Source organism: Chlorocebus sabaeus, chromosome 8, assembly GCF_047675955.1.
Source record: "Chlorocebus sabaeus isolate Y175 chromosome 8, mChlSab1.0.hap1, whole genome shotgun sequence".
In the NCBI taxonomy this organism is placed as follows: Eukaryota; Metazoa; Chordata; class Mammalia; order Primates; family Cercopithecidae; genus Chlorocebus; species Chlorocebus sabaeus.
This window is the reverse complement of record NC_132911.1, coordinates 33,350,059-33,422,147: the sequence shown is the minus strand read 5'-3', so window position 1 is coordinate 33,422,147 and position 72,089 is coordinate 33,350,059. Positions and strand designations below refer to the sequence as shown.

The window sequence follows — 72,089 nt, the reverse complement described above, 5'->3', positions numbered from 1 at the left end:
CTGAGTCCTCCTCTGTGACCTGAAAAAAGGAAGTAAACTGATGGATCTGGTGTAAGACAGGGGTCATCAAACTACTGCCCACAGGTCAAATCTAGCCAACTGCCAGTTTTTACACTGCCCACTCATTTATATAGTGTCTATAAGGGATTTCATGATACAACAGCAGATTTGAGTACCAGCAATGGAGACTGTATGGCCCACAAAGCCAAAAATATCTATCTATTTTCAGGAAAAATGTGTTGACCCCTGGTCTAAGACATCATTCTAAGCTGTTCCATTAAAATATAAAACCCTGCCAGATAATTCCTCGTTTTTATTTATATAAAACATTTTTTTTTGAGATGGATTCTTTCTCTGTCACCCAGGCTGGAATGCAGTGGCACAATCTTGGCTCACTGAAACCTCCACCTCCTGAGTTCAAGCAATTCTCTCACCTCAGCCTCCCTGAGTAGCTGGAATTACAGGTGCCTGCGACAATGCCCAGCTAATTTTTGTATTTTTAGTAGAAACGGGGTTTCACCATGTTGGCCACGCTGGTCTCAAGCTCCTGACCTCAAGTGATCCACCAGTCTCGGCCTCCCAAAGTGCTGGGATTACAGGTGTGAGCCACCATGCCTGGCTATATTTATACAAAACATTCTTTCTAAAACAATTTGCAGATTCAGGTGACTATTTCAGGGGCAAGGTATTTTAAGAGTGATCAAAACATTTACACAGGCCTTTTTTCCATGAAATAGTAATAACAGTCACTATGATTTACTGAACACATACTGTGTTCCTGGCACTTCATGGGTATTCTCTCATTAATATTCTCTGCAATCCATTGAGGTTTGATTATCTCCCCTTCTTAAGTAAGTAGACCAAAGCTTAGGAAATTTAAATAATATTCCCAAAGTCAAACAGCTTATAAGTGGCCAAATGAAAATTCAAACCTAGGTCTGTCTGACTCTAAAATCCAGTTCATTATAAATGCCATCATTTATTAATCTAACACCTATACCCAGGGAGGCTCAAGCTAAATTGGGAATAATACCATACTCTGCTGTATCCAAAATATTTTTTCTCTTTAACCCCATCTCATCCCTAATTCTAAAACTCTCTATATAACAGATTCACCTGATTTTCTCTCCCCTTAAATCTCATCCTTCCCCATGAGAAACATTGCCGTGGAACTTGAGGATGCCCAGTGATTCTCAATTTGATGTTGGGGTGTTTAGTCCTCGAAAATAAAGCCCCACCAGCCACTGAGATGTGCTCAGCCAGTAGCGGGTTCACCTGTGCTACATTAATGTGGCCTTTGAACACTATCTCTCTCATCACCAGGAAATGAAGACAAAAGAAATTCTTTTAAAAAAAATTCCCTCTTCTACCATGAGTTTGACATTCTTCTTAGTGGCTGTTAATTTTCACTTGTAATATTCTCACCTTTGTCTTGGCAGTATTGTTTAGTTAAATCCAAAGTGTCTGAAATGGAAAGAAACTTATCAAGCAGTATACTTGTGCCTTTAAGCAACAGAAACCCCATAAATCAAAGAAAGCAGTAAGTAGAAAAAGAGACAGAGAGATGGGTGAAGAGGAGGCCATCCTTTCTAGAAATAGAAAGAGATGAGCAACAGACATCCCATGGAATAAGGAGACAGATGAATAGAGGGAAGAAGAAAAGAAAAAGGGGACCGCCAAATGGAAGAGACAAAGAGAAAGAGAACAAAGAGAAAAGAAATAAAAGACAGATAGTCATTGTTCCCAGAGGAGAAAGAACATATCCATCCCCCACATTTCCCCAATCCTTTTTCCATCTTAACCCATCTGCAACAGTTCCAATTTGAATCCAAATCAGGTCTGAGGTTTGGGATTCACTAGTAAACTAGCTCTGATTCCCTAATCCCAGCACCGGATGTTTTGGGGTGTTGGGATTTGGAGGTAATTAATTCAGCCACCTGTAACATTCGTTCAGATGTTGCTACCTTTTCATCTCAGTACAAAGTTAACTGCAGATGCTGAGCAGTTGCTCTCCCCACCCATGACTGCAACAGCTCTGAACAACTATGTCTCATTCTTCCTGGCAACCTTGTTAGCCCCGTTGTCCTTTATTTCCAAGCGCAGATATTTAACTTTTTGTACAGAGATCCTAAAGAGAATGTATAGTTTTCTATACTCTTTAAACTTGTTTATTTGTGACCTCTTTATTGTGCTGGCTGTGTGCTGATCTTGTTATTAAAAAAAAAAATACAGAAAGAAAAACCTATATTTACTAAAGAGAGTATGATTTCAGTTTCTCGAATATAAGTGCTCATTGCTTTGTGAACAAAACCAGATTTAAAATAATTTTTGAAAGGGAATTGAGGGCCAGCCTGGTAGCACCCCCTCACCTTGTCTTCACAAAGACGTAGACACCTGCTATTTGAGAAACTGACCTCTCTGGGGGCCCTCTCAGCTTTTTTCTGTCACATCCAAAGTGGGCTATTTATAGGTATTCACCCGCAAAATTGTGATGATAATCATTAAGGAGTTTAAAAATATTGAACTCTTTACCTCTCAGTATTAATCAAAAGTTTTAACAGAATATAAAGAGACATGTATTTGAAAGGCATCAAGTAAAACCATTCCTCATAATATTTGCTGAGCATATGATAGGACCTCCCCTGCCAGACTAACACAGAAAGACCTTTGTGGGCCAGGAAAGCACTCCACTTTTTTTCTTTTTTTTTTTTTTTTTTTTTTTTGAGACAGAGTCTTGCTCTTGTTGCCCAGGCTAGAGTGCAGAGGCACGATCTGGGCTCACTGCAACCTCTGCCTCCCGGGTTCAAACAATTCTCCTGCCTCAGCCTCCAGAGTGGCTGGGATTACAGGCACCCGCCACCATGCCCCGCTAATTTTTTGTAGTTTAGTAGAGACGGGGTTTCACCATGTTGGCCAGTTGGTCTGGAACTCCTGACCTCAGGTGATCCACCCACCTCATCCTCCCAAAGTGCTGGGATTACAGGCGTGAGCCACCCACCATGCCCGGTCAGTGCTCTACCATTTTTATCACATTTGGTAGCCTTCCCCTCACCCTACCCCACCCAACCTTTTATGGCATATGCCCTAGTTAAGAGAATTGAGATCAAAGTTAAGCAAACTTGCAGAAGACCTGGAATGAAAACCCATGTCTCTGACTTGAAACCCATTTTTCCTCCTCCCACTCTATCACATTGCCTCCCACCTTTAGAAATAAAATGATTTCTCCCAACAACAGAGATGCCTTCTAGTTCATAAAGTAAGTGCCTTTCTGATCAACAGTTTTAAGGCAGTTTTAAGAATCCCAATATATCTCCTCCCATCTTTGAAAAACAAGGCCATAATGTAAACCACTTGATCACAGAATTTGTAATATCCCTTTAGAAGTTGAAGGACATTACAAATGGTGCCAGCTAATAAGCATGCTGAGATTGTTATCTGCATTTCAAAGGATCTCTTGGGAGAAGGAAAAAGGTTGGTCATGCACAATTATCTTGTAGAGTAAAGTTTTTAACCACTCCAATATGTTGGTGGTAAGATTTAATCCTTCTTAATGGAAGGATACCTTTATCAACCATTGGGATTTATCATGCACACAAAGCAATTTAGGCATGCATGGTTCCTGCCTTTCTAAGGATCTTTCTAAAATGGAATTCCTCTCCATGGATACTCATTTGCATTGGTGGAATTTCTTGCTAAGAAAACAAAGCATCTTTCAAAATCCCAGGTTGTTACCAACTTGTCATATCAGAAAGATAATACAATTTCAGCAGAATATTCCCTCTCCAGTCAAAAGTTAATGAGATAATGAGCTCAGTTTAATTTCCTGGTAAAGGCACCATTTTCAAATCACAAAAGCCCCTGGTGATTCTGGCATTGCTCACTGCCTTCATTCTTGGTGCCTTCATTTTTGGTGCCCTTCATTTTCAGAAAGAAAACTGAAAGGTACAAATTTCAGTTTTAGCACAAACTTTCCCCAATCTGAATTTCATAATTTTACTTTTTTTTTTTTTTTTTTTTTTTTACATTTCTGGCCCAAGTATCTACCCTCCTCATTAAAGAAGACGTGGGTAGATATAGATAGATACAGATACAGATATAGACATAGATCTCTGTCTCCCTCTCTCTCTCTCTCTCTCTCTCTGTGTGTGTGTGTGTGTGTGTGTGTGTGTGTGTGTGTAGAGATAGAGAGAGAGAAGAAACATGCAATGGCCTGGACACGAATACCTAGCTGAATAAGAGTCTGTTTCAGGGCTGGGCACAGTGGCTCACGCCTGTAATGCCCACACTTTGGGAGGTCGGGGTGGGTGGATCACCTGAGGTCGGGAGTTAGAGACCAGCCTGACCACCCATCTCTACTAAAAATACAAAATTAGCCAGGCATGGTGGCACATGCCTGTAATCCCAGTTACTCAGGAGGCTGAGGCAGGAGAATCACCTGAATCCAAGAGGCGGAGGTTGTGGTGAGCCAAGATCGCGCCATTGGGCAACAAGAGTAAAACTCTATCTCAAAAAAAAAAAGAAAAAAGAGTCTGTCTCAGGGCATTCAACCTAGAATGGAAAACTGACTCAACCCTCCCAAGCATTCAGTGCAGGAAAAGAAGTGTAGACTTGTCAGAACCCCAGGCAAGGAGCATTTAATCCTGCTTGGAGGAATCAGAAAAGGCTTCTTAGAAGAGATATATTTGAGCTGAACCTTCAAAGATGAATAAGAATACAGAGGGTAGAGGAAGTAAACTACAGATACTCCCTAAACTCTTTAAATGTGTCAGGGACTTAGGATGTATGGCAGGAAAGCAAGAGTGGACAACTATATTGTGGTCTGATGAGAAACTTGAATCCTATGTAAAGACTTTGTACGTTATCCTGTGATTCAAAACAGTAACCACAGATTTTTTATCAGCAAGGGAGAACAGCTTCAAGTTTGTATCTTGAGAAAAAAAAAACTGGTGGTAAGAGTAACGTTTACAGTAGAGCAACAAAAAAGTGAAGCCTGATAAATTTGTCAAGGGACATTTCAGAGACAGGATTGCAGATAGGAGAACCTAACCCAGGATAATGGGGATAGAAAGAAGAGGAAAGGGTACACACCTTTCTTAGACACCTTTCTTCCACCTAGTAGAGGAGCATATGTCCTGTGAGCACTTCCATTCTCTAACCCTCTGGCCTTTAAACTCTAAACTGTTTCTCCACCTTCATGCACGTTTTGAGAGCCAAAAACAAGAATCCCTGTGTTCATCTGAATCTGTTTTTTTTTTTTTTTTTTTTTTTTTTGCTTAAAAATGAAGAGTGGCAGATAACAATATCTCATCAGCTCAATCTTGAAAACACCAGCTGGTGGCCTCTTCAGGGTGACCTGGACAAGCAACAGAGAGAGTGAATAACTGCATTTGGTGTTGATTAAGTCTGAATTCCAAGTTCCTTAAGCTTAACAGCCAGCTGGAATGCTGTTACCTTCCAGCAGATACACACGTCCATCTTCATTTGAACTGAGAGGCAGAAGCTCACATCTTTCATCAGAATAATGAGCAAAGATACCCGCAATCATGAAAACTGCAAATTTTTTATGATGGCATCACTTCCTTTTTTTAAAAAAATCTTATTTCCATAGGTTATTGGGGTACAGATGGTGTTTGGTTACATGAGCATGTTCTTTAGTGGTGATTTGTGAGACTTTGGTGCACCCATCTCCCAAGCAGTATATACTACACCCAATTTGTACTCTTCTATCCCTCAGCCCCTTCCCACCCTTTCCCCCTGAGTCCCCAAAGTCCACCATGTCATTCTTAGTGTGATGGCATCTCTTCCTATTCATCCCATCTGTATCAGTTCCTCATTCTGTCTATCATGTCAGAAGGGGCTGAGTGACATGAATACCTTTCCTCCTGACAATTTTTCCCAATTCAGGTTTAAGTTAATTTTCTGAATTTAATTTGGCAAAGTCTTCAGGACACGAGTATTTTAGGACAGAGGTCTCCAAGCAATATAATGGAATCCAGTAACATACCTCAAAGTCTTTCTAAGTTACTCCTCTTCCTTGTGGTTCCTAAGGGATCTCTCTTGGAAGGTGAGCACAGCCTGATAAAGGAATTATTCCTGCTCTGCCCTTTTATATCACAAGACCTTAACTGTATTTTTTGTCACAGATTTATTGAGATATAACACACTTACCATAAAATTTACCCTTTAGAAGTATACAATTCAATGGTCTTAAGTATTTTCACAGAATCATGCAACCATTATCACTATCTAATTTTAGAACATTTTTATCACCCCAAAAAGAAAGCCCACACCCATTAGCAATTACTCTTTTTCTCCCCTTCGCCCCAAACCTCTGACAACCATCATCTATTTTCTGTCTCTTTGGATTTACCTATTCTGGACATTGCATATAAATGAAATCATACAATATGTGGCCTTTGGTGTCTGGCTTCTTCCACTTAGCATACTTTATTTAAGTTTCATCCATTTTTTAACACATATCAGTGTTTCATTGCTTTTTATTGCCAGATAATATTCCATTTTATGGATATACCACATTTCTTGGCCCATTTATCAGCTGGTAGGAATTTGGGTTGTTCCACCTTGGCTGTTTTGAGTAACAGTACCATGAACACTCATATAAAAGTTTCTGTTTGGAAATATTGTTACGGAAAAACCAAACTCTAAAATATTTTAAAGAGGTTTATTTTGAGCCCATGTGAGTGATTTTGCCAGGGAAAACAGTCTCCAGAAGTCCTGAGAAAGTGCACCTGCAGCTATCAGATTACAGTTTGGTTTAATACAGTGTAGGGAGGCAGTAGTTACAGGCAAAGACACAGATCAATATGTGGAAGGTAGACACGAGTTTGGCCCAAAAAGATGGGGTATCTTGAGGGGGAGCTTACAGGCTGTAAGTGGATTCCAAGATTCTTTAATTTTCAATTGGTTAAAGAAGCAAGGCTCTCTGTAAAACTTGGAATCAGAAGAAGAATATTTTAAGTTCAGAGAAGGAGGCTATGTAGCAAGATTACTGGCCTGCGGGTGTGACTTAATCCCTGTCTTACATGGCCCTAGGTCTTATTTATAATTTTGTACCTTATTGCCACAAAGGGTCAGTTTTGTTCGAATTAGGATTTCTTTAACATTAATGTGTGTGTGTGTGTGTCTGTGTGTGTATCAAGGAGAAAGAAAGAAGATCTATGTGTTAATATAGCTAAGGTTCTGGCCCTGTGGTCTGTTACTGTGCCTAAACTCCACAAGAAAGGGATAGGCCAAGTGTGGCGGCAAGGCAGGAGGACTGCTTGAGCTCAGGAGTTCAAAACCAGCCTGTGTAAGAGAGGAGACCCCAGTCGCTCCAAAAAAAAAAAAAAAAAAATCAAAAATTTAGCCTTGCATAATGGCACATACTTGTGGTTCCAGCAGCTCAGGAGGCTGAGATGGGAGGATCGCTTGAGCCTAAGAGGCTGAGGCTCTAGTTAGCCATGTGCTGGGCAACAGAGCAAGGACCTGTCTCCAAAAAAAAAAAATGGGGTGGGGGGATAAAATGATATATGCCTGACCTCCCTTCCAATCATCACCAGGAATTCAGTTTTTAGGGTTTTTCTGGGGCCCCCTTGGCCAAAAGGGAGTCCATTCAGTCAGTGAGGGGCTTAGGATTTTATTTTTAGTTTCAAAAATGTTTTCCCCTCTCTTGGGTATATATCTAGGAGTAGAATTGCTGGGTCAAATAGTAACTCTATATTTAACATTTTGAAAAACTGCCAAACTGTTTTTCAAAGTGGCTGTATCATTTTACATTCTTACCAGCAATGTATGAGGCTTCTAATTTCTGCTTATCCTCACCAACACTTATGATTATCCATCATTTTTATTTCAGTCACCCTACTGGATATGAAGTGATGTTACATTGTAGGTTGCATATACATTTTCCTACTGACGATGTTTGGCATCTTTTTAAGTGCTTATTAGCCATTTGTACATCTTCTTTGGAGAAATGTCTATTCAAATCTTCCCCCCTCCCTTTTTTTTTTTTTTTTTTTTTTGAGACAAGGTCTCACTATGTTGCCCAGGCTGGAGTGCAGTGGTGCAATCTCGGCTCACTACAATCTGCACCTCCCAGGTTCAAGCAATTCTTGGGCCTCAGCCCTCCTGAGAAGCGGGGATTACAGGCATGCACCACCACACCTGGCTAATTTTTGTATTTTTTGTAGAGCCAGGGTTTCACAATGCTGGCCAGGCTGGTCTCAAACTTCTGACCTCAAGTGATGCACCCATCTCAGCCTCCCAAAATGCTGGGATTACAGGCATGAGCCACCAAACCCAGCCTCCATTTTTTAAATGAGTTATTTGTTTCTTATTGTTGAATGGTAAGAATTCTTTATATATTCAAGATACAAGTTCCTTATCATATCATATATCAGATATATGATTTACAAATATTTTCCCCACTCTGTGGGCTAATTTTACTATCTTAATAATATTGTTTGCAGCACAAAATTTTTAATTTTGATGAAATTCAATTTATTTTTTATTTTGTTGCTTGTGTTTTTTGTGTCACATCCAAGAAACCATTGCCTAATCCAAGGTCACAAAGACTTACCCCTATATTTATTTTCTTCCAAGAGTTTTATAATTTTAGATTCATTTTGAATTAAATTTTTTTAACAGATGGTCTTACTCTGTTGCCCAGGCTGGAGTACAGTGGCACAATCATAGTTCACTGCAGTCTTGAACTCCTGGTCTCAAGCAATCCTTCTGTCTCAGCCTCCCAAGTAGCTGGGACTACAGGTATGCATCACCATGCATGGCTACTTTTTTCTTTATTTTTTGTAAAGACAGGGTCTTGCTATGTTGCAAAGCTGATCTTGAACTCCTCGCCTCAGCAATCCTTCCCACTAGGCCTCCCAAAGCACTGTAATTACAGGCATGAGCCACCACTCCCGATCTCAGTTAATTTTTGTATATAGTGTGAGGTAGGGGCCAGGACCTTATTTATATTAATACACAGAGCTTCCTTTCTCCTTGATATACACACAGACATACAAACAGAAACACATACATCCATATTTCTCTCTCTGTACTCCTCATCTTCCCTCTCTCTTTTGAAGGCAGCATACCTTGGTTGAAATCCCAGCTTCAGCCGTTAAAAGCTGAGCAAATTACTTTACCAGTCTGGGCTGGCCTCTGTTTCCTCAGCTAGAAGTTGAGAATAAACATACCTGTCTCACAGTATTGCCAGAAGGTTAAATGAAAAGCCCCTCTCTGCTTTCCATCCAAAATTTCATTGTAGTTTCTCCTCACAAAAATATTTAAGGACTATTGCTCTACACCAGCAATTATCAGACCTGATTATACCACATGATCACCTGGCAAGCTTGTTAAAACGCAGATTGCTGACACCCACAGAGTTTCTTATTCATAAGATTTGAGGTGGAGCTTGAGTATTTGCATTTCTAAGAAATTCTTAGAAATGCAGGTGATAGCATTTCTAGGAATTTCTATCAGGTGATATCATTGAACGCACTTTGAAAACCACTGGGAATACAAAAGGAATGTGTGTGGTGCAGAGGGGAACACTCCAACACACACAGAGCCATAGGAGAAGAGCAAAAGCACAAGGCTATAATAAATTTCCTGATACGAACCACAAGGCAAGAGGCAAAATTAAAATAAAAATTATCTTGTATATTTCAATGATATGTTTTATGTCTTTACTGATGAAAGGTAACAAGAGATGGACTAAGAAAATTATATATCACAAATCCCCAGATAATATATGTAACTTAATGATTATCTTTAACTTCTCTTTGTAGGAAGTGGTATATAGTGCTGGTGAAATTACTCTTTAAATATTTATGTCAGAGGACTTCGAACCAGAGCAACTCCATTTTAAGTGAGGGCTAGGAAAATGAGGCTGAGACTTGCTGGGCTGCATTCCCAGAAAATTAAACATTCCTAGCCTCTAGATGTTGATGGTTATGGGAACAAATGTATAATGTTTACTAAAACAGACCCAGACTTGGGAGTGTCCAGATATCCCAATATCTGGAGAACAAAGGCATTCCTAATTTTGCTTTAAAGATAATATTGATTCTTGCAAAATACAGTAATTAAGAATATTAATCCTTTATCACAAACCTTTGTAGCAGAATACATCTCCTCATATATATGAGTATTGTACCTAGGGTGGATGCGTTCCTCCTCTTACTTTCGGGAACATCCTACTCTGTCAATGGAGCAGCTGCCTTTTCACCACTTTACTTTCTTAATAATTTGCTTTTGCTTTGAACTGTGGACTGGCCCTGAATTCTTTCTTGTGTGAAATCCAAGAACCCTCTCTTGGGGTCTGGATCAGGACTGCTTTCCAGTAACATGTAAGGCAGAATTGGAATACTTGATTGGGACCAAGCTAATATGACCACTGCCTCAGCCCCTAGTCTATCCTGACACAGATGAGAATCCACACTGAGCTCAGTATTGATAAAATGACGAGACAAGTCTCAGTCATTTTAGGAGACATATTCGCCAAAGTTAAGGACATGCCCAAGAGACAAGTCTATGCCTTTCTCTGAAGATGATTTTGAGGGCTCCAAATTTAAAGGTGAAAGGGCAGGAAATAGAGAAGTACACAATTTTCATGTAAGGAGGGGGGGCAGGAAAAAATAGTTATTCACGCCTTTGGCTTAGCGAATCTGCATTTTTTACATAAGATGACACAAACAAATGTTGCAGAGGAAAAATGCAGAGAATCCGCATTTTACATAAGATAAAAAATAGACCAAATGGGGCAGGGAAACAATCAGATACGCATTTGTGTCTGGTGGGCTGGGTGACTGCACCTGTAAAGATAAGCTATCAATTTACATTGCCATGATGAAACTTTAACAGATCACTAGGAATTTTCTTGTGGGCAAAATATGAGGGAGGTGTGTAGCTTTTCATTTCGTAGCCATCTTATTTAGGAACCAAAAGGGGAAGGCAGCTTTGCATGACTCAGTTCCCAGCTTGGCTTTTCCCTTTGGCTAAGTGAGCTTGGGGTCTCAAGATTTAATTTCCTTTCACACGACTTAAACTTGGTGTTTGTTCTTGGTCTCCTTGGTGTATAAAGCATTTCGTTTCCTGTGGGCATGAACTTGTTGCATCCTTCCAGCATCAAGCATCCCCTGCCTCTAGAAAGATTTTAGGTAGCTAAAGAAGTTGATGTGCTGGGCATGGTGGCCCTTGCCTGCAATCCGAGCACTTTGGGAGGTCAAGGTGAGCGGATCATCTGAGGTCAGGAGTTCGAGATTGGCCTGGACAACATGGCAAAATTCTATCTCTATTAAAAATACAAAAATTAGCTAGGTGTGGTGGCACACACCTGTAGTCCCCACTACTCGGAGGCTGAGGCAGGAGAATCGCTTGAACTCGAGAGGCAGAGGTTGCAGTGGGCCAAGATCAGCCCACTGCACTCCAGCCTGGGTGACAGAGCAATATTCCATCTCATAAAAAAAAAAAAAAGAAGAAGGTGTTCGTGATTTCTTAAGTGAAAAAAGGGATTACTTAACAATTAACAATTGTATAATATAATGCCATATTACAAAAATGAATGTGCATATACACAGAATTAGGCCTAAAAGTCATATATTACATTTGGAGAGTTATCAGGGTAATTTTATATTTCAAAAGTTATTTGCATTTCTTATTTTCTAACTTTTTTTGCATTGAACTTCTGCTAGTTGTATACTTAAGATAATTAAATACCATAATATGCATCTAAATGTAAAAACAACCAATAATCTGGTTGAAAATGGCAAAGGACATTAACAGTTAACAGTAAAGAAAATATAAATGGCCCTTAAAAATATGAGAAGATGCTCACTTTATTCATCATAAGAAAGTTGAGGAAATAATCTAACATTTTGACAATGTACCATACTGGCAAAAGTTCTGGGGAAACACATACCATGCAACAAGGAGTGCAAATTTGCCCAACTACTATGGAGGACAATTGGCAAGAATTATCAAAATAACAAATGCATTTATCCTTTGACCCAGCAATCTCATTTCTGGGAATTTGTCCTAGATATACTTGCATAAGTACTTAACTAAATGATGTGTGTATATGGTTTCCCCCCAGCATTGTGTATAATAATAACTTAGAACAACCCTGATGCCCTTCAATAGAGAATAAGTTAAATAATTAATAGCACATTAATATAACAGTAAACTATGTAGTGTAACGTAGAATGAAGAAGATCTCAATACACTGTTAAGACTTCCAAGATACATTGTTGAGTAAAAAAAGCAAGGTCCAAAAGACTGTAGTATGTATGCTACCTTTTGTGTAAGATACAGGGGATACTATGAGCTGAATATTTGTGTTCCCCCAAAATTCACATGTTGAAATCTCATGAATGAGATGAATAGCCTTATAAAAAAGGCATAAGGAAGCTGTCTCCCTCCCTTTTGCCTTTACATCCTTTCCACTATGCAAGGACGCAGTATTCAAGCCACCATCTTGGAAGCAAAGACCATGCCCTCACCAGACACTGCACCTACCAGCACCTTGATCTTGAACTTTCCAGCCTCCATAACTGTGAGCAATAAGTGTATCTGTTTATAAATCACCCAGTGTGTGGTATTTTGTTATGGCAACACAAATGGACTAAGACAAAAATTGGTACTGTGAGTGCTATGCTATTATGATGAATATCTAAAAATGTGGCAGCATCTTTGGAACTGGAAAATGAGTAGAGGCCGAACCATAAACAGCTATTCTGGTGAGGGCTCAGAAGAAGAGGAGAGTTATAGGGAGTGCCTAAATCTTCTCAGAGATTACTTAAGTGGTCACGATAAGAATGTTGATAGAAATATGGACAGTAGGCCAGGTGCAGTGGCTCATGCCCATAATCTCAGCACTTTGGGAAGCTAAGGTGGGTGGATCACTTGAGGTCAGGAATTTGAGACCAGCCTGGCCAACATGGTGAAACCCCATCTCTACCAAAAATACAAAAATTAGCTGGGCGTGGTGGCGGGTGCATGTAATCCCAGCTACTCAGGAGGCTGAGGCAGGAGAATCACTTGAACCCGGGAGGTGGAGGTTGTAGTGAGCAGAGATCGCACCACTGCACTCCAGCCTGGGTGACAGAGTGAGACTCAGTCTTAAAAAAGAAAGGAAGGAAGAAAGGAAGGAATGAAGGAAGGGAGGACAATTATGATGAGGTCTTACACAGAAACGTGTAACAGAAATAGTCTTTCTTAGAGGAAAGACTACCCCTGTTATAAAGTTGCAAAGAACTGGGTTGAAATGTATCCACATGCTAATGCCTTGTGGAAGGCAGAAATTGTGAGCAAAGAACGAGGATATTTGGTGGAAAAAAATTCTAAGCAAAGTATTGGAGTAGTTATCTGGCTTCACTTGACTGCTAAGAGTAAAATGCAAGAAGAAAATGAATTAAAGACAGAATTTACAATTTTTAAAAAAAAGAAGAATTTAAAGATGTGGAAAATTTTCAGCCTGGCCAGATTGTGAGGAATAACAAAGTATGTTTGGAAGTGAATACCAAGGGCATGGCCAAGCTACTGTTTGATAAGGAATTAGTATGGACAGAAAGAAGACAGATGCTGTTTATCAACACAATGGAAGAATGACCCTGAAGGCATTTCAGAGATTATAAGTACTGCTACTTCCATCACAGGCCCAGAGTTCCAGGGCCTTAAGAACAGAATGGTTTCAAAGGAAGGACCCGGGCTCCTGCGGGACCTTGAGTTTCACTGTCCAGAGCTATCTCAAGTCTCTGCTCCCCACATTCTGGTGAAGTACACCTTGGCTGCCCCAGCTGTGGCTCAAGCAAAGCCAACTGTGGCTTCAGCTGTCACTCCAGAGGACACAAAAGGTAAGCTTTGGTAGCATCCATGTAGTGCTAACTCTGCAAGCATGCAGAGTACAGAAGCTATGGAGACGTAAGTACCTCTACCTAGATTTCAAAGAATGCCTCCAAGAGTCTTGAGGCCCAGTCAAAGAACTGCCACAGAGGCAGGGCCACCATAGAGTCTGAGCCATGGCAATGCCTAGCAAAACTATAGGGTTGAAACCACCCCAGAGAGCCCCCAGTAGAGCTGTACTTAGTGGAGCCATGAGGGCAAGATGTCCTGCAAGACTCCAGTCCTATATAACTACCAGCATGTAGTGCCAGTGTGGGAGAGCTGCAGTCACCCAACTCCAACCCCTGAGAGCTGGTGAGTGAGCTAAACTCAGCAAAGCCATGGTGGCAGAGCTGCCTGGGGCCTCAGGCACCCAACCCCTGCCCCAGTGTGTCCAGAAGGCAGGGCATGGAGTCAAAGATGAGTCTCCTTCAAGGTTTAGTGTTGTTTGCCCTGCTGCATGTTGGACTTACTTGGGGCCAGTTACTCCTTTCTTCTTTCCAGTTTATTCCTTTTGCTATCCTATACCTGTACCACAATTGTCTTTTGGAAACATAACTAGTTTAATTTTATAGGTTCACAGCTGGAAAGATAATTTGTCTCAGGATGAATCCTATCTTAGGTCTTCTATATCTAATTTAGATAAAAATTTTTGAGTTGATGCTAGAATGAGTTAATTGGGGCTATTGGGATAGAATGAATATATTCTACGTGTGAGGACAGGAATTTGAGGGGTCAGGGGTAGAATGCTACGGTCTGAATGTGTTCCCCAAAATTCATACATTAAAACTTAATCACTCATGTGATAGCATTAAGAGGTGGGGCCTTTAGGAAGGGATTAAGTCCTGAGGGCAGAGCCCTCATGAATGAGATTAATGACCTTATTAAAACAAATGCAAGAGAGTTGCTTCCTTCCCTTTTGTGCTTCTATCTTTTCCATCATGTGAGGGCACAGGGTACAAGACACCATCTGGGAAGCAAAGACTAGGCCCTCACCAGACACTGAACCTATGAGCAGCCTGATCTTGGACTTCTCAGCCTTCATAACTGTGGGAAATACATTTATCTGTTTACGATTACCCAGTGTGTAGTATTTTGTTATACCAGCATGTTTTAGTCCATTTTGTGTTGCTATAAAGGAATATCTGAGGCTAGATAACTTATAAGAAAAAGAAGTTTATTTGGCTCATAATTCTCCAAGCTTACAAGAAGCATGGCACTGACATCTGCTTCTGGTAAGGACTTCAGGAAGCTTCCAGTTATGATGGAAGGCAACAGAGGAGCAGGCATGTCACATGGCAAGAAAGAGAGCAAGAGAGAGAGGAGATGTGTCACAGCCTTTCAAACAACCAGCTCTCAGGTAAACTAATAGGGTACGAACACACTTATTACTGCAGGGAAGGCACCAAGTTATTTATGAAGGATAGGCCCCCACGACTCCAACACCTCCCACCAGGCCCCATCTCCAACACTCACTATCAAATTTCAACATGAAATTTGGAGAGGTCACACATATAAACTGTATCACAGCACAAACAGACCAATATAAAATCCTAACCTCCAAGGTGATGGTATTAGAAGGTAGGGCCTTTAAAAGGTAATTAGGTCACAAAGGCTTTACTCTCATAAATGAGATTAGTGTCCTTATAAAAGAGCCCTAACGAGACTTGCTCATTCCTTCTCTACCACGATGTGAGGACACAGCAAAAAGGTGCTCTCTATGAAACAGAAAGCTGTCGGTAGACCCTGAATCTGCTGGTGCCTTGATCTTCCCAGCTGCCACAACTGTGAGCAATAAATGTCTGTTGTTTGTAAATTACCCAGTCTAAGGTCTTTTGTTACAGCACTCCAAATAGACTAAGGCAGCCTGTATAAATTAATGTGTGCATATAATTCCTTAAACGTGGAGAGAAAGCCTTGAAGAAAAGCATAGGCTCCACGTTAAATTTGCTGATTGAACAGAAAACCCTAAAGCCACCTGGAAACACCTAGGCACTTGAAAAATCTGGGGAGAACGTTTCTCAGCCATTCCCAAGAATTGATGGGTTTATTATTCTATTGCTTTCCCACAACTGTCCCAGGTTGATGTGTCCTAAGGAAATAGCTGTATATACCTGCAAAATATAATGCGGGATGCCACAGAAAAGAGAGTGATTTTTTGCATTTCCTGAGGTATGGTGGGTAGTATGAAAAAGTAATCTGATGTCACGAGGCCACAATTTATCAGCTGTGGAACCTGCTTTAATCTGATTCCACTTTTGTAAAATGGAGAAAATGGTAATACCTGCATTATCCAATTCACAGGAATGTTATCAGGATCAAAGTGATACTGTCTGTGACAGCATTTTGTAAACTGTAAAAGGCTATACTAATGACAAGCTTCGTAGTTATTTTTAAAAGTGACCTTTGACAACTACACCTTATAAGGGTCATTATTTCTCAGAAAACTAAATATCATATCATTTCCTTTGCCCTTTTCCTCACTGTCATCAAGAAAGTGTAGATTTGGACAAAGGCAAGAAAAGCATAGTATTGGCGGCTGTGACATTCACCATTACTTTATGAATCTTTACATCCAAACCTAGTATTTCTTTCTCTTTTTCATTTTATTCCTCCAGTGTCACCAAAGCTAGTATTTAAGGGACATTTGTTATGCTATTTGTCATGGGTTGAATCTTGTCCTCCAAAAAGATATATTGAAGTCCTAACTACCCCAGTACCTCAGAATGCAACTTATTTGGAAATAGGACCATTGCAGATGTAATTAGTCAAAACAAGGTCATACTTGAGGAGGGTGGGTCCTTAATCCAACAGGACTGCTGTCTATGTAAGAAGACAGTGTGAAGATACAAGGGAAGCATGCCACATGAAGATGGAGGCAGAGATTGGAGCTACGCAGCTGCAAGTCGAGAAACACCAAAGACCAATGGCCACCATTAAAGCTAGGAAGAGGCAAGGAAGGATTCTATTTAGACTCTCAGAGGGAGCATGGCCTTACTGACACCTGATTTTGGACTTGCAGCATCCAGGACTGTGAAAGAATGCACATCTATTGTTGTTAGCCACCCAGTTTATGGTACTTTGTTATGGCAGCCGTGGAAAACTAATACAGGCACTCACACATTTCTTTCTTTCCATTTGATTGACATAGTTAGTCCAAAGTAAATAAAAGTGCCTAGATCCCTATGCAACCTCCATCCATATCAGCAGAAGTCTCTCTACCTGTAGACCTCAGAGTTACTCCAGAGTCTTCAACTCCAAGCATGGTCTATAGATGCATAACCACTACTGTGGGGGTTGAATGGTCAGTGAAATTAATTTACACTAAAATGTGTTCTCATACCACAGATTAGGCTTTCACTAAACAATGGTGAAACCGGGGCAGATAAAATATAGAAAGTTTTCCCTAGCTATCACTGTGCATTTGAGATATCGAGAAGCTTTTATGAAATATCAGAAAGTGTTTTCCCATGATATATGCAAATAACCATTGATGTGGGGGGAAGAGTTGTATTTTAATGAAAGAGACACTTAAAGTCAGAAAATCTCACAATCACTATTTCTATGAAAGTAATTATCTGTCTCAGATCTTATTCTGAAAAAAGGAATAAAACAAGTTACCGATGCTCCTCACTACTTCACGCTTTTGAGCGTGTGTGTGTGTTTGATAAAATTAATAATGCAGGTAAAGTTCTTGGATCCTTTTTAAAATAAAAGGGATTATTTTTTCAGGGCATCCTGATTCTAACATTTTCTGAATTATATAGAAAGCTACACTTTTTTAAAACAATAAATGAAAATATTTTCCAATATATTGAGTTTAAAAAATCAGGTTACAAACAATATTGTAGTATAATCATATTGCTATTTTTAAAGACAAATAGGTATTTTTCTGTGAATAGAAAAAAACTGTAAGAATACCAAATAATCTAGTGTCTAAGATATTTAAGAATTCTTATCCTTGGATAATAGAATTGTGGGAGAGACTTACTGTTTTCTTTCTGTTTGTCTACATTTGCTAAGCTACATATAAAGAGGATCTGTTCTTGCAAATAAAATAAAGCATTTTTTAAACTATAAAATACAATCATCACAGACAGGAAGCAGGACTAGATTGCAGCTCTGACTTGGTCAGACAGAGCAGCATGCAGAGGCTCGCATTATGAGTTTTACCTCCAGATCAACTGCAAGAACAAACCATGAATCCTGAGAGGACCCACAAACCCTGTGAAGGAAGCAGACTGCTCCTACAGGACCTGGGAGACACCCCAAATACTGTGAGTGTCCCAATTGTGGAAGTGGAAAAAGGAGTTCTTCCTCTCCTGAACACAACCCCCACTGGGGAAACTGAAGGTCTGTCTGTGGGAGAAGTTTCCGACCTCACCTGGAGCTGAGTCAATCTAAAGAGCTGAACAAAATACAGGGGTAGAGGAAGGAGCAGGAAAGACCTTGGGAGCTCCATGGGTCCCCAAGCAGCTCATTCCTGCCTGGCACCACAGGGATCCTTGGAAAGGGCAGCCAGAGGAGTGGGGGAAAATGCCACAGGGAGAAGGAAATCTCCAGCTGAACTTTGTAAAAATTTGAACTGGCTGAGAAGTCTCCTGGCTAGAACTCGGGGGAAGGCATGAAACTGGTGTGCAGACTCCATAGGTGGGGGAAGAACCCAGCCCTTTTTTTTTCACAGCTGGGTGGTGGGTAGCCTGGGACAAGTTCTCAGGCCCTGCTCACCCACTGCCTGGAAACATACTCAAGGCTGTTAGTATGAGCACCATGGGAGTGAGACCAGCCCTTTCGTTTGTGTGGGAGCTGGGTGATGCCCATGACCACCAGCTTTCCCCCACTTCCCTGACAACCTGCATGACTCCACAGAGGCAGCCATAATCCTCCTACATTCACAACTCCATTGATGTGAGAACATCAACCCCATCCCCCACAGCAGCCAAAGCAAGACCTGCCCAAGGAGAATCTGAGTTCAGACATGCCTAGCCCTGCCCCTACCTGATGGGCCTTCCCTAACCACCCTGGTAGCTGAAGACAAAGGGCATATAATCTTGGGAGTTCTAGGGCCCCGACCACCACTGGTTCCTCTCTATACTATCACAGCTGATGCTCTCTGGAAAGCACCACCTCCCAGCAGGAGGCCAACCAGCACAAAAACAGAGCATTAAACCACCAAAGCTAAGAACCCTCACAAAGTACATTTCACCCCTCTGCAACCCCCACTGAAATAGGCACTGGTATCCACAGCTGAGAGACCCATAGATGGTTCATATCACAGGACTCTGTGCAGACAAACCCCAGTACCAGCTCGGAGCCAGGTAGACTTGCTGGGGGGCTCAACCCAGAAGGGAGATAACAATCACTGCAGCTTGGCTCACAGGAAGCCACATCCATAGAGAAAGGGAGAGAGTACTACATCAAGGGAACACCTTGTGGGACTAAAGAATCTGAACAACAGCCTTCAGCCCTAGACCTTCTCTCTGACAGAGCCTACTCAAATGAGAAGAAACCAGAAAACTAACTCTGGTAATTTGACAAAACAAGGCTCTTTAACATCCCCCAAAAATCACACTACTTCACCAGCAATGGATCCAAACCAAGAAGAAATCCCCCTGATTTACCTGAAAAAGAATTCAGGATGTTAGTTATTAAGCTAATCAGGGAGGCACCAGAGAAAGGCAAAATCCAATGCAAGGAAATCCAAAAAATGATACAAGAAGTGAAGGGGTAAATATTCACGGAAATAGATAACATAAATAAAAAAATCAAAATTTCAAGAAACACTGGACATACTTTAGAAATGCAAAATGCTCTGGAAAGCCTCACCAATAGAACTGAACAAGTAGAAGAAATAAATTCAGAGCTCAAAGACAAGGTCTTCAAATTAACCCAATCCAAAAAAGACACAGGAAAAAGAATAAGAAAATGTGAACAAAGACTCTAAGAAGTCTTGGATTATGTTAAACGACCAAACCTAAGAATAAGCGATGTTCCTGAGAAAGAAAAGAAATATAAAAGTTTGGAAAACATATTTGTGGGAGTAATTGAGGAAAACTTTCCCAGCCTTGCTAGAGATCTAGACATCCAAATACAACAGTACAAAGAACACCCGCAAAATGTATCACAAAACACCTAGGCACATTGTCATCAGGTTATCCAAAGTTAAGACGAAGGAAAGAACCTTAAGGGCTGTGAACAAAAGCACCAGGTAACCTACAAAGGTACACCTATCAGATTAACAGCAGATTTCTCAGTGGAAACCCTACAAGCTAGAAGGCATTGGGGCCCTATCTTCAGCCTCCTCAAACAAAACAATTATCAGTCAACAATTTTGTATCAAGTGAAACTAAGCATCATATATGAAGGAAAGATGCAATCTTTTTCAGACAAACTAATGCTGAGAGAATTTGCCGCTACCAATCCACCACTACAAGAACTGCTAAAAGGAGCTCTAAATCTTGAAACAAATCCTGGAAACACATCAAAATAGAACCTCTTTAAAGCATAATTCTCACAGGACCTATAAAACAAAAATACAAGTTAAAAAACAAAAACAAAGGTACAGAAGCAACAAATAACATGATGAATGCGACGGTACCTCATAATTCAATACTAACATTGAATGTAAATGGCTTAATGCTCCACTTAAAAGATACAGAATGGCAAAATGGATAAGAACTCACCAAGCAACTATCTGCTGCCTTCAGAAGACTCACCTAACACATAAGGACTCAATAAACTTAATATAAAGGGGTGAAAAAAGGCATTTCATGCAAATGAACACCAAAAGTGAGCAGGGGTTAGATATTCGCCTATCAGACAAAACAAACTTTAAAGCAAGAGCAGTTCAAAAAGACAAAGAGGGACATTATGTAATAGGAAAAGGCTTTGTCCAACAGGAAAATATCACAATTCTAAACATATATGCACCTAACACTGGAGCTCCCGAATTTATAAAACAATTACTAATAGACCTAAGAAATGACATAATAGACAAATAGACAGCAACTCAATACTCCACTGACAGCATTAGACAGGTCATCAAGACAGAAAGTCAATAAAGAAACAATGGATTTAAACTATATGTTGGAACAAATGGACTTAACAGTTATATACAGAATATCTCACCCAACAACTGCAGAATACACATTCTACTCAAGAGCACATGGAACTTTCTCCACATAGACCATACAATAGGCCCGAAAATGAGCCTCAATAAATTTAAGAAAATTGAAATTATATCAAGCACTCTCTCAGACCACAGTGGAATAAAACTGGAAATCAACTCCAAAAGGAATGTTCAACACCATGCAAATACGTGGAAATTAAATAACCTGCTCCTGAATGAGCATTGGATCAAAAATGAAATCAAGATGGAAATTTAAAAGCTCTTCAAACTGAACAATGATAATGATACACCCTATCAAAACCTCTGGGATACAGCAAAAGTGATGCTAAGAGGAAAGTTCATAGCCCTAAAGGCCTACATGAAAAAGACTGAAAGTGCAAAATCTGACTTTCTAAGGTCACACCTCAAGGAACTAGAGAAAAAAGAGCAAACCAAACCTAACCTAAGCAGAAGAAAGGAACTAACCAAGATCTGAGCAGAAGTAAATGAAACTGAAACAAACAAAAAAAATACAAAAGCTAAATGAAACAAAAAACTGGTTCTTCGGAAAGATAAATAAAATTGATAGACCATTAGCAAGATTAACCAAGAAAAGAAGAGAGAAAATCCAAACAACCTCATTAAGAAACGAAATGGGAGATATTACAACTGACACCACTGAAATACAAAAGATTATTCAAGGCTACTATGAACACCTTTACACACATAACTAGAAAATCTAGAAGAGATGGGTAAATTCCTGGAAAAAATACAACTCTCCTAGCTTAAATTAGGAAGAATTAGATACCCGAAACAGACCAATAACAAGCAGCAAGACTGAAATGGTAATTTTAAAATTACCAACAAAAAAAAAAATTCCAGGATCAGGTAGATTCACAGCAGAATTCTACCAGACATTAAAAGAATTGGTACCAATCCTTTTGACACCATTCTACGAGATAGAGAAAGAGGGAAACCTCCCTAAATCTCTGAAGCCAGCATCACCCTATACCAAAACCAGGAAAGGGCATAACCAAAAAAGAAAACTACAAACCGATATCCTTGATGAACACAGATGCTAAAATCCTTAACAAAATGCTAGCTAACCAACAATATATCAAAAAGATAACCCATCATGATCAAGTAGGTTTCATACCAGGGATGCAGGGATGGTTTAACATAGGCAAGTCAATCAATATGATACACACATAAAAAGAATTAAAAACAAAAATCACATGATCATCTCAATAGATGCAGAAAAAGCATTCGACAAAATCCAACATCTTTATGATTAAAACTCTCGGAAAAATCGGCATACAAAGGACATACCTCAGTGTCATAAAAACCACCTGTGACAAACACACAGCCAACATAATACTGAACAGGGAAAAGTTGAAAGCATTCCCTCTGAGAACTGGAACAAGACAAGGATGCCCACTCTCACCACTCCTCTTCAACACAGTACTGGAAGTCCTAGCTAGAACAATAAGACAAGAGAAAGAAATAAAAGGCATCCAAATCAGTAAAGAGGAAGTCAAACTGTCACTGTTTGCTGACGATAACCTCGAAAACCCTAACGACTCCCCCAGAAAGCTCCGAGAACTGATAAAAAAATTCAGCAAATTTTCTGGATACAAGATTAATGTACACAAATCAGTAGCTCTTCTATATACCAACAGCGACCAAGTGGAGAATGAAATCAAGAACTCAACCACTTTTACAATAGCTGCAAAAAAAATAAAATACTTAGAAACATACCTAACCAAGAAGGGGTAATACCTCTACAAGGAAAACTACAAAAAAACTGCTGAAATAAATTAGAAACAACACAAACAAATCGAAACATATCCTGTGTTCATGGATGGGTAGAATCAATGTTGTGAAAATGACCATACTGCCAAAAGCAATCTAAAATTTCAACACAATCCCAATCAAGAAACCACCATCATTCTTCACAGAATTAGAAAAAACAGTTCTAAAATTCATATGGAACCAAAACAGACCCTACATAGCCAAAGCAAAACTAAGCAAAAAGAACAAATCCAGAGGCATCACACTACCTGATTTCAAACTATACTATAAAGCCATAGTCAACATAGTACAATAGCATGGTACTGGTATAAAAATAGCCACATAGACCAATAGAACAGAATAGAGAACCCTGAAATAAACCCAAATGCTTACAGCCAACTGATCTTCAACAAAGCAAACAAAAACATAAGATGGGGAAAGGACACCCTTTTCAACAAATGGTGCTGGGATAACTGGCTAGCCACATGTGGGAAGATGAAACTGGATCCTCATCTGTCACCTTATACAAAAATCAACTCAAGATGGATTAAGGACTTAAATCTAAGACCTGAGAGTATAAAAATTCCAGAAGATAATATTGGAAAACTCCTTCTAGACATTGGCTTAGGCATGGATTTCATGACCAAGAACCCAAAAGCAAATGTATAAAAGCAAAGATAAATTGTTGGGACTAAAGAGTTCTTTCACTGCAAAAGGAACAGTCAGGAGAGTAAACAGACAACCCACAGAGTGGAAGAAAATCTTCATAATCTATACATCTGACAAAGAACTAATATCCAGAATCTACAACAAACTGAAAAAATCAGTAAGAAAAAAATCCCATCCAAAAGTGGGCTAAGGACATGAACAGACAATTCTCAAAAGAAGATATACAAATGGCCAACGAACATTAAAAAATTCTCAACATCACTAATGATCAGGGAAATGCAAATCAAAATCACAGTGCGATACCATCTAACTCCTGCAAGAATGGCCATCATCGAAAAATCAAAAAAAAAAAAAAAAAAAAAAAAAAAACCAGTAGATGCTGGCATGAATGCAGTCATCAGGGAACATTTCTACACTGCTGATGGGAATGTAAACTAGTACAGCCACTATGGAAAACAGTGTGGAGATTCCTTAAAGAACCAAAAGTTGAACTACCATTTGATCCAGCAATCCCACTTCTGGGTATCTACCCAGAGGAAAAGAAGACATTATATGAAAAAGACACTTGCATATGCACATTTGTAGCAGCAAAATTCGCAATTGCAAAATCATGGAACCAACCCAAATGTCCATCAGTCAACGAGTGGATAAAGAAACTCTGGTATATACATACAATGGGATACTATGCAGCCATAAAAAAGGAATGAATTAACTGCATTTGCAGTGACCCGGATGAGATTGGAGACTTGTTATTCTAAGTGAAGTAACTCAGGAAGGGAAAACCAAACATTGTATGTTCTCACTGAAATGTGGGAGCTGAGCTATGAGAACACAAAGGCATAAGAATGATGCAATGGACTTTGGGGACTTACGGGGATGGATGGGAGTTGGGCAAGAGATAAAAGACTACAAACAGGGTGCAGTATATACTGCTCGGGTGATGGGTGCACCAAAATCTCACATATCACCACTAAAGAACTTAGTTATGTAACCAAATACCACCTGTACCCAATAACTTATGGAGAAATAAAGATAAAAATAAATAAATACAAGAATGTCTCAACTCCTCAAACAATTATGCCAGTGTTTTAAAAATAGGTACCTGCTTTTATTATCAACTGTCAGATTTTACCAAATGGTAAACCACAAATATGTTTAAAGTATCTATTTTCATAAAATAATATATTCTTGGGAAGTTAGTTAAATAATATTGAAAAAATGATTTACCAAATGGTAAACCATAAATATGTTTAAAGAATCTATTCTTACAGAATAAGATATTGTCAGGAAGTTAATTGAGTAATTTTTTTAAAAAAATAGATTTTACCAAATGGTAAACTACAAACATGTTTAATTAGTCTATTCTCATAGAATAAGAAATTCTCAGGAAGTTAATTGAGTAAATATTGAAGAAAAAAAAGAAAAGAAAACATAGGACAGACCAGGAAAGATGCCGTTTGGTCCAGGCCACACTGAAACCAACTTAAGAAGAAATAATGAAAGGAATAGGCAGTGTAGAAGGCAGCTGGGAGGGACCAGCTCCAGAAGTGCAAAATCCTAAGGGGTGCAGAAGGAATGTCACTAAGAAATATGTTACAATCTTTAGCATTTGAAGGTTTCTAAAAATAGGACTTGAATGAAATAACTGTGGAAATTATGGTTGCCGAATAGAATGTAAATGTTATAAACATTGACACAGTAAAAATAGTAGTTGAGAGGTGGGGAGGGGAAAAGAGGTGGGGAGAGGTGTTCAGAGTGTTAATTTCTTCATCTTTATAATAAGGAGTCATTCAGTACTGTCAAAAATGGAGACATGGAGTTATAAAACACACACAAAGATTTCAGTTTCTTAATATCTTCCTAGTCTTTTCTCATAACCTTAAAACGATCTTTTAAAAACCAATAACTCTTGAGGTGAAGAAACGTTTATATAAGTTCAACAATTCCTATAAATTCACTTGTTTCTTTTTCTTTCTAATTTCATACAAAACTAAAGTTAATACTAAAAGGAACATATTAATCTGATTCTATTTTATGAAATTACTGCTTGCCCTGTATCCACATGTACAGTGTATATAAATAGAATAATGAACACCAAATGCTACTGCTGAAAATTTCTGAGTGGTGGAATTGAGGGTGCAGGAATTTTTGTTCTTCTCTATGCTTCTATAAGTTTGCAAGACAAAAACATCAAAAGTAAAAAATATAGATATACTCAATCAATTTTATCCTTTCAATAAGGATTGAGTTAACTTAGAGTATTTTCTGAATAGTGTTAACCCAGTAGAAGGGGAGATTTGAGTAGTGGCATCCTCCTCACAGAAGAATCATTCTTTTGGCCAGTGCAGTGGCTCATGTCTGCAATCCCAGCACTCGGAGAGGCCTAGAAGGGTAGACTTCTTGAGGTCAGGAGTTTGAGACCAGACTGGCCAACATAGTGAAACCCTGTCTCCATTAAAAATACAAAAATTAGCTAAGCATGGTAGCAGGAGCCCGTAATCCCAGCTACTTGGGAGGCTGAAGCAGGAGAATTGCTTGAACTCCAGAGGCAGAGGTAGAGGCTGCAGTGAGCAGAGAGTGTACCACTGCACTCCAGCCTGGACCTGGATGACAGAGCGAGACTCTGTCTCAAAAAAAAAAAAAAAAAAAAAAAAATCATTCTTTTTATTGCAGTGAATTTGAGGCATTGGGCCTTCTTCTTAGCATGTCACACCTATTGCCTGATTGGTGCAGAGTACTCAGTCTCCCAAAAGATCCGGAGGAGGCCAGAAGAGGGCCCTACTGCTGCATCACTTCATGTTTTAAAACTGCCTCTTGGTATTCACAGCCTCATGGAATTCAGTGGCTGGTTATATTATAAATTGGAAATTGGCCTAAAAGACGCACAATCGGGAATAAGAAAAAGGATGCTCTTAGAGAGGCAAGAATAAAGCTTATTAAGGAAAGAGGACATTGAAAATATCTTAAATGTCAGCATCTATGAGTCAATCACGTCAATCAGTATCATGACAAGAAAATATATTTTGCTACTGGAACCTAGTATAATAATTTTTTTTATCCTTCCACTTACAGGAAGTTTGGTTCTTTTTTTAATTTTATGTTTAGAGACAGAGTTTCACCATGTTGCCCAGGCTGGTCTCAAACTCCTGGACTCAAGCAATTCACCTGCCTCTGCCTCCCAAAGTGCTGGGATCACAGGCGTGGGCCACCACACCCAGCTAAGAAAGGTCAGTTCTTAAGTGAACAACAAAAATGGCTATCTTCTTTCTATCTCCAAAAGAGGAATCTCTTTTGACATAAATCTTTTGACAAATTATGCCCACATTTCCAAATTATAATGGTCAATGATTACAATTAAAATGAAAATCTAGGTCTTCAATTTCAAGGAAGTTGTTTCTGTCTTCACACACAGGGAACACTGTAAGTTCTCAGAATAGAACTTTCTCTTCTACACTAGCAATTGCCTTTTTTTTTTTTTTTTTTTTTTTTTTTTTTTGTCCTTTTGATAGAGAGAGAGAGAGAGAGAGAGAGGGAGAGGCAGGGTCTTCCTCTGTACCCAGGCTGGGGGGAAATGGTACAATCATAGCTCATTGTAACCTGACCTCCTGGTCTCAAAAAATCTTCCCACATCAGCCATCCGAGTAGCTGGGACTACAGGTAAGTGCCACTATGCCTGGCTAATTTTTTCACTTTATTTTTTATTTTTTGGAAACACAGGGTCTCACTATGTTGCCCCGGTTGGTCTCAAACTCCTGGGCTCAAGCAGTCCTCCTGCCTGGCCTTCTAGATTAGTCTGTTCTCACACTATTACAAAGAAATACCTGAGACTGGGTAATTTATAAAGGAAAGATATTTAATTGACTCACAGTTCTGCATGGTTGGGGAGGCCTCAGGAAACTTACAATCATGGCAGAAGGCTAAGGGGAAAGCAAGCTTGGACCTTCTCACATGGCGGCAGGAGACAGTGTGAGTGCAGGAAAAACTACAATTTATAAAACCATCACATTCACTCATGAGAACAGCATGGGGGAACCACCCCCAAAATCCAATCATTTCCCTTCCTCAACAGGTAGGGATTACAGGTCCCTCCCTCCACATGTGGGGATTACAATTCAAGACGAGATTTGGGTAGGAATACAGAGCCAAACCATATCACCTCCTACAGCACTGGGATTACAAGTGTGAGCCACCACATCCGGCCAGCAATTCCCTTTAACTATTTTTGCAAAGCTTTATATTCCATGTATCAAAACATCAAACAAGGAAGGCAGCATCAGCCAGTAACTGAATATTCAGTAAGCTCAGTTCCCATGTAAGATGTCCCTTTGCTCTTCCTTCATCTTCTGCTATGATTGTGAGGACTCCGCAGCCATGTAGAACTATGAGTCAATTAAACCTCTTTCCTTTATAAATTGCCCAGTCTTGGATATGTTTTTATTAGCAGCACGAGAACAGACTTATACAGTAAACTGGTACCGGTAGAGTAGAGTGCTGCTGTAAAGATAACCAAAAACGTGGAAGTGACTTTGAAACCGGGTAACAGGCAGAGGTTGGAACAGTTTGGAGGGTTCAGAAGATAGGAAAATGCGGAAAAGTTTTGAAACTTCCTAGAGACTTGGAGGGCTCAGAAGACAGTAAGATGTGGGAAAGTTTGAAACTTCCTAGAGACTTGTTGAATGACTTTCACCAAAATGCTGATAGTAATATGGACAATAAAGTCCAGGCTGAGGTAGTCTCACATGAAGATGAGGAACTTGTTGGGAACTGGAGTAAAGGTCACTCTTGCTATGCAAAGAGACTGGCATCATTTTGCCCCTGTCCTAGAGAGCTGTGGAACTCTGAACTTGAAAGAGAAGATTTAGGGTATATGGTGGAAAAATTTCTAAGTGGCAAAGGGTTCAAGAGAAAGCAAAGCATAAAAATTTGGAACATTTGCAGCCTGACCATGAGGTAGAAAAGAAAAACCCACTTTCTGGGGAGAAATTCAAGGGGGCTATAGAAATATGCATAAGTAACAAGAAGCCAAATGTTAATCACCAAGACAATGAGGAAAATGTCTCCAAGGCATGTCAGAGACCTTCACACAGCCCCTCCCAGCACAGGCCTGAAGACCTAGAAGGGAAAAATGGTTTCTTGGGCTGGGTCCAGGGCCTCTCTGCTCTATGCTGCCTTGGGACATGGTGCCCTGTGTCCCAGCTGCTTTAGCTCCAGCTGTAGCTAAAAGGGGCCAACATAGAGCTCAGGGAGTTGCTTCAGAGGGTGCAAGCCCCAGGCCTTGGCAGCTTTCACATAGTGTGGAGCCAGTGGGTGCACAGAAGTCAAGAACTGAGGTTTGAAAACCTCCGCCTAGATTTCAGAGATGTATGAAAAGGCATGGATGTCCAGGCAGAAGATTGCTGCAGGGGTGGAGCCCTCACAGAGAACCTCTGCTAGGGCAGTACAGAATGGAAACGTGGGGTCAGAGGCCCCACACAGAGTGCCTATAGGGGGAATGCCTAGTGGAGCTGCGAGAAGAGGGCCATCGTTCTGATTCACCCATATCTTGCACCATGCACCTGGAAAAGCCTCAGACACTCAACACCAGCCTGTGAAACCAGCCAGAAGATGGGGCTGTACCCTGCAAAGCCACAGGGGTGGTGCTACCCAAGGCTTTGGGAGGCCACCTCTTGTATCAGTGAAACCTGGATGTGAGACATGGAGTCAAAGGAAATCATTCTGGAGCTTTAAGATTTAATGACTGCCCTATTGGATTTCAGACTTACATGGGGACTGTAACCCTTTTGCTTTGGCCATTTTCTCCCATTTAAAATAGATGCATTTACCCAATGCCTGTACCCACATTGTATCTAGGAAGTAACTAATTTGCTTTTGATTTTACAGGCTGATAGTCAGAAGGGACTTGCCTTGTCTCAGATGAGAGTTTGGATTGTGGACTTTTGAGTTAATGCTGAAATGAGTTAAGACTTTGGGGGGCTGTTGGGAAGGCATGATTGGTTTTGAAATGTGATGACATGAGATTTGGGAGGGACCAGGGATGCAATGATATGGTTTGGCTGTGTCCCCACCCAAATCTCATCTTAACTTGTAGCTCCCATAATTCCCATGTGTTGTGGGAGGGAACTGGTGGGAGGTAATTGAATCATGGGGGCAGGTTTTTCCCATGCTGTTCTCATGACAGTGAATAAGTCTCAGGAGATCTGATGATTTCATAAAGAGGAGTTTCCCTGCACATGTTTCTTTTGCCTGGTGCCATGTAAGATGTCCTTTGCTCTTCCTTCATCTTCTGTCATGATTGTGAGGCCTCCCCAGCCATGTGGAACGGTGAGAGCAAGTTCATTGTAAGAGCAAGTTCATTTTAAAAGCAAGTTCAGTTTGCACTTCTTCTCCCCAAATCTACCCCAATGCATATCAGGGTTGGAATTCCAGCCTAGAACCCAGTACAAGGGCATTCCCCTCAAAGTGTTTGAAAACCACCACTTAAGCACTGCTATTTAAATGTGTTAAACGTTTAATATTCCCAGGTGAAATTAATGGAGCAGTCTCTGTCCCTGGTCTCCTGGAACAGGATAGGGAAGAATATTAGGTATGAGTTCAAAAATTCTGTGAGTGCTTTAGAGTCGTTTGGTAAGCACAAGGATCTGAGCAAATCAATCATTAAATACTGTCTGGGCACAGTGGCTCATGTCTATAACCCCAGCACTTTGGGAGGCCAAGGCAGGCAGATCACTTGAGGTCAGGGGTTCAAAACCAGCCTGCTCGACATAGTGAAATCCCATCTTTACTAAAAATACAAAAATTAGCCAGGTGTGGTGGTGGGCACCTGTAATCTTAGATACTCGAGAGGCTGAGGCAGGAGAATCACTTGAACCCAAAAGGCGGAGGTTGCAGTGAGCCAAGTTAACACCACTGCACTCCAGCCTGAGCAACAGAGTGAGACTCTGTCTAAAAAATATAAAATAAAATCATTAAATATCACAGAATCACCAGGGTGGAAAGAGCCCAGGATTGGGAGTCACATGTCCCTGGGTTCCTAATTTCCTCTCTGCCAGTTCTGTGCTCTTTTGGCTAAATGGCTTCACCCTTATGAGTGAGTTTTTGCATTTGTCAAAATAAACCCTTACTGTGCCTTCTAACTCTAATTTATAAATTCTGACCTAACTAATTAGCCCAGTAAAGCACTGAAGATATTTCTGGTAGAGAAGCAGCCTGATTTAGTGAAGATGCTAGAAAAGTGGATCCTGAGAGAGACAGAGTCAGTGCCGCCATGGCTGAGGAGGAACAGCAGGATGCCAAGGGCATGCAACAGTCCTAAGCACAACTGCAGAGAAGCCCACGCAGAATATGAAACATCCCAAGATGCTTCATGTTTCCTAAACATCCCAGTGCTCTCTGTTCGAGGTGAAATGAGGAGAAACATGGGCAGATTCCAAGTTTTGGAGAAATCTAAGATCACAGAAGTAATATTTTTTAATTGCTTTTAGTGTGAAAAGAATGAAAAGATGTCCTAAAGCAGGCATTTGACCACCCTATACCCACCATACCCACGTTTTCCTCATCTTTATCCATAAAACCATGCACACACATGTGCACGTATATTCACATGCACACACTCTACTGCCTCAATACTGTCTCTCTTGAAGATGCATATTTACCTTCTCAAAAATGTATGCATCAGGGTGGGGCTTGGTAGCTCATACCTGTAATCCCAGTGATTTGGGAAGCAGAGGTAGGAGGATTGCTTGAGCCCTGGAGTTGGACAGCAGCCTGGGCACCATAACAATACCCCAATCTCTACAAAAAGAAGTTCTTTTTTAATTATCCAGGAGCAGTGACATGCCCCTGTAGTCCCAACTACTTGGAAGGCTGAAGCAGAAGGATCCCTTGAGCTCACAAGGTTAAGGCTGCAATGAGCTATGATCTCACCACTGCACTGCAGGGGCAACACGGTAAGATTCTGTCTCAAAAAAAAATGAATTGTGTATCAGATTCCATTGTATATTTCAGAAAAACCCATATGAAAGGACAACCTCTGCTCCCTCATACACTGTTGTTATTAGGTCAACGTGAGAATAAAGAGTGGACCTGGAAATGTTAGAACAAAATAGCCCCGACCTAGCCAGTTAACCATGAAACCTCTGCTCACCAGAATCTCTGCCAGGCAGATATAAGGATTTGTTAGTCAATAACAAAAAGGGCATCCACATGCACAGTTCTAATATGATCGACTGAACCCTAGCACTCCTATATCTGAAATAAGTAGTGAATGAGTTTAACTAGTGGAATTTTTTTATAAAGAAAACTGAAATTCTGTACATAAAGGGTTCCAAGCATTTATCGTTCATATTAGATCTTTTTTCAAGACTCCAAAGATAAAATAGCTCAGAGTCAAAGAGAGTATATTAAACTTCGCGTTAGCCTGAGGCCCTCCTTCTTCCTTTGTTTATCATTTATTTATACCTGTCGTCATTTTGAAAAAGAATTTGTTGCTGAGTAAAAAAGTGTACACAGAACCAGCCAACCCTGTGTCACACGATGTTTGAGAGTAAATTATCTGCCTGTCTCTGGTTTTTTAAGCTAAATTTAGAGCACACTGCAGACCTTCACAGCAGTGAGCAAGACAGACTGGAAGTCTCATTTTTGCACCAATCTCTTCTTTAAATTCTTGGATCTGCAAGATCTTAGAGACTCCCTCTGCCAGGATTTGGTGTCCCTAATTCCCACAGGGTTTTAATCCTGAGTTTTCTTTCTCCTTTCAGCTCTCAGCATCTCATGATTCTTTAGCTACAAAGTTCCACTTAACTCTGACTCCACATATCCCAGCTTCTAGCAGACTATCTTGATGAGTGCTCCTTTTGAGCCATCTGCACTTCCAGGCCAAAACTGGGTGTGTTGGCATCAAAAATGTGTTGGCATCAAAAAAAAAACTTTGAGGCTCAACTGGACTCACCTCCAACATTCAACTACTCCCTCTCTCTTGGACTTTGACCTTGACGGATATAGTTTGGCTCTGTGCCCCCACCACCTGCCACCCAAATCTCATATCAAAGTGTAATCCCCATGTGTTGGAAGAAGGGCTTGATAAAAGGTGATTGAATCATGGGGGCAGACATCTCCCTTGCCGTTCTTGTGATAATGAGTGAGTTCTCATTAGATCTGGTTGTTTAAAAGTGTGTAGCACGTCCCCTATCCCTCACTCTCTCCTGCTGCATGGTAAGATATGCCTGCTTCCCCTTCACCTTCCATCATGATTGTAAGTTTCCTGAGACTTCCAGCCATGCTTCCTGAACAGCCTGTAGAACTGTGAGTCCGTTAAACCTTTTTTCTTTATAAATACCCAGTCTCAGGTAGTTCTTCATAGCAATGTGAAACAAACTAACACGCTGGCTTAGGCTTTAGTTTCCTTATCTGAAAAATGGGAATTACATCTACTCTGCCTACACCTGTGAGTTTGTTGTATTAATCAAATATAACAAAATGATGAATGTGAATGTACTTTACTTAAAAAATAGATGTACATGAATATAATAATTCTAAAACTTGGACTTTATTTTTGGAATTTTTAATTTGTAACATTGCATAATAGAAAAAAACTTCTCTGTCAGAAAAAAAAGTTTTGTCACTAATTTGCGTGTGATTTAGGATAAGTTCTTTGACTTCTCTGAACCTCAGTGTCTTCATCTGTGACCTTAATTGGTACTCCTTTCTTTGAAAGTAACAGAAGTCCTCTTTAAATTGAGGAAAATAGGCCAGGCACAGTGGCTCACGTCTGTAATTCTAACACTTTGGGAGGCTGAGGCAGGTGGATCACTGGAGGTCAAGAGTTCGAGACCAGTCTGGCCAACATGATGAAACCCTCTCTACTAAAAATACAAATATTAGCCAGGATTGGTGGCATACGCTTGTAATCCCAGATACTTGGGAGGTTGAGGCAGAAGAATTGCTGGAACTGGGAAGGCGGAGGTTGCAGTAAGCCAAGATCACTTCACTGAACTCCAGCCAGGGTGATAGAGTGAGACTCTGTCTCAAAATAAATAAATAAACTGAAGAAAATGAGGTGTGACATAAGAGGACATCGGGCTATTTTACAGAACCCAAGGACAGGAAGTGCAGTCCAGCCTGATGAGCAAAGAGGACCTGGAAATACAATATCCTTAGGAACCCAGGCAACCTGTTACTTTATATCCTGGAGACCTTGATGTGGTGTGGAAGTTTGTCCCCTCTAAATCTCATGTTGAAATGTGGTCTCTAATGTTGGAAGTGGCGCCTGGGGGAGGTGTCTGGATCATGGGTACAGATCCCTCATTGGTGGCTTAGCACTATCTCCTTGGTGATGAGTGATTTCTCACTCTGAGTTCACACGAGATCTGGTTGTTTAAAAGTGTGTGGAAACACCCTCTTCTCTCTCTTGTTCCCTCTTGCCTGGTGACATGCCTGCTCCCGCTTTGGCTTTGCCATGAGTAGAAGCTCCCTGGGGCCTCCCCAGAAGCCAAGCAGATGCAGTGCCATGCTTCCTGTATAGCCAGCAGAACTGTGAGCCAATTAAACCTCTTTCCTTTATAAATTACCCAGCCTCAGCTATTTCTTTATGGCAATGCCAGAACAGCCTAATACAGACCTCATTGGTTATCATGTATGTGTCTTTTTACGAGCTAGATTTCTTAACATCTACATGCATATGGCATAAAATAGCTGTCACCATTCCAATTAATTGGAATCCAGTTGTTCTGTCCTGGGAAAGAACAGCTGACTGGCCCAACATGGGTCCAGGGTCTCAGATGGAGAATAGTATCATAGTGAAATATGACCTATGGGGTTTGCCACTATGAACGAGAAGCAATTTTCAGAGACAAAGAGCATGGGTTTAACAGAAATCTGAAATATGTTACAGTGAATACTGCGCCCCATCATACAACACCCTATTCAGAAATGAATGATTCATTTCCTCTGATGCTGTGGGTGCTCCCTGCAGACAGCCCTCAGTTGACATCACTGTCTGGCAATTGTCCTTGAAGAAAAAGAGCCACCTGACTTTGTCCAAGGTCACATCCCTTCCCAGAGGCAGCACACCTCCAATGACTACCTGATTTTTGGGCCCCTCTCCCACTCTGAGAGGAAGAGCCATCCCAACTCCAGTGATGGCTGCAATCTTTGTAGTAACGACATTGCAGCCAACTTCTTCCTCTATCAATGTCTGCTTCCTTCCCTTTCCCCACAGGTATTAAACTGTCAGACACTCTCTAATAAAGCTCCCACCTTCCAGTCTCCATTTCAGGCCTGCTTCCTGGAAAATCCAGCCTGCAACATATGTGCATGGCATGTGTGACTCAGAGATGCAATCTTAGGATGATAACGCCTGTCACACAATGCATTCAACTCAAAGATGTTCAATGAATATTAGTTTATTTTCCTCCTGTCAGCTTGCCCAGAGGTCAATTTCACAGAAAAGCAAGTCACTAAAGTCTCCAGGATCAGAACCCTTTACTGTATAACTCTCTGATTTAAGACTAGAAATTACAATTACAGGATCAATTTCCTTCTATCAGACAGCAAGAGCCAAAGAGAGCATCAGCAGCTGGGCCAAAATGAGGGCACTCATTGCTATCTGATGGAATTCTTGGATGGTCTAATTCCTGAGGCCAAAATGAGGCAAAGGAGACTTTGCCTGTCAATAACATTGGGCCCTGCTCCTCCCGCTGTTTACGTTATCCCACCAGGCCTCGAGAGCAGGGTCCGACTGAGATCATCACACACAGTTTTTGAAAGGTTAATCAGCAAGAATGCATCAAGTGCCCGCTCTGTGCCAGACTCACATATTAGGTAGATAGATGAGGTTAGGCTTTATAAAAACGTAGTCACTCTGTGGCACCTGCCTGGGATCCCAACTATTCGGGAGACTGGGGCAGGAGGATCACTAGAGCCCAGGAGTCCAAGGCTGCAGTGAGCCATAATCACATCACTGCACTCCAGCCTGGGTGACAGAGTAAGACCAAGATTTTTAAATGTATATATAATCAGCAAGATAAGACACAGTAAGGATAGGTAAGTGTCCAAAACTGGGGAAAAAAAAAAAAAAAAAAAAAAAACCACACACACACACACAAATAGAGGCATTTAGAAAAGGACAACATCTTGTCTTACTGAGGATATAAGGGAACGGTTCATGGAGAGATAACATCTGGGGCTTGAAGAATAGAATGGATTAATGGATTTAGAGCTTTTGATAACCAGAGAAGATAAAGAGGCATCGCTGAAACAGAGAGAGTTACGCCTATAGAAAGGGACAATGTCAGGGCCTCCAGGTTGTTCAATTCCCTGTGCTGGAAACTCCTGGGGCAAAATATAGAACAAGGGCCCTGGAGGGGTTCAGGTTGCAGCCCAGGACAAAGTATGTTTGAGGAAGAGTGAATGGTATGAAGTGTTGATGATTTAAGTAGTCAGGTGGTCCTCCGGCTCTGACGGGAGGCTGGTGAGAAGAGATGCCTCAGGCCCCTAGACCTCACTTGGTTCTCATTTAGGAAGGACAGTGCAGCCTGGCACCAGAATTTGAGTTCTGGCATCTAGAAGCATATTAGGCCAGATCATTTTCTTCAAGCATTTCAGAAAGAAAAAAAATAGAGAAAGTGTAGTTGTCCTCTAGACCTTCAAGAATTCAAAGATCAAAGCCAGAGACGACTTGTTAAGAAGATTAGAAAAATGCTTTGAGCAAAACAGTGGCTAGGCACTGAGCTAAGTGTTTTAATAGCACAAGACTAATATTTACAACAACTATGAGGTAGCTACTAAACTATTCCCTTTTACATATGAGAAAATCGAAAATCAAGGCACAGGAATGTCAAGTAAGTCTTCCATGATCAAAGAGCTAGTAAGAAATGGAGCCAGAGCTCAAACCTATATGGCCATCTCCAGGGTCTGTGCTGAAAGCCTCTTCATTTTACACCATTATTGTTCCAACTTCAAGGTGAGAGTACTGTAGCATAAGAAGTAAAATAAGGCCTTATGTTACGTGTTGCCTTAACGTCCAATGAAATTCTTTTTCTGAGACAAGGCTTCATTATGTTGCCAGGTTGGTCTTGAACTCCTGGGCTTAAGCAATCCTCCCACTTCAGTGTCCCAAGTAGCTGAGATTACAAGCACACATAAAATTATTGTATGTCAAAATTCTTGAATGGCCTTACCACAAGTTCCCCTCCCAACTATGCTCCCATGAATGAGACCCCCTGGTCCAACAATGCTCCTTATGATAGGAACCAGTCATAGTTCACGCCTATCCCAGACTAGCAAGTTTCTGTTCTCTGCAAGTCCACCAAATTCTTTAAACAAGCCAATCACTTCTTCTGGTAGGAACCAGCTGGCACCCCTCCCTCTTGGTACTACAAAGTCCTCCTCCCTCCACCGTCATTTGTTCACTCTGCTCCTGAGTGCAAGCACTGGGGCCCTGCCTGGCACAGTCTCCCTTCCCCAAGGCTATGATTATATGTGGCTGCTAAATTGCTGTCATTCCATTGCCCAGTCCTGAGTGTCATGTGCTGGGCCATCCTCCTGGGGACAGGAATTCCCCTCCACCCTCCGCAATTGGATGAATAGGAGACTAAAGCCAGCCAAGCCAAGCCAGACGCAACACTAAATGGAGAGTAGCCAATGAGATGCCGTAATGGAATAGGGGAAAAGAACAAGGGTGAAAACAAACAGAGAAGACCAAAATAATGACCCCACATGACTTAGAAGAGAGAGACACAGGATGCATACAAAAAGTTCCATCAACTTTTTGAAGCTGGAATAAAGAAAAATATTCAAATGAGGCAGGAATGAGTAATTGACGATCATAACTGTGATTATAAGGCATAATTACAATTAGCTGCACAAGAGTCTTAATCATAAAAATAATTACATGTCAGCTTTCCTCCTAAAGAAGAGAGAACATAATTAAGTGGCCCAAAGGGGGCAAAGAAAACACATCTCTGGGTGTTACAGGTAGGGGGTAAAGAGCTGATGTTTTCAGTGGTAAAACTCTCTCAGTGCTTTAAATGAATCAATCAATTTCTTCTACAAAAAAAACAAGGAAGGAGATAAGAACAAACTGGTTTGAGATTTTTCTTCCAAAAAAAGCAAACCAAAACTTGAGGTCCGAGGTAGAACAGTGTGGTAATTAAAAGCCAGGCAGCCTGGGAGGCCAAGGCAGGTGGATCACCTGAGATCAAGAGTTCGAGACTAACCTGGCCAATATGGAGAAACCCTGTCTCTACTGAAAGTACAAAAATTAGCTGGGCGTGGTGGTGCACACCTGTAATCCCAGCTACTTGGGAGGTTGAGGCAAAAGAATCGCTTGAACCCGGTAGGCAGAGGTTGAAGTGAGCCAAGATCACGCCATCATACTCTAGCCTGGGCTACAGAGCAAGACTCTGTCTCAAAAAAAAAAAAAAAAAAAGCCAGACAGGCCTCACTTCAACTTTATTTTTATTTTGCTAGTTACCAGCTCCATGATACTAGACAAGTCATTTAACCTCTCTCTAAACCTCAGTTTCCTCAATAGTAAAATAATAATTATAATGCCTCTCTGAGTTGTTGTGAGAAAATAAAGCTTGTAAGACACTTATGTCAGTGCCTTATATGGAGTAAGTTCTAATAAGGGTTACTATACAATAAAGAAAGGAAGAAAGGAAAGATAGAAGAGAGAAAAAGTCCAGCATGTCTTGCTACATTTTTCAGCTTTGGTGCCTATATGAATTCAAGAAGAACAAGGCTCCTAACACGTCCTTTTCTAGAAGGGTTTCTTGTCTTTTCTAGAAGAACTCCTACCTTTGATCTCCATAAAGGCTTATGCTTTTAAGGTGTGAGATTGGGTGTGGACTTACAACCTGTTTTCTTAGGGGCTGTGAATGAAAGCAGGTCAAGCTAGAGCCACTTACCTCCTGACCCAGTAGTTTTTTTCCCTCCCTAGATGCTGTCTTTCAAGCTGTTCCCCATCCCATTTATTCACCTACTCATTCATTCATTTATTTTCTTTGTTTTTTGTAATAAAGACAATACATGTGTTGCATGCCAACTATGCGTACTACAATGTATAAGATAAATATGTGTTTACCATATGTTAACATGACAACCTTCCTGTTATCACTAGATCTCTGTCATACTCTTTTTTAAAATGTTTTTTTTTTTTGACCGGGCGCGGTGGCTCAAGCCTGTAATCCCAGCACTTTGGGAGGCCGAGACGGGCGGATCACGAGGTCAGGAGATTAAGACCATCCTGGCTAACACAGTGAAACCCTGTCTCTACTAAAAAAAATACAAAAAACTAGCCGGGCGAGGTGGCGGGCACCTGTAGTCCCAGCTACTCAGGAGGCTGAGGCAGGAGAATGGCGTAAACCCGGGAGGCGGAGTTTGCAGTGAGCCGAGATCCGGCCACGGCACTCCAGCCGGGGTGACAGAGCAAGACTCTGTCTCCAAAAAAAAAAAAAAAAATTTTTTTTTTTTTTTTTTTAGAGATGGGGTCTCACTATGTTGCCCAGGCTGCTCTTGAACTCCTGGTCTCATGCATTCCTTCAGCCTCAGCCTCCCAAAGTGATGGGAATACCTACATGAGCCCCCATGCCTAGCCTCTGTCATATTCTTGATCCTTGCTAATATTATACCTTTGCTCGTTTGTCATTGCCATGAGAACACAGCCAAGCAAACCTGCTGGAGGATGGAAAACACGTAGAGCAATCACCCCAACCAAGCCCATTCTATTAGGTAGATGTAAAAGTACTTGCAGTTTTTGCCATTACTTTTAATGACAAAAGCCACAATTACTTTTGCACCTACCTAGTAGATCAGGAAACAGCTGGTTGGCCCCCAGACACATGAGCCAGCTCAGATCAGCAGAACCTTAGTCAATCATCTTAGTCAAACACACAAGCAATAAATACACATCTTGTTGGATACCATAGAGGTTTTACACTTTTGTTTTACGTAGAATTATTGTAGCAATAAATAGCAGGTAAAATTTACAATAATTAGTTAGAAACCTAAGCCTGTCACCCACACCATGGTAATAAAACTAGAGGGAGAAGGTATTTATGGGCATAGGTGTCTCTCTGAAGAGAATTGTACTGTGTGCCTAACCCCCAAGCCAAGGAAGGGGGACCTTAGCAGGACCACCCAGAGAAGCGCAGTCTAGCGGATATGGACAAGAGAGGTGCTGGCTAGCTATTGACAGGTAAGCTAAAGGAGATAGACTACAATGACACCCACCTGCAAGCCAAGAATTTGCTCAGGCAAAAGATGCATGAGAGTCTTCCATGCACTAGAGCTGGTTTGTTCAACCTTGGCACCACTGATGTTTTGAGGTAGACCATTTTTTGTTGTGGGAGGCTGTCCTGTGCCTTGTAAGATATTTAGTAGCATCCCTGGCTTCTACCTACTAGATGCCAATTCCACTTCCCAGTTGTGAGAGACAAAATCATTGAGAACTACTGCACTGAAGGTATTGCCAAATTCCTGAGGGCTCGGCAAAAAGTGACCAGCTGCAATACAGATGCTATTAGCTGCATCAGGGGAGCAGCTAGTGCAGGATCTCCAGTAATGGGGAGGTAAGGCATCTCCAAAGAACTAACTGGAATATCATGAGAGAGAAAGATTCTCTTTTTAACATCTGCCAAGCTTAGAGAGCTTGAAGCCAGCTTCCAACAGTGTCTGTTAAGTAACATTCTGTTCCTCTCGTCCTTCCATCTGGCCTCTCATCTCCAACCTGGAAGGGTCAGAAATAACAGCTAGTCAGAGCAGGAAATACAGGAGGAGCCAACCACACCCTCCTTCTTTGCTCCAGGCCTCCCGACACCTGGCTAGGGCTAGAGAAGGTGGGAGAAGTCTCCACTGTGAGTTAGAATTGGTATACTGGTTATTATAAGGCAGTCGACCTTCTATTTTCTGAATCTAGGCTGTGTTTATCATTTAAGGTAATTGTTAGATTTCATACTACGTAAGAACCACCAGAAAATTCAGAAGAATGTCTGAGATTTTATTCAGCAGCAGGAAAACTAGATGCGGGGAATAGATTTAAAGGGGCAGTAGGAGTTGTGGATGGTGAAGGCAATGAGAGTGAGGTGGTGAATCCCACCAGCAGAGTTTAATGAAGCCTGATGGTGACCCCAACTCCGAGCTCTGCTACTCACTAGCCATGTGACCTTGAGCACGTCATGTATCCTATTTGAGCTTCAGTTTGCTCATCTATTAAAGAAAACAACACTCATCCGGGCGCAGTGGCGCATGCCTATAATCCCAGCACTTTGGGAGGACAAGGCAAGAGGATTGCTTGAGGCCAGGAATTCAAGGCTGACCGGGGCAGCATGGTGAGACCTTGTCTCTATAAAAAAAAATTAAGGAATTAGCTGGGCATGGTGGCATGACCCTGTGATTCCAACTACAAAGAAGGCTGAGGCAGAAGGATTACTTGAGCCCAGGAGGTTGAAGCTGCAGTGGGCCATGATTGTGCCACTGTATTCCAGCCTGGGCAACAGAGCAAGATGTTGAGGGAAGGGAGGAAGGGAGGGAGGGAAAAGAAAAAAGCCAGGCGCAGTAGCTCCTGCCTGTAATCCCAGCACTTTGGGAGGCCGAGGCGAGCGGATCATTTGAGCTCAGGAGTTCGAGACCAGCCTAACCAACATCGCGAAACCCCATCTCTACTAAAAATACAAAAAAATTAGCCGGGCATGGTGGTACACGCCTGTAGTACCAGCTGCTCAGGAGGCTGAGGCAGCAGAACTGCTTGAACCCGGGAGACAGAGGTTGCAGTGAGCCAAGATCATGCCACTGCACTCCAGCCTGGGAGACAGAGCCAGACTCCGTCTCAAAAAAAAAAAAAAAGGAAGGAAAGAAAAAAATAAATAAATAAAACAAAACTGCTCTATCCTGAATCTTCTGTGCAGTGGTAATTACAAAGCATCTGCATGGCTAAGGAGAAGATGGCAGAGTAGGTGGAACTAAAACTCAGTACATTTTGCTTCCACAAATCAATAAAACTGAAGGAAACAAGCCTCCTCAGACAGAAAAATGGAGACGAGGAACCCCTGGGAGCTGGGAGTATCATCACTGTCATAATCATATCTTCCTCCTCTCCATCTTCCTCATCTACAAACACCCAGAGTGGGGCAGCTCCTGACAAGGTGACCAAAAGCTCCCATTCTTCCAAAGAACCCAAAGAGGCAGTGACAGATGTGCCAACAGCTGGGAAGAGTTGCTCGCCTGTCCTGGATGAAGGATCCCAGGCCTCCAGAGCTGAAGAAGCCCACGGGATGATGTATGCCAAGCTGAACACCCAAACCTTAAGTGAGGGCCCTTCCAGCCAGCAAGAGGCTTCCAAGAAGCCTCTGAACCCTGTGTGTACTCAGCCATGAAGACGTAGCCAGGAGAAGCCCTGGAGCCTAGGAAGAAAGAACTTCTGACGAGGGAGGAGGGGATGGGGTAGAGGCCACATGGGGAACTCAGCAAATGGGGACCCCTTTCAAAATCCAGTATAGGTTGTTTCCCTTTTCTAAAAACTTATTTTTTTAAATGAGTGGTAAGATTTACATAAAGTAAAACATATAGATCTGAAGTATACAACTCAGTGATATGTATCTCAGTGATATATATCTCTACATTTATCTATCTCTCTATCATCATGATCATCTATCTATCTGTGATCTATTACCTATTATTTAGCACCTATCTTTCTATTATCTATCAATCTCTATCCACCTAGCATCTATCTACCTATTTTCTATCTATCCATCTATCTATCTATCTGTCTATCTTCATCATCATCATCAATTATCTATCCATCTAACTCGCCTGGATCCAAATAAAATATATATAAATAAAAAATATAGCATGTTTCCAGTACTCCAAGAAGTTCCCTTGTGACTTTCTTCAGTCAATTTCTACTTCTCTCTTTTCTGATTTCTACCATGGACAAGTTCTGTCTGTTCTTGAACTTTATACCAATGTAATTATACTACAAGTAAAAATAAATAAATGATAAAGGGGCAGTAGAATTTTTTTAAGTTGCTTTACGGTTAATTCCCATTGAGCTCCATAGTTCAAAAGACCAGATATCCATGCTTCCTTGCAGAACTTCCCATCACCATAAGATCATGCCCTAGGCTCCATTTCTGGCACACTGCACTATTTCTCCTACACCCAGAATTTGCTTCTCCCTTGCAATACAACCCCCCACAGCCTCAACACATACACAACAGCATCAACCAGCAAAACCACCAACAATAACAAAGGCTACACACAACAAAGCTGGACGCTGGCTCTGCTTGCATCCTGTAGGGATGCATCCTCTAGAGAATGCCAAATGGTGCTTCAAGGTTGAACCTGACTGCGGTTGTTAAGATTGCTCCCACTCCATGCTACAGTCCAGGCCTGTCCTGTGGGCAGTGGCTTCATTTGAATCCCTCCCTTGCCCTGCTCCTTGCAGGGAGATTGACCAACAGGCCACAAGTCATCAATCAGCTAGACAGGCCCCTGTGCCCCCACCTCAGGCTCCCAGGGGGTGAGCACTGTGAATCACAGAAGTGTCCTCCTCTGGGAGCCAGGGTGACAACGTACTGTAATTTATCTCACATGAAATGAGCTGAATTATTTGAATAGGCTCAAGGAAAGCAGTCCATTAATTCTCAGATAGCTCTTGACTCTTAAGGATTTTATTCTGTGCCCTCATAACTGACATCCCGCCTCTGTCTCTTTCCCAGATACTAATGGCTGCTTAACTTGCACTCTCCCAATAGCCTGATGCTAAAACAAGGTATCAGACCACACTTCATGCAGAGAGAATGAAAGGGTCTCACTTGGCCTTCTAGTGTTTGTAGTAGATCCATAAACTTTTTTGGTAACACTCATCCCAGCCACTGTCCACCCTGTTTCAAAAGATCACTTCACTTTGATACTAAAAGCACAATCTATAAAAGGAAAAATTGACAAATTGAACCTCATTAAAATAAAAAAAAAAAAAAACCTTTACTCTGAAAAAAAAAAAAACAGCTGTGAAGAGAATGACGAATCAAGCTGCAGGGTGGGAGAAAATATTTGCAAATGACATAGTCAACGAAGAGCTCATATCTAAAATATATAAAGAACTCTCAAAACTCAACAATTAAAAAAACAAAATCCAATTATAAAATGGTAAAATGCACGAATACACATTTCACTGAAGAGGATATACAGATGGCAGATGAGCACATGAAAACACATTCAACAACATTAGCCATGAGGGAAATGCAAATTAAAACCACAATGATCAATCACTACATACCTATCTGAATCACTAAAGTGAGAAACGGAAAATCCCCAACGCTGACAAAGATGCAGAGAAACTTGATCGCTCATGTATGCCCAGTGGTAATGTAAAATGATACGGCCCCTCCTGAAAACAGTTTGGCAGCTTCTTACACAACTAAACATGTACTTACTGTATGACACAACATTGCACTCCTAGACATTTATCCCAGAGAAATGAAAACTTTTGGCCATACACACACAATCTGTACAGAAATGTTTATAGCAGCTTTATTTGTAATAGCCAGAAACTGGAAACAACCAAAATTTCCTTCAACAGGTGAATGGTTACATGGTGAAAAACCCCCGTCATGCAATATTACACAGCACTGAAAAGGAATGAACTATTGACGCATGCAACAACTTGGATGCATCTCAAGAGCATTAGACTGAGTAAAAAAACTATCAATCTCAAAAGGTGAAATACTCTACCATTAAATTTGCATAGCATTCTTGGTGGTCGTTGTTGTTGTTGTTGTTGTTGAGACAAGGTGGCCCAGGCTGAAATGCAGTGGCATGATCTTGACTCACTGCAGCCTCCACCTCCTGGGCTCAAGTCATCCTCCCACCTCAGCCTCCTGAATAGCTGGCACTACAGGCATGAACCACCACTCCGGGCTAATTTTTTTATTTTTTGTAGAGATAAGGGCTCACTATGTTGCCCAGGCTGGTTTCAAACTCCTGGGCTCAAGTGATCCTCCTACCTCAGCCTCCCAAAGTGCTGGGATTACAGGCCTGAGTGCATAACATTCTTCAAATGACAATATTATAGATAGAGAAAGCAGATGACTGGTTGCTGGAGTGAGGAGTAGAAGTAGGCATAGTGTGGTGATAAAGGAGTAGCACAAGGGTGTCTTGTGATAATAGAACAATCCATATCTTGATTGTGATGGGTGGTGGTTACACAAATCTGTGCTAAAATTGCACAGAACTATACACATATATACACACAAATGAGTGCATGTAAAAGTAATGACATTTGAACAAGCTCTGTGGATTTTATCAGTGTCAACTTTCTGGTTTTGATATTGTACTGTAGCTATGCAAGATGGTACCATTAGGGAAAACGGGTCTTCCTTGCACATGTTTTTCTTTCTTTCTTTCTTTCTTTTTTTTTGCAATTTCCTGTGACTCTGTAATAATTAATAAAAAAATTTAAAAATTTTTTTTAATTCTTATGTTAAATATATTCTTATTTCTAATCATTTATTATCTAATCACATTTATTTATTATTATCAAGGTATAACTTGTATCCAGTTATAGAATTTTCTTCTCTAGAACCTAATAATTTATTTTATTTTTATTTTAGTTTCGGGGTACATGTTCGGGTTTGTTATATAGGTAAACTACATGTTGTGGGGGTTTGATGCATAGATAATTCTGTCACTCTGATAATAAGCATAGTATCTGATAGACATAATCTTATTCCTCTATGTCTTTGAGCACTCTGGTATCTTGGGGTAAATTATATGAAGAAGAGCCTTGAAGCCAGGAGGTAAGCGTTATTAATGCATTTAGTTGTGCTTCTTCCTTCTGTAGTGTCTGAAGGATAAGCAACCTCATCCTATAAGACACAGAAAGGTTCTCTGTACTGAGTCACGGATAATGAAAATATGGTCAACATAAATGTAAATTCTGCTTTCTTTCAAAAAGAAGAAGAAAACAGGGCTTCTCCCACAATGACATGCCCGGCATCAGAAAAGAAGCAAGAAGATGGTATATGAAGTGTGATTTCAATGAGGCTGGCTCTAGAGCCTATCTACGTGAGTTCAAACCCCAGTTCTACCACATTCCAGCTTTGGGATCAAGGGCATGTTACTTAACATCTCTGGCCTTAGTCTAATCATCTTTAACGTGGGAATAAAAACATCCCCTACCCCATATGTTTGCCATAAGGATTGATGATGGACACTTGGAAAGACACAGCCAGAGCCTGTGTACATGCTCCACAACAGGGCCTGAGCCCGCTGCAACAAAAAGAAAAATGCCAAGTGGGAAACACTGGCACTCCTACTGATGAACCCCTCTTGCTGTGAATCCTACCCAAATTCCCTCAGTGTGACGCCCAAAAGTCTCCCAGGTGCTAGACTTTTCCCTCTCGTCCCTTTCTTAAAACTTACTCTTGGCTAGGCACAGTGGCTCACGCCTGTAATCCCAGTGCTTTGGGAGGCCAAGGTGGGCAGATCACGAGGTCAGGAGTTTGAGACCAGACTGACCAAAAAGGTGAAACCCCGTCTCTACTAAAAATCCAAACATTAGCCAGGTGTGGTGGCATGTGCCTGTAATCCCACCTACTCGGTAGGCTGAGGCTGGAGAATCGCTTGAACCTGGGAGACGGAGGTTGCAGTGAGCCAAGATTGCGCCACTGCACTCCAGCCTGGGCAACAGAGCAAGACTCTGTCACAAAAAAAAAGAAAAAAAAAACTTACTCTTCATTGAATCTCTTTCCTCTTGCCATAAATAGGTGATGACTGGAGAAGCTGGGTGGACAGTACAATTGGTAAGGGTGTGAAAGCACACAGGGAAACTGAGGAGGTAATTTCAGTTCTGACTCTTCCATGTCCAGCCGTGTGATCCAGCAAGGTCATCCTACCTCCCATGATAGCTTCCTCATGGGTGAAATCAGAGGACCAGACTAGATCAAAAACAGCCTATGCCTGCAATGGGCCAGAGAGTTAACATGTTCGACTCTGAGAGCTCTGTGGTCTCCTCACAACTTCTCAACTCTACCATCAGAGCAGGACAGCAGTCACAGACAATGCAATGAGCGTGTCTGTGTTCTAATAAAACTTTTCTTACAAAAACAGGCACTAAGCCACACTTGGCCTGTACAGAGCTTATTATTGTACAAATATACTATATATACATAAAAAATATATAGTATACTATAAATATACAAATATACTATATATTATGTAGTATAGTTATAATTAATCTGGAGAACTAATTTAATTCATAGTTAATGAAGTAGGTATGAAGTGTGATAGATAAAATAGATAATATATTTATAATTCTATAATTACATAGAAGTATATATTTCTATAAATTAAGTTCTATAATTTATATGTCCACCACCTAAACCCACAACCATGGTACCGTAACCAATCTCCCTGGGCAGTGACCCAGGGCTGACTTTTAGTCTGTCCTGAGGTCACTTTAACCTCTTCCAGGGAGATGCAGCCATAGGCTGACATAGTCATTCAGCTGCCTCCATGCAGAACTGTACCTGCACTAGCCCAGCCAGACAAGGAAGAGCTACTTATAACATGCTCTAGGTCCCTTCTAGAGGAGGCTCCCTTTGGCAATAATAATAAATTGGTGGTTTTCATCTCTGTAGTAGAGCACTTCAGAACTTATATCATTTCCTTAGTGATCTATATTAGAAAACAACCCAGAAACCAAGAAGCCATACAATGGCATGGCTTGTAAATGTTGTGTCCACTCATCCCAGAGTGAAGAAATCTCTCTTGCATCTCCCCAATCAATTTAATTCATTTGACAGAAATCATTTTCTCCATCATTGACATGACCATTTATTTAAACATCTTTTATACTGATTTATCTCTAGAGGAAGGGAAACTTGTTAATTCTTAAAGGTATCATTTCGTATAATGTGCCCCCTGTTCTGCCAATTATAGCCAGTGCCATGGCTTCCTCTGGTATCAGTAACTATCAGCCACTCAGTGGACCGCTGCTTGCAGCTTCCTTTCTGAGCTGTCATTAGAAGATCCCTGACTTGGGGCTGACTCACAGCAGTTGCTGTTAACTGCTGCGGCCACCTTCGTGCATCTTTTGAGTGCAAGTCTACCTCCTGGCGTCACTCTGATGCCTTTCCTGAGGCTCCCCCTGCATTCCATCCATAACATCAACACTATGATTTTTTAATTAGCTCTATGAAACATACATTTGAAACCAAATCCCAAAAGGAACTGGGTCTCATAGAATAAAGTAACCTGGATGCCCATCTGGAGGAACCATCGGAATCCTAATTTCTAGCATGACCATAGTCAGGCAGCCAACTGAACCTTCTGCCACTGGCATCTTCCCACACTTCCACAGGCCCTGCTAAGCTGCTGCGTGGAAAGGGGCTTTTCCAGTACCAGTTTTCTACCTTCCTCTTGAGTTAAGGAGAACAGAAAGGGGACCACCTGACCAAACCCTGACTAAGGGTAAATGATCAGACCTTTAGGGATAAGTTTGCCAGTGATTGTGGTTCCAGCTGTCTTATTAGGGATTTCTAAGGCACTCTCAAGATTCAAAACCAACAACTCTTGGAGGTTCTCAGTGTCCAAGCAAGGGTTAAATATATCCATACAACTCAATATCAGCCCAAGGCCACAGATAGCCCAAATAGCCTCTGCAGGCACCTACTCTTTAAGGAGGAATCACATTAAGCTCTGGTTCTTCCCTCTACTCTTAACAGAGTCCCCCCACTTAGGAAAACTCCACAGAGGTCTTCATTAGCAATGACTCAGGAAATACTTCCTGCTCTATATCCCTGAAGCTGAAAAATGATGCAAAAATCTCAGAAACACACCAATGGAAAATTTCAAAGCAGCAATCTTTATCCCATGGATACTACCCAGTTCCTGAAGAGCAAGCAGTCTGCTGCAGGAAAGACAGCTGTATTCTTGAGAGAGAGAGAGAGAGATACATACATACATACATACATACATACATACATACATACATAGGCAGGCAGACAGATGACAGATGGGCATACAGACATAGACACGGATATGTTACCAGAAAGCAGTCCCAATCCAGACCCCAAGAGAAGGTTCCTGGACTTCACACAAGAAAGAATTTGGGGTGAGTCCATAGAGTGAAAAAGCAAGTTTATTAAGAAAGTAAAGGAATAAAAGAATGGCTACTCCATAGGCAGAACTGACATGGGCCACTCAACTGAGTATACTTACAGTTATTTCTTGATTATATGCTAAACAAGGGGTGGATTATTCATGAGTTTTCCAAAAAAGGAGTAGGGATTTTCCAGAACTGAGGGTTCTTCCCCATGTTAGACTATATAGGGTAACTTCTGGACATTGCCATGACATTTGTAGACTGTCTTTGGGACATTTGGGAGCATCTTCTAGCATGCTAATTATTATAATTAGTGCATAGTGAGCAGTGAGGATGACCAGAGGTCACTTTCATCACCACCTTAGTTTTGGCCAGCTTCTGTACTGCATCCTGGTTTATCAGCAAGGCCTTTGTGACCTGTATCTTATGTCAGCTTCCTATCTCCTCCTGTGGCCAGGAATGCCTAACCTCCTGGGAGTGCAGCCCAGTAGGTCTCAGCCTCATTTTATCCAGCCCCTATTCAAGATGGAATCACTTTGGTTCAAATGCCTCTGACACATATAGATATAGACGTTGATATAGACAAATACAATCCTTATGAAATACCTGAAGACAACGTATAAATGATTTCAGATCAAACAGAAATACAGAAAATATGGCATCAACATCTAGTTCCCAAGGGGACTGAGAAAAAGAAAAACAGCCTCTTCTCTATGTCTTAATATACAATTACAAAAAATTCCATATAGCCTGCATCAATTAAGCTCCTTCTATGTACCTGGCACCAAGCTAAGAGATTAATGAACATAGTTCCTGCCTTAAAGGCTTCCCAATCTAGCTGAGGAGAAAGCCACACCAATAACCATAATATAAAGCAGACTATAATAAGTGCTACAATAAAGATACAAAAGTGCAGAAAAATAATAGGGCTGTTTGCTTTGTTTTTTCAAGGACCACAAATTTTAAAAATTTACCAAGGCATCCAGCAAGGACAAGGGCTAATTGGCAATCTTCAGAGCTTAGCAACAACAAATGAAATGAAAACACGACTCTCATTCCCCAAAATAAAACACACTGAATTATGGCGACAGATACCTTCTCAGTTCTCCTAAAAATGATCTCAGTGTCTCTTCTGCATTTATGACCTGAAAAACTCTGTAACAATAAACAAAAGTCTGGAGAACAAACCAAAATAAAGAATAGAATTACCATCTTTTCCCTCATCATGCCCTTATCTCTACCTCAGCCTCCCAGTTCATTAAAGGTGCCATTCCTTGCTTTGCACAACACAAAGACTTGCCTATGGGTCAACTTGAAATGACTCAGGATAACAGCCTTCTGAAAACACTTAAAAGTATTTACTTCCCACATCTATGTATCTCACAAACAAGTGTTAAACACTTGCTGAGAGCCTTATACAGTGCCAGATTCCGGGATCAAGAGAACAAGATGTGGTCTCATCCTTGATGAACAAGACAGTCCAGAGATGACGGGAAGGGAGGAAAGAACGAATCTATCAACAAATAAGGACATTTGAAAGTAGTAAATGGCCAGGTGGTACTGTGGCTCACACCTGTAACCCCAGCACTTTGGGAAGCTGAGGAAGGAGGATCCCTTGAGCTCAGGAGTTCGAAACCAACCTGGGGAACAGAGTAAGACTCCTCTACAAAAAACAATGTTAAAAAATTAGTGCATGCACATAGTCTTAGCAACTTAGGAGGCTGAGGCAGGAGGATTGCTTGAACCCAGAAGTTTGAGGCCGCAGTAAGCTGAGATCACATCATTACACTCCAGCCTGGGCAACAAAAAAGTAGGCCGGGTGCAGTGGCTCATGCCTGTAATCCCAGCACTTTGGGAGGCCGAGACGGATGGATCACCTGAAGTCGGGAGTTCAAGACCAGCCTGACCAACATGGAGAAACCCCGTCTCTACTAAAAATACAAAAACAAAAAAAATCAGCTGGGCGTGTGGCACATGCCTGTAATCCCAGTTACTTGGGAGGCTGAGGCAGGAGAATCGCTTAAACCCAGGAGGCAGAGGTTGCAGTGAGCAGAGATCGTGCCATTGCACTCCAGCCAGGACAACAAGAGTGAAACTAAGTCTCAAAAAAAAAAAAAAAAGTAATAATGCTCTACTGATTTTATGTCCAAGGTATTAGAGGAGCATCCACACACTGTTTCTTATGCACAGCGGCAAAGAAAGAAGCCAGAAAATCAAATATTTTAGAAAGAGTCAAGTCATCTAGTATATGAAGTCTGGCTTCTAAGAGATCTCTTATTCCTAGCCACTTCCCTCTCCAATTCATCTTGCATTCTACCACTGGGTCAATACTCATAAAGTTTACTTCTAATTGTATTAATCCTCTGCTCAAAGAGTTTTAATGCCTCTCCTCTTAACTATCCAGTGAAGTCCAGGCTCCTTAGCAATGCACCCAAGCATTCCAAAATTTAGCCTCAGCCTGCCACTCCAGCTTTGCCTTTTTATTCAGTAAATATCAATTAAATGTCAAGCATGGGAGACACTGGGAAAATCAAGAGATCAGAAATTAGTCAAGATTCCTAATTTCTTTGTAGAAGGGAGACAAATTAAGCAAGCAAACAGAAAATTTCAAATGGAGTCAAGTGCTATGAAGAAAATAAAGCAGCGCTAGAGAATGACGGGGGTGGGAGACCACTCTACTATGGGTGACTAGGAAGAGCATCTGAGCACGAGACATTTAAACGGAGACCTGAATAACGAGAAGCAAGCAACATGACCCTCTAGGGGATGACTACGTTAAGCAAAGGAACCAGCCAAGGCAAAGGCCCGATGGAACTATGAAGAGCAGGGTGGGTAGAGCGTCAGGAACAAGGGAGAGAATGGTGTGAGACGAGGTTGGAGAGTCTGGACCACGTAGGCCTTATGGCCCATGGATTTTTAACCCCACGTATGATGAGAAACCATTAGCAGGTTTTAAGAAAGGCAGCAGGTGGTGGGTCCTGTGCCTGGCCAGCCCCGCCCGGCCTTCCCTCAGACCCACCTGACCGCCATGCGTCCCTCCTCCTCCCCACCTCGTGGCCGGCAGCAGGCCTCCAGCTTTGGCTCCATGGACTGGCTCTCCCAGAGCAGCTGCCCATGGCTGACCCACACCCACAGGCCTACTGATGTCTCCCCGGGGAGCCTCCCTGGACCGAGCCAGACATACAGCACACGGCAGCCCCCTCACGCCGTCAGCATCAAGGAGGCTCGGTCCTCAAATCTGCCTGCGCCGGAGAGGGCCGTGGCTGGCTTAAGAAGCCAAACCCCCTGGCGGGCCCCCTGTGTCCACACAGCCTTCACCACCAAGCAGGTCCGCACCTTGGAGGGCGTCTTCCGGCACCACCAGTACCTGGGCCCTCTGGAGCGGAAGATGCTGGCCAGGGAGATGAAAGCTCTTGGAGGTCCAGACAAAAACCTGGTTTCAACATCGCCAGATGAAACACAAACAGTAAATGCGGGGCTCCCAGCTGAAGAGCCCCTTCTCGGGGTCTCTCCACGCGCCCCCGGCTTTCCACTCACCATCTTCTGGCCTTGCCAATGGCCTGCAGCTGCTGTGCCCTTGGGCACCCCTGCCGGTCCCCAGGCTCTGATGCTGTCCCCTGGCTACCTTCTGTGGTCTCCGCCAAGTGGAAAAAGAGGCCCTGGCCTCTGCGGGGACTTCCTGCTATGGGCAGCCTCTGGCGTACCACCCCCCAAGCCCAGGAAGTGGCGTGCGTACGCTAGGACTAGCCCTGTCCGCCGGGCCCTGGGGCCTGTGTGCTCGGCCGGAGACGGGCGGATGCATTTTGAGGATGCACCTCTGACTCCGTTTCCCACACACGCGGTCTGTGCAGATCGCACCTGGCGCCTACCTGGAGGACTCAGCTATTCTGTTTTGTTTACATCGTGGCAGCACCTCTCACCCTGACCCACGCAAAGGTTCTGGAGCTTTCTGGAGAATACATTTATTAAAGCCACCTCTTCACTGTAAGTTACCAAAAGGGTCCGTTTAGGAAGTAAATGAAGGGTCAGTGAACAGAGTCAAACGCAGAAGTGGGCTTGTTATGGGTAAGGCTTTCAGCATATGATAAAAGGATAATTTGTTTTTTAAAAAATGTTGGAAAGACTGGTTTTCCAGTTGGAAAAAGTAAAGTTTGTAAGCTTTGTGTGTAAAACAGAAAACCATGAAGGATTGGAAGGGAATGCAAGTGTCGTGTTTATAACCTTGGGGTTCGAATCCCTCTTGACAAGGACTCCAAAGCTGGAAAGCAGGAGGGAACAAAGGTGAAAATTAAGACGGAGTGCTGAGGCCCTGCATTGCGCTCCAGGCCGTGAGTGAGCCGGGACTGTGCCCGCAGCCTGCTGGGGGCTGCTCTTCTCGGGTCAGGGAAAGTAGGGCGGCGGGACCTGTGACTGTGCCTGGACTGAAGCCGTCTCACATGTCCCCACTCTTCAGCATGTGCCCACCTGTCCCGCTCCTCGCAGCAGCCTCGGGACAAAACAGAATGACTCAAGGACAGCACTTCCTGCAGAAAGTCTCGAAGTGCCTAGAATGGGGGGCACAGGAGCCCTTCCCGGGGAGGACTCTCCCTCACTGATGGAGCATTTTTGGTGCAGACTCCTCACCGCACGAACCGAACCTTAGACAAGCACTCATCCATGCATGTCGCCCCAGAGTGCCCAGGAGGCAGGCAGCGCGGGGCGCCCAGACAGACGGGTTCAGCCTGCAGGACTGAGAGGCGACCTGTGAAACCGACCCAGGCATCCCAACAGGAACAAAAGGGTGGTCCTGTGGCCGTATCCACAGCAAGTTCCACTTTCCCGTTACTCATTTCTGCCTTGTTGGAAGTGTTAACAACCAGAAAAAAAAAAGAAAAGGAAAGAAACGAAGCAAGCTAATGTGATATTCAGCCTAAATGGGTCAGCTACCCTAAGAAGAAGAGATTGGACTGGGGCAAGGGACGAGGCAGGGAACTCAGTTGGAAGCCCCTGCAGATTTCAAGTGAGATGTGGAGGTGGCCTGGACCAGAGTGACAGCAAGAGAGATGGAAAGACATGAACGGAGGCATGATATGCAAGAGGGGTAGGATTCTACAGAATCTACTCTAGGATCACGTGTGGGAGGCAAAGGAAAAAGAAGAATGAAAGACTTAAGAGATTACATCAAGATGTGTGGCTGGAGCAAGTAGGCAGACAGTGATGTCAGTTACCTAGTTCCCATCATAGCTTTTTCTCTGCCCCAAAACACTCCAACCCCTTCTAACACTTCTAGCCCCCAAGTACTCTAGAGTCAAACTAGATAATTTGTCACCTCTCGAGCACAACTTACCCTTTTCAACTGTGCTTCATTGTTCATTTCCCTTATTCCTGCATTTTTTGGAACTCCAGACATAATTCAAGACTCAAAAGGAGTGTTACATTTCCTGAACCTGTCTGCTGAAATTACCTCTTCTATTCACAAGCAATACCTCTTTATACCTCAATTAGCCACCTTATATTAATTTACTGTGCCATATGCGATGGTCTGAATGTGTCCCCCAAAAATCATATGTTGAAACTTAATTTACATTTCTTTTGAGAAGTGTCTGTTCATATCCTTTGCCCACTTTTTGATGGGGTTGTTTGTTTTTTTCTTGTGAATTGATTGAGTTCTTTGTAGGTTCTGGATATTAGCCCTTTGTCAGATGAGTAGATTGCAAAAATGTTCTCCCATTCTGTAGGTTGCCTGTTCACTCTGATGGTAGTTTCTTTTGCTGTGCAGAAGCTCTTTAGTTTAATTAGATCCCATTTGTCAATTTTGGCATTTGTTGCCGTTGCTTTTGATGTTTAGACATGAAGTCCTTGCCCAGGCCTATGTCCTGAATGGTATTACCTAGGTTTTCTTCTAGGGTTTTTATGGTTTTAGGTCTAACATTTGTTCTTCCATTTGTTTGTGTCCTCTTTGATTTCACTGAGCAGTGGTTTGTAGTTCTCCTTGAAGAGGTCCTTTACATCCCTTGTAAGTTGGATTCCTAGGTGTTTTATTCCCTTTGAAGCTATTGTGAATGGGAGTTCATTCATGATTTGACTCTCTATTTGTCTGTTACTGGTGTATAAGAATGCTTGTGATTTTTGCACATTAATTTTGTATCCTGAGACTTTGCTGAAGTTGCTTATCAGCTTAAGGAGATTTTGGGCTGAGACAATGGGGTTTTCTAAATATACAATCATGTCATCTGCAAACAGGGACAATTTGACTTCTTTTCCTAACTGAATACCCTTGATTTCTTTCTCTTGCCTGATTGCCTTAGCCAGAACTTCCAACACTATGTTGAATAGGCGTGGTGAGAGAGGGCATCCCTATCTTGTGCCAGTTTTCAAAGGGAATGCTTCCAGTTTTTGCCCATTCAGTATGCTATTGGCTGTGGGTTTGTCATAAATAGCTCTTATTATTTTGAGATATGTTCCATCGATACCAAATTTATTGAGAGTTTTTAGCATGAAGGGCTGTTGAATTTTGTCAAAGGCCTTTTCTGCATCTGTTGAGATAATCATGTGGTTTTTGTCTTTGGTTCTGTTTATATGCTGGACTACGTTTACTGATTTGCATATGTTGAACCAGCCTTGTGTCCCAGGGATGAAGCCCACTTGATCATGGTGGATAAGCTTTTTGATGTGCTGCTGGATTCGGTTTGCCAGTATTTTATTGAGGATTTTTGCATTGATGTTCATCAGGGACATTGGTCTAAAATTCTCTTTTTTTGTTGTATCTCTGTCAGGCTTTGGTATCAGGATGATGTTGGCCTCATAAAATGAGTTAGGGAGGATTCCCTCTTTTTGTATTGGGATTGGAATAGTTTCAGAAGGAATGGTACCAACTCCTCCTTGTACCTCTGGTATAATTCAGCTGTGAATCCATCTGGTCCTGGACTTTTTTTGGTTGGTAGGTTATTAATTATTGCCTCGATTTCAGAACCTGCTATTGGTCTATTCAGGGATTCAACTTCTTCCTGGTTTAGTCTTGGGAGAGTGTAATTGTCCAGGAAATTATCCATTTCTTCTAGGTTTTCTAGTTTATTTGCATAGAGGTGTTTATAGTATTCTCTGATGGTAGTTTGTATTTCTGTGGGGTCAGTAGTGATATCCCCTTTATCATTTTTTATTGTGTCTATTTGATGATTCTCTCTTTTCCTCTTTATTAGTCTTGCTAGCGATCTATCAATTTTGTTGATCTTTTCAAAACACCAGCTCCTGGATTCATTGATTTTTTGGAGGATTTTTTGTGTCTCTAGCTCCTTCAGTTCTGCTCTGATTTTAGTTGTTTCTTGCCTTCTGTTAGCTTTTGAATGTGTTTGCTCTTGCTTCTCTAGTTCTTTTAATTGTGATGTTAGGGTGTCGATTTTAGATCTTTCCTGCTTTCTCTTGTGGGCATTTAGTGCTATAAATTTCCCTCTACACACTGCTTTAAATATGTTCCAGAGATTCTGGTATGTTGTATCTTTGTTCTCATTGGTTTCAAAGAACATCTTTATTTCTGCCTTTATTTCATTATGTACCCAGTAGTCATTCAGGAGCAGGTTGTTCAGTTTCCATGTAGTTGAGCGGTTTTGATTGATTTTCTTAGTCCTGAGTTCTAGTTTGATTGCATTGTGGTCTAAGAGACAGTTTGTTATAATTTCTGTTCTTTTACATTTGCTGAGCAGTGCTTTACTTCAACTATGTGGTCAATTTTGGAATAAGTGCAATGTGTTGCTGAGAAGAATGTATATTCTGTTGATTTGGAGTGGAGAGTTCTATAGATGTCTATTAGGTCTGCTTGGTGCAGAGTTGAGTTCAATTCCTGGATATCCTTGTTAACTTTCTGTCTCGTTGATCTGTCTAATGTTGACAGTGGGGTGTTAAAGTCTCCCATTATTATTGTATGGGAGTCTAAGTCTCTTTGTACGTCTCTAAGGACTTGCTTTATGAATCTGGGTGCTCCTGTATTAGGTGTATATATATTTAGGATAGTTAGCTCTTCCTGATGAATTGATCCCTTTACCATTATGTAATGGCCTTCTTTGTCTCTTTTGATCTTTGATGGTTTAAAGTCTGTTTTATCAGAGACTAAGATTGCAACCCCTGCTTTTTTTTGTTTTCCATTTGCTTGGTAGATCTTCCTCCTTCCCTTTACTTTGAGCCTATGTGTGTCTCTGCATGTGAGATGGGTCTCCTGAATACAGCAAACTGATGGGTCTTGACTCTTTATCCAATTTGCCAGTCTGTGTCTTTTAATTGGACCATTTAGTCCATTTACATTTAAGGTTAATATTGTTACGTGTGAACTTGATCCTGTCATTTGATATTAGCTGGTTATTTTGCTCGCTAGTTGATGCAGTTTCTTCCTAGCATCAATGGACTTTACATTTTGACATGTTTTTGCAATGGCTGGTACCTGTTGTTCCTTTCGATGTTTAGTGCTTCCTTCAGGATCTCTTCTAGGGCAGGCCTGGTGGTGACAAAATCTCTAAGCATTTGCTTGTCTGTAAAGGATTTTATTTCTCCTTCACTGATGAAACTTAGTTTGGCTGGATATGAAATTCTGGGTTGAAAATTCTTTTCTTTGAGAATGTTGAACATTGTCCCCCACTCTCTTCTGGCTTGCAGAGTTTCTGCCGAGAGTTCTGCTGTTAGTCTGATGGGCTTCCCTTTGTGTATAACCCGACCTTTCTCTCTGGCTGCCCTTAACATTTTTTCCTTCATTTCAACTTTGGTGAATCTGACAATTATGTGTCTTGGAGTTGCTCTTCTCGAGGAGTATCTTTGTGGCATTGTCTGTATTTCCTGAATTTGAATGTTGGCGTAGTGGCAGAATATCTTGACTCCAAGAACTCAGGTGTCTTGGCTCCAAGAACTGTACTCGCTCCATATTAGCAGTGCCTCCCCTTTCTGTATCTTGGATTTTTCAGAAGAGACACAACTATAGCAGGACATGATAAAGAAATAAAGATCAAATATGGAGCCCAAGCTGAAACCTTGTTCTATATTAATGCACTTAGCAGAAGCCCACAACTTACTGGCCTTTCCTGAAATCAGGGGAAAATGGCTGAGTTGCTGCTCAGTGGGTGGCACTGTCCAGAATTGTCAGGGATAATGGTAATTTATGTTTCCTTCCACACCTGCTCTCTTCCCAGCTTTAGTCATCTGCTAACACAGCTTCTCTCCAAGGGAGGACGAGGGAGGGGCTGAAACAAGGAGAAGGAAGCAGCTCTTGTTCACCGCAGCTCAGCTAAATTGCATTTGCCCTCTTTTGCATAGAGCAATAAAGTGTTATGGAAAATGCAGCATGGATTTTTAATTTTCTCCTTGTCACTGGCTGCTGTAATCACATAATTAACCAAGTGGTAGAGATAGTCATTTATAGCAAATGAGCAAAACAATCACAGAGGTTAGTCACCCAGGGACCAAAAAGGTTACGTTTGCCTCTCAAAAAGGTGTGCGTGGACAGACAGAGTCCCCAAGCCTTGGCTGTGTGGGACCCGACACCTAAAGAATGCAGCATTAAAGTAAAGAAAGGGCAATGCGTTTGTCCTTCAAGACAATGAATTGCTGACCGCACAGTGGTTTGGAAGGCCATGAAATGGACGGGGTGGGGATGGGAACCCTCCAGGGCCAGAGGTCAGCAGCTTTGCAGACACTCCAGCCCTCCCCTCCATCCCAAGGGATGCTTTCTTAGTAAATGTCTTTGTTCGTGCTCCTCCTTCTGCCCAAAATGTCCTTCCAGCCCGCTGTACTCCAGTTCTTCCTTCAAAGACAGCCCAAATGTCTCCTTTCTGGAGCCTTCCCTGCCCAACCACTTCACCATGGCCCATAGCCCCCATTTCTACCACTAGAGTAATAAACAACTACAAATACACATACTGCCTCCAGCACCAACACCACCAAATGACTGGGCAGAAACTAATAAAACCTGTTAAGGCCCAGGAAGAGTTTTGCCTGCCTGACTCCACAGATAAAAAGGCCTCCCTCGACCCTATGAGTATGGCAATTAAAGACAGTGCAAATACCCACCACCTAGGATCCAGGAATGAGAAGAATGAGAACAAAATCAGTGATCTTGAGAGGTGTTTTGACCTATACTAGTAAAGCTCCTCTGCCCACCATCACTTCAAATTAGTTTTGCTGTAGAAGCCTGAAATTCCAGCTTGTGTGTTAAACATCACCTTCTCCATGGGATACTCCCTTTTAAAATGCAACATTCATGGGAAAGGTACTGTGTGACTTATGGTGCCCCAAACCTTAATGCAAATTAGCATAATATCTTATATCTTTCTTCCCTAAAAGGTGAAGCCCAGACAGCAGAGAAATTTTTCACCTGAGCAGAGAGGAATCAACAGAGAGGAAAGTGGTAAGAAAAAGGCACTAAACAACATGCCAAATAATAAGTATTTATTGAGTAGATACTTCAGACCAGAACTTATTCATTCTTCTACTATGGCTTTGTAAAATAGGTTTTTGTGTTTTTTGCTTTTTGGGGTGTAATTTGGAGAAAAGAGTATCACTCTGTCACCCAGATTGTGCAGTGGCATGATCTCAGCTCACTGCGACGTCCACCTGTCGAATTCAAGTGAGTCTCTTGCCTCAGCCTCCGAAGTAGCTGGGATTACAGGCACCTGCCACCATGCCCAGCTAATTTTAGTAATTTTTGTAGAGACAAGGTTTCACCATGTTGACCAGACTGGTCTTGAACTCCTGACCTCAAGTAATCCTCCCACCTCAAATCTCTCAAAGTGTTGGGATTACGGACATGAACCACCATTCCTGGCCTACAAAATAGGTATTAGTAGTAGTGGTATTTTCATTTCATGGATGACAAAGAAAGCTTAAACAATTTGCTCAAAGTTTAAGTGGAGTTACTAGAATTCAACGTTGAGCCTGTTTGCAGCAAAATCCATGCCCTTTCCCTACGAGTGTGCAAAGTATGGAACTGTTTTCTTCTTCCACCCTCCCCTCAATGCTTTTACCTTGTTCTCTCCATCAAATCTGGTCAAAGGAAAGAGTCAAATGATGTGTCATTTATATCTTAGAGATGAGACCATGAACAGCTCAGGGAGAAAAGACAAACCATTCCCTTAAAAATCTCATAAATTATGGTAAGATATTCTTTTTTTAAGGTACTTTTAGTTTTTGTTTGTTTGTTGTAGATTTAGGGGATACAAATGCAGGGAGGGTTTGTTTGTTTATTTGTTTGTTTTTGAGACAAGGTCTCACTGTCACCCAGGCTGGAGTGCAATGGTGCAATCATGGCTCACTGCAGCCTCAAACTCCTAGGCTCAAACAATCCTCTTGCTTAAGCCTCCCAAGCAACTGGGACCACAGTATAAGTTCCATGAGGCAGAGACTGTGTGCTCTTACCCACTGTATCCCCAGAAGCTGGAAGGACAGTATGTGCTTAATAAATATTTGTGGAACAAATAAAATTTACAAATAGGGGCCAGGCGTGGTGGCTCAAGCCTGTAATCCCAGCACTTTAGGAGGCCGAGGTGGGTGGATCACAAGGTCAGAAGATCAAGACCATCCTGGCTAACACGGTGAAACCCTGTCTCTACTAAAAATACAAAAAATTAGCTGGGCATCGTGTTGGGTGCCTGTAGTCCCAGCTACTCGGGAGGCTGAGGCAGGAGAATGGCATTAGCCCGGGAGGTGGAGCTTGCAGTGAGCCGAGATCGCACCACTGCACTCCGGCCTGGGCAACACAGCGAGACTCCGTCTCAAAAAAAAAAAAAAAAAAAAAAAAATTACAAATAGGAAATGGAAGCACAAATGAGTGAAATAACACATTCAATGCTACTTCACCATAAGAGGCAGAGCTAGGAATTGAATGGAACAAACCTGACTAACTCTCTAACCACACACGCTCTTTCTGCTATCCCATAGTGGAAATAGGTTCAACCCCAATCTCCTTGTTCCCCAATCCAACATTTTGTGTTGTTTTGGTTTTTTGTGGCTTGCCCAGGCTGGGGTGCAGTGGCTATTTACATGTGTGATCCCACTACTGATCAGCGTGAGAGTTTTCACCTGCTCCGTTTTCAGCTTGAGCCAGTTCACCCTTCCTTAGGCAACCTGGTGGCCCCCCACTCCCGGGAGATCACCATATTTATGTCAAACTTAGTATGGGCACCCATTAGGCATAGTGCACTACAGCCCAGAACTCCTGAGCTCAAGCCATCCTCCTGCCTCAGCCTCCCGAGTAGCTGGAACTATAGGCATGGGCCACCACGCCTGTCCCAATCCAACATGATTTAAAAGGAGCTTAACTCCCTCACCCTGGGCTTTGTGGATGGATGTATCACTGCCTGCTGACAGAGGGATCATGTTAGCTCAGAATGCCCTGCACTGAAAACCTTCTCTCTCTTGCAAGCACACTTCAGCTACATGTATTGTGAATGCCAACCAAAAAAATCAAATAATGGATGATTCTGAAGGCCCATACATGGGAAGGTTTGGGAACAGCTGGTTCTCAAAGTGTGAACCAGAGCACTGGTTCTCAAAGTGTGATCCCAGACCACCAGCGTCAGCATCGCCTGGGAGCTTGTTAGAAATGCACATTCTTGAAACCCACCCTGATTCTACTGAATCAGAAACCCTGGGGTGAAGCCGGGTGCAGTGGCTCGTGCCTGTAATCCCAGCACTTTGGGAAGCCATGGCGGGTGGATCCTGAGGTCAGGAGATCTTGACCTCAGACCTCAGACCTGATCAAGACCAGCCTGGCCAACATGGTGAAACCCCATCTCTACAAAAATACAAAAATTAGCCAGGCATGATGGCAGGTGCCTGTAATCCTGGCTATTCAGGAGGCTGAGGCAGGAGAATCACTTGAACCCAGGAGGTGGAGGTTGCAGTGAGTTGAGATCGCGTCTTTGCACTCCAGCCTGGGTGTGACTGAGTGAGACTCCATCTAAAAAAAAAAGAAAAAAAAAGAAACTCTGGGGTGGGTCCTGACCATCTGTGTTTTAATCAGTCTTCCAGGTTGATATGGTTTGGGTCTGTGTCCCTACCCAAATCTCATGTTGAATTGTAATCCCCAGTGTTGTGAAAGGGACCTGGTGGGAGGTGATTGACTCACAGGGGCAGTTTTCCCCCTTGCTGTTCTCATGATAGTGAGTAAGTTGTCACAAGATCTGGTTGTTTAAAAGTGTGTAGCACTTACCCCTTCATTCTCTCTCCTGCTGCCATGTGAAGATGTGCTTGCATCCCCTTCGCCTTTGTGCCATAATTGTAAGTTTCCTGAGGCCTCCCCAACCAGGCCTCCTGTACAGCCTGCAGAACTGTGAGTCAATTACACCTCATCTCTTTATAAATTACCCAGTTTCAGGTAGTTCTTTATAGCAGTGAGAGAATGTACTAATACACAGGTGATTGGATGTCCACCAAAATTTAAGACCACTGAGTAGTCTAGTAGACAAAAGAAAGGAGAGTAATGGCAAATGCAGTTATTCCTGAATACCTATTTCCTCCCATTGAGACTCCACGAATAGTTAGGGCCAGGAGAGAGTCATGCAGACTCTCATGTCATGCAGACTCTCATGTCTCATGTCAGCCTGACAAAGTCTAAGTTTCCCTCATCTGTCATTCCCTTTCTTCCAGCATGCTGAGCCACAGTCCAGAGGCCTCAGCAAAATGGAATGCAGTAAATTCAAATGATACCTTTGACCACCCTGGGTTTTAATTTCCTGGGTATGTCCTTTGGGGCAGCTTCACCTAGCCTAGAACAAGCTCAGAATCTCCCCACAAAAAAGAAAAGAAGCTATTGCTTTCTCCCTACCCCACCCTCTTGGCTTCAGATTATTTTTTCCATCCTAGCCTGCTGGCTTTAATTAGGAAGAGTGAAGGCAGTGTGCAGACTGTAGACAGCAGGCGGTCGTAGCACAAAATTGTGTTAGAGAAACAGCTTTGGATAATGGGAGGTCACCATGTCCCTGTGTCTGCAGTCCCCTCCCTCTCTCTGGCTTCTTTTCCCCATCTTGTTTATCTTACATTTACCCCTCATTACTTATAAGGGAGTCACCAGCTCAGAGTCCTGTTGCTATGGACTTAGGAGGGGGTCCATCTTTACAAAAGGTTGAGGGCTGGGGGAGGGAAGTCAGAATGAATGGAATCATATTATATGTGCAGCTATGTATTATATATATCAGCTATAATTAGGCATCTTATAAATGTCCATTAAACAAATACATTACAATAATAAAATTAGTAATGTTTAATTGCATTCTGATTCTGGATCATAGAGGGTAATTTTTTTGAACCCAAGAGGAATCTGCTGTATTAAAATGTGCATTAAATGCATATGACTAAGTGAAGAAAGTGAATCTGAAAAGTCTGTGTACTGTATGATTTCAGCTATATCACTTTCTGAAAAAGGAAAAGCTATGAAGACAGTAAAAAGCTCAGTGGTTTCCCAGGGTTAAGGGAGAGGGAGAATGAATAGGCAGAGCACAGAGGATTTTTAGGACAGTGAAACTACCCCGTATGATACTACAGTGATGGATGGATATCACTGTACATGTGTTAAAGCCCATAGAATAAATGACACCAAGAGCAAGCCCTTATGTGAACTATGGACTCTGGGCAATAATAATAGTTAGGTTCATCCCTGTAACAGGCACCATTCTGGTGAAGGATGGTGATAGTAGGGGAGGTTGTGGGTGTGCAACGACTATGGGAACTCTCAGTACTTTCCACTCGCTTTTGCTATGAACCTACAACTGCCCAAAAAAATGAAGTCTTGGCCAGGCACGGTGGCTCATGCCTGTAATCCAAATATTTTGGAAGGCTGAGGTGGGAGGATCACTTGAGGCCAGGAGTTGGAGACCAGCCTGGGCAACGTGGCAAGACCCTATCCCTACAAAAAATTTTTAAAATCACAGGCATAGTAGTGCACACCTGTAGTCCTGGCTTCCCAAGACAACAAAGCAGGAGGATTCCCAAGAGACCAAAGCAGGATTTTGAAGTTATAGTGACCCCCATGATCATACCACTGCATTCCAGCCTGAACGACAAAGCAAGACCCTGTCTCTTAAAGAAAAAAAAGGGGGGATGCTTTTTTTTTTGAGAGCATTAAACTTGGACTGAAAATATATGATATGAACTGTAATCCCTATCACAGTCTTGGTCACCTGCTAGCACACTTGGGCAAGTTACTTGGCTTCTCTGGCCCTTGGGGATACTATCTATAAAATGAGGATGATAATATCTCCCACACGGAAATGTGGCATTGGTTAAAATGAAGTAATACATAGAGACACATAGTCCATATTTCTTTAATTAATAATAGAAAAATAGCATATAGAATTTGGGGCAGTGACTGGGGACAAGGATTCTTGACTGCTGTTCTGAGGCAGACAGGGCTAACCCAGACCACACCACCCATGCTACCTACTTGAGATATAAGCTCGCTCTTTCACCCTTGAAAATTGTCTGCCCCATGGCCTGCTAGAAACCTGAAAGTCAAATGGTAAATGACTCCTGGGAAGAGAACATTTGTTTTTAGGGCCAAACTATATTGTACTATAAATATGTCCAAGGAAAAAATAAATAATAACAGTTTAGCATAGACTGAGTTACACAATCTACTTAGAAACAGAGTCCTAAGAGAACAAAACACAGCAGTGTCAGTTTTTCTAAAAGGATTGATAGGAACTGAAAATACCTAGAAGAATAAGGCACTGCCTGGGAAGGCAGGTTTCATTTGGAAGGCCAGAATGAGTTGTCATATGAGAATTTCTCTTTTCTTTTCTCTTTTTTTTTTTTTCTGAGACAGGGTCTCACTCTCTTGCCCAAGCTTGAGTACAGTGGCACAATCGTGGCTCACTGCAGCCTCAAACTCCTGAGTTCAAGTGATCCTCCCACCTCAGCCTGCTGAGTAGCTGGGACTAGAGGTGTGTGTTACCACACCCAGCTAATTTTTTTTTAATATTTTGTAGAGATGAGGTATCACTATGTTGCTTAGACTGGTCTTGAACCTCCAGGCTCAAGAGATCTGCCTGCCTCAGCCTCCCAAGGTGTTAGGGTTACAGGTGTGAGCCATCGCGCTCGGCCAGATGAAAATTTTTTAAGACAGGGGCAGTTAACTAAGAGAGAGAATTTATCAAAAAGCAAGCAACAAATATACGCTGAGCACCTATGGTATGCCAACTGCTCTTCGAGGTATTCAGAGTACATTACTGACCAAAGGAGGAGTTCATAGAACTTCCATTCTGGTGGAGGGAGACAGATAATGAAATATTAACATACTAATTAGGTAAGTTATGCATTAAAAGGTAACACATTCCATGGCGCAGTGACTCACGCCTGTAATTCCAACACTTTGGGAGGCTGAGGTGGGCAGATCACTTGAAGTCAGGAGTTCGAGACCAGCCTGGCCAACACAGGGAAACCCTATTTGTACTAAAAATACAAAAGAAAAAAAAATACCCAGGTATGGTGATGTGCGCCTGTAGTCCCACCTACTGGGGAGGCTGAGGCAGGAGATTTGCTTGAACCCAGGAAGCAGAAGTTGCAGTGAGCCCAGATCACAGCACTGCACTCCAGCCTGGGCAACAGAGCGAGAGGCTGGAAAAAAAAAAAAAAAAAAAAAGCATGGAAGGAAGGAGGAAGCAAGGAAGGAAGGAAGGGGAAAGGGAAAGGGAGGAAAAGAAAGGAAAGAAAAGGAAGAAAGAGAAAGAAAAGGTGAGGCACGGTAGGGGTGGGGATAGGAGGGGAGATTATGTCTTAAATAGGATGGTCAGGGAAATGTTAACCAAGAAGATAGCATCTGAGCGGAGTGGAAGGAGTGAGGGAGGGAGCCAAGCAGATGTCTTGGAGAAATTTCTAGGCGAAGGGTACAGCTACAGCAAAGGATCCAGGGTAGGAGCATAGAAACACATCCCGAGCTGCTCCAGGAAGAACAGGGAGCTGAGTACGCAAGGAAAATTGAATGGAAGGAAGGAGGAACTAGGGTTTAAGGGTTCGGTCGTGTAGAGCCTTGCGGGCCACTCTAAGGACCTGGTTTCGCCCTTGAAATAGGGAACTGTTGCCAGGTTGGGAGCCTGAGAAGTGGCACAACCCGGATTATGATTTACACAGATCACTCTGGCTGTGGTGCTAAGAACAGATGCTAGTCTATGGGGACAGGGGTGGAAGAAGCAGGAGAACTTCTCAGAAGCCTTTGTAGTGATCCAGGCAAGAGGTGACAGTAGATGAATCATGGTGACCATGGTGGAGGTGTGGTCTTCAGACACCGTGTGTCTGGAGGCTGAGGGTAGAACCCCAAGGTCCTCTGGAAGTGTATATCCCAGGACCTCCTGAAGCAGTGAATGTCCAGGTGTTGGTCCTGACCGACTTAAAGGATGAAATCGCTATCACATTAGCGAGGGAAGTAGGGAAGGCTGCCACTGAAGGAGGTTTGGAGAAGATTAGGGGTTTGCAGGAAAGTGGCATAGGAGGAGGAGTGGGAGTAGATGGCATGCTGAAAGCACAGACCACACATCTCACATGCGACCTGGGACCCTGCCCTGAGGATGAGCCTGCCCTGAGGAATGTGTCATTTATCAATGTCATTGGCCTGAAATTGTTCAGGCCATGTTTAGCAAGAGTCATTCTGAAGCATTTCCTAGGCCCTCAGTTTCCCCATGCAATGGAACAAATCCAAAAGAAATTGAGATTAAAGGAAGCATATATGTATTTTGTTACTTCTTTTTTTTTTTTTTTTTTTGAGACAGGGTCTCACTCTGTCACCCAGGTTGGAGTGAAGAGGTGTGATCACAGCACACTGTGGCCTCAAAAACTCCTGGGATCACAGCTCAAGGGATCCTCCCACCTCAGACTCCCAAGTAGATGGGACTATAGGCACGAACCACTACGCCCAGCTAATTTGTAAATTTTTTGTGGAGATAGGGGTCTCACTTTGTTGCCCAAGCTGATCTTGAACTCCTGGACTCGAGCGATCCTCCTGCCTGAGCCTTCCAAAGTGTCAGGATTATAGACATGAGCCACCATGTCCGGTTGGTTACTCTTTATGAGGATCATCCATCCCATGTCCACTCAACCACATTTGCTACCCCTCCAGAGAACAGCCATAGTTACCAGAAAACACAGTCAGTTAGATGATGAATTACCCTATCAATCCCCCTAGAGAACAAGCTAATTCACTCCTGCAGATTCCTCATTACATCTACCACCCACTTGTCCTCACCCACTCAAAACATGTTCTAGGGAGAAGATCTAATAAGCCAACTTCCAGAAAGGTGTAAATGAGTGGGGAAAAAAATGAAAATACTTCCTCCCCCTGGGATATTTGAATTTTAAAGCATCCAAAACCCTAAACCAAGAGGCAAAATAATGGAATATCATTCATCAGCTTAAGGGAGTTTAAGGACCAATGGTCTTGGATTCACATTACTCAGCAGCTACTTCCTGAGAAAATAGTGGGACTCTAGGAACAATTCAAAATGGCTTCCTTGACTGTCCCACCTTTATCTGTCCTGTAAGGTCCTCTGCAGGTGCATACACTTCCTGCTTGTCTGCACCTCATTCCTTTGTGTGGAACACCCTTTGCTCCCTCCCTGCTAGTCCCTGTGTCAGGGACTCTTTCTGTGACTCTGCTCAAATAAATAGATAGCTAAACAAATGGTGTCCTTATCCTTGCTCCTACACTGTGAGTCAACTCCAAATATGCCAAACTATACAGATGGCCAAGATCTAGTCAGTGCCAGTGGTTCACACCTATAATCCTAGCATTTTGGAAGGCCGAAGCAGGAGGATTACTTGAGCCCAGGAGTTTGAGATCAGCCCAGGTAACATGTCAAGACCCTGTCTCTGCAAAAAAATTAAAAATTTGCCGAGCACGGAGGTGTGTGTCTGTGGTCCCAACTACTCAGGAGGCTGAGATGGGAGGATCACCTGAGCCTTGAGGATACAGTGAGCTGTGATCATGCCACTGCACTCCAACCTGGACAACAGAGTGAGACCTTATCTCAAAAAAAAAAAAAAAAAAAAAAAACCAACAACAACAAAAAGTCATCATCTTGCTGTGCTCAAGTATCGGGCTTGACTTAACTTCCCTGCGACCCTATGACCCAATTTCCCTATGGCCAGGGAAATAAAGGTAAAAGGCAGTAAAGGCAGATGTCTAATGAGACCATTTTCCAGGTCATTTTAACAAAAACTGAAACAGATGTGATGTGCCTGTGCCTGTGTGATTGTGTGCACCCACGTGTGTTTGTGTGTGTGTTGCCTGCACATCAGCCTCCAAAGCCCTTAAACCCAGTGGTTGCCGACGAGTCCACCAAGCAACAGTAGTGCCGGTGAAGCATGAAGGGAACCCCTCACACAGGGCCAGCGAGAGGGCCCCAGGGATCTCTCAGACACCAGTCACTCACTCAGCGTGAAGCTGACAGCCACCTCCAGCAACAATTACAGCTCCTCCACAATTTTCGGAGGCTGTAATGTTAAATCAATCAATCAGATGCGCCACTCACTGAAGCTCAGGCTGCCGACTCACTTAAGGGGTGCACGGGAAGCAATCACTGCATAAGCTGCTTCTCCCAGCTGTCTTATTTCACTCCCATCCACTTTGTGAAGCCATTACAAATCCGTCCTTAGGAAAGTTTTTTCTCCCTTGTGGCTTTGCACCACACTTAGCAAATCAGCAACTCCCAGACAAGCCGCAAACATTCTGAAATGCACCTGTACAGAAATACACATGCACACACAGACAAGCAAGCATCCTCCAGCAGACACACAGAAAGACGTGCACATCCTAGGGCAGGACCACCGGCTTCCACGCAGTCTTTCTGACCAGTCACAGGGCTCAGGATCCCAGCGGGAGACTTGAGGAGTCACAGTATCAGAAGAGAAGATCCACCACCAATGTCCCCTCTTACAAGCATACTGGCCAGGGTGGAAGAAAAGAACAATGGTTTTTTTTGTTTTGTTTTGTTTTTAATAAAAAAGAAACAACAGGCAAACCACAATAGTCCAACATCCCACTAGTTCGTGCTGCACTGCTATCTACGAGGTGGCTTGCTTCATGTTAGTCCCATCTCTTTTTGGAGGTAACTGATCTTTTTTTTGGTAAGAGACAGGGTCTCATGCTGTCACCCAGGCTGGAGTACACTGGTGCAATCATAGCTCACTGCAACCTCGAACTCCTGGGCTCAAGCAATCCTCCCACCCCAGCTTCCCTAGCTGGGCCTATAGGCATGTGCCACCAAGCTTGGGTAATTTTAAAATTTTTAGTACAGACAGGGTCTTGCTATGTTGCCCAGGCTGACCTTGAACTCCTAGCCTCAAGCAGTTCTCCCTCCTCATCCTCCCAAAGTGCTGAGATTACAGGCATGAACCACTTTGCCCAGCCAGAGGTAATTAATCTTGAATCTTATGTTGTCTCCTCCCAAGTCCATGTTAATTTCCTATTCTCTCTCACCTGCCTGTCAATCCTACCCACCCAATGCATACACTTAAAACAGTTCAGCATTCTTCTGGAAGAGTCCAGAAATCACCAGAACTTATAAGGTCCTCTGATTAACTCTACTGAGGCACTGGGGATATATTTTAAAGTTAGTGATAAACAGAGAAATTCAGACTTTAGTGACTGACAAGGGGGAAAAATTAATGCATACCCAGGCAGAAGTCAGACACATAGACACTTATCTGTGAAACTCCACACAGACTATATTCACACATCTATGCCTCAAAATAAAAAAACCCCAGTGCCTCACTCTTTACAATAAGCTCCACCTTGTGCCTGAAAATAGGTAAATGGCATGTTCAGGATTCCAGCTCCCATATTTAATTTGTTACCACGCAAGACATCAGAGGCATCACTTTGAATGGTAGACATCAATATGATTTAAATGGCTGCCACTTAACGTGGTGAGGAGGAATCAATTGTACCCCCAAAACAGAAGACAAGGAGGAGCATCATCTTGTCGGTTTCCTGGGAAATAATGAGCCCTATTAATAGTTGTTAACATGAATCAACGAATCACTCCTCCGTCAGCAGCTGGCAGGCTGGGCCCCAAATCAGTCAGTCAAGAGGAAGAAAGCTGATGATTCCAGGAAAAGTCTGAGCAAGGGAAGGGGGCAGGGCATTGACCCCTCTGAGGAGGAAGACGGAGCCAGATCATAGCAAAGAGAAATAAATGTTAACCAGAACTCCATGCCCCTCTGTATGGCTGAGGGAGGGGCTGTCAGAGGCAGGGCTCCTCCCTACTAAAAACCTAGAATTTAGGGCTGCGATATCAATGCTCATGAAAGGGTCCCACGAGGCCGGGGAGGAGTAAGAGTAAGGGTTGATTTTTAAATAGAGCTTAAGTGATGTCAGTGGCTGGGTGCAGTGGCTCAAGCCTATAATGCCAGCATTTTGGAAAGCCAGATTGGGAGGATGGCTTAAGCCCAGGAGTTCAAGACCAGCCTGGGCAACATGGCAAGACTCTGTCTCTACAAAATATTTAAAATTAGCCAGGTGTGGCAGCATGCTTCTGTAGTCCCAGCTACTTCAGAGGCTGAGGCAGGAAAACCACTTGAGCCCAGGAGGTTGAAGCCACAGTGAACTATGATCACGCCACTGTACTCCAGCTTGAACAACAAAGCCAACCCTGTCTCAAAAAACAAACAAAATTAAGTGATGACAGTGTGCAACCCCCAACACCAGGTTTGGAAAAGTTGGTCAGGGCCTTGCCAGCAAATGAAGCACTGGCCAAATGGGGGCTGAAATTAACTGTGAGTTCCCCATTCCTGTCTTTGTTATAAGCTAAAAACCCTACAGCTGTAGTCAGTCCCTGAGATTGAACAACCTCAGCCAGTGGCAAATGACAACATAGAAATCAGAACAGCCAAGTACAACTGGACCTTTTGGAGATTCTCTACGGTTTTTTTCCGATGAAATGCCTTCTGTAGGACTAGATCGGAGCCATAATACGCTGATTTTTTTTTTTTTTTTTTTTTTTTTTTTTTGAGATAGAATCTCACTCTGTCGCCCAGGCTAGAGTGCAATGGCACAATCTCGGCTCACTACAACCTCCGCCTCCCAGGTTCAAGTGATTGTGCCTCAGCCTCCCGAGTAGCTGGGACTACAGGCACACACCACCACACCTGGCTAATTTTTGTATTTTTAGTAGAGATGGGATTTCACCATATTGGCTAGGCTGGTCTTGACCTCCTGACCTCAGGTGATCCACCCACCTCAGCCTCCCAAAGTGCTGGGATTACAGGTGTGAACCACCATGCCCTGCCACTGATTCATTTTTTTGAAAGAATTTAAGTACCTGTATTTCTAGGACTGTATCCATATTTTCTTCTCCATTTCTAGTGGTTTAAAATAGACTCACACAAAACATTTTGCAACGTTAATATCAAAGGATAAATAGCCTTAATAATTAAAGAGCTCTTAAATTTTTGCAAATTAAAATGTATAAAACAAAATATCTCATTAACAATAACAAATATTTATGAAACACTTCATTGCATCCCAGGCTAAGAGTTTTACCTAAATTATCTATTTTCATTTTTTTCAGTAACTTTAGGAAGTATATAATATTATGCCTATATCATAGGTAGAAAAACTGAGGTTTGGATCATTTAAATAACTTGTTCAAAAATTGCACAACTAGCAAATGAAACAGTCATTCAAAAAAGTCTACACTTTTACACTATGCTATATCAATTTCTCATAATAAGCCCACAAAGGAAGACACACAAATAACCAATAAACATTTTTTAAAGTCAATTGTTAAATAACAAAAAAGTCAAAAAAAAATTTATTATTTATTTGCTTATCAGGTAGACAAACATCACAAAGATTAACAGAACCTAACATTGATGAGCTTGTGAAAACATTGACTCACTTGCACAGTATTGCTGAGAATGTAAGTTATAAAACCTGCCTGGAAGTCAGTTTTTTCAAAATATATAAAAGTATAATTTATGCATACTGTGAATATCCCCATTTTGCAATTACCTTAATGTGATATTCAAACAAGAAAGGTAAGATAAAAAGACATTAATCACAGTTTTGTTTATAAGAGCTAAGTATTGGAAGCAACATTAGCGTCCATTTATAAGAATTGCTTAAATCAATTATGAATCATCCATACAATAGAATATTACTCAGTCACCTAAAATAATGCTGTTGATCTATATTTACTGACACAATGATATCTATGAAAAATTGTCTCATCAAAAAAGCAATTACAGAAACATATATAAAAGTATAAATATCATATATACACATGAAGCAAATTTTCTGAAAGGATGTTTGTGAAAATATTGTTAACCTTGATTTTTAGATTCTGGATTTCTGGGGGCTTTTACTTTCTTTTTGTATTTGTATGTATTATCTGACTCTGAATAAGATCTATTGCTGTTACAACAATAGGTCATTTTCAGAAGAAAAAATCCACATTTTCCATTTTCTAATTTAACTTTGTGTAAGATAGCGCTGGACCTGGGAATACTTTAAATAGATGAAATATAACATCATACAGAGAGCATGGACTTTAGACTATGACAGATCTGGAGTGCAAGCTTGGCTTTTATTAA

General features: G+C 42.0%; 1 pseudogene; it reads left to right on the top strand.

The window, feature by feature from the left end:
• The first annotated feature begins 51,317 nt into the window (after positions 1 to 51,317).
• On the top strand, positions 51,318 to 52,375 carry LOC103215606 (homeobox protein VENTX pseudogene; annotated as a pseudogene).
• The last annotated feature ends 19,714 nt before the right edge of the window (positions 52,376 to 72,089 follow it).